Source organism: Cyanistes caeruleus, chromosome 1 (genome assembly GCF_971803275.1).
Source record: "Cyanistes caeruleus chromosome 1, bCyaCae1.hap1.1, whole genome shotgun sequence".
Classification (NCBI taxonomy): Eukaryota; Metazoa; Chordata; class Aves; order Passeriformes; family Paridae; genus Cyanistes; species Cyanistes caeruleus.
The window spans coordinates 105221542-105292813 of NC_141701.1; the positions used below are offsets into that span (position 1 = coordinate 105221542).

Sequence of the window (71272 nt, forward strand, 5' to 3'; positions counted from 1 at the left end):
CCTCACCTATGTTATGAGTTTCAGTGATTTCCACCTTTTGATGTTGTGTAGCATGACTCATACTCTGACCTGAAAATACCTTCTTATGATCAAACATCCTGATAAACATCCTGATAGATTTTGAAGCAAGAAGGAAGATAAGGTAGAAAGACTGTTGAAGAGATGGGATCCCATAAAGTGACCATTTTGGTGGGACCAAAAACAATGAGCATAGCAATAAGATTTCACAGGTACAACAAGATCAACCAACAGTTATTTTATTGCTGTCTGATGTGCAAGATATGTTGAAAGTGAAGCAGAAAGGAATGGAAAGGTTCACAAGGCTGAAAAGGTGGATTTCAACAGCATCATGAGGAGACACTCATGGAAATTGATCAGCTGATAACCTCTAATTAGTTAAATGATTAAATTATTATCCCACTAACTCTAGATGAAAAAATGTGGCCTTATGCAGATGGAAAAAGAAAGATACATTAGCCATTGATGTCTTGGAGTAGAGGATTTGGAGATTTATATTATTTTTTGTGGATAGATGTAAAGCAGATGAGTTATGAAAGCCTCAATATCTTTCAAATAAATATTTTACCAAATTTTTCATCTTTTTTAGTGGAATTTATTTCTGTCTTCAGAGACAGCAACTGACTATATCTCACTGAGTTATAATATACTTTTTAGCTACACTACGTCTATTAGCTTTTTCCATCCCTCCTTTCCAAGCAGTAACATTTTCATTCCTTCTACCAGGACAGGGTATAAAATTTATAGAATTACTTTTTAGCTAAAGATACTGTGAGTAACTGCTTATAAACTTCATAAATGCACAAAATCAACATAGGATTTTAAAAAAAAAGCATTGCTACCTTGGGTACCTAAAATATTTATTTTTGAAGAGAAGACAAATGCTGTCTGAATGATCTAAGAAAAAATTGTCCTGACTATAAAATAGTTTAATTGAACAATTTTGTGAATAATAATACAAAATTGAACAATTTTGTGAATGAATTGAATTTGCAATGTCCATTTCAGTAACAGCATATAATTTCTTTTAGATATATTTTCATAATGTGAAAAAGAAAAAAAATCTGCTGCAGTGATACCATCTCAAAAGGTGATTTTGAGAAAATATTTTAAGAAATAACTATCACTGGTTTAGTTTTAAATAGCTGGTTTAATTGTTCAATTCACTTAGAAAGTTATGCTTCTCTTAACATTAAAGAAATAGACTGACTCAGGAAGAACAATATCTTCCCTGATATTTTATGAAAGCTTGTGGGAAATAAATAAGAAATGTATGGGAAAATGATATAGAACTTTAAGTTTCAAAAATCTGCACCTTAGTCCATAAAAACCAGCTTCTTTATTTGTGTTTCTACACTGCAATTCTCAAGTCTCCTCCTAGTGCCTTTAACTTCACAAATCATGATGTAAAAACAGTAAGACAGAAGAGCCCATGACCTTTCTTCCCTCTTCTCCCGGTCCATCCACAGCCCACTGGGTAGCACCACGAGGAAATTGCTGAGGTCACCTTCCTGTTTACCAGCTGAGAGCCTGTAGGCAGTTTGTTCCTTACTTCAGGAAGCTGATGTGCACAGCCCTGTGCGAGTGTGTTGTGCCAATGGCACACCCACACTTGCTGGGGAGGGAGTTTGCCATGGCTGTCCACCACTGTCCTATCCCAGGTCCTGCACATGCTGCAGGAGGCTGATGCTAGCAGCAAGGCAGCCTCCTGTGGAGCATCCCCACATTTTGCTTGAAGAAGCGGCTTCCACTCAGCATGAATGACAGCAGGTCCAGACAGCTCAGGGCAGTCAGGCTCAAAAAAACCTCATTGTAGCTTTCTAACTGGTCAAAATCACTCACATGCTGTATGTAGTAGGCCCTGAAGAGGTGATAAGGAAGGAACCAAATTATGATGACCCAGATGAAAATCAAGTTTTTCACCTGGGCCCAGAATTCTTGGTGTGAACAGAGGGAGGTGGAAAATTTTCTCGCCACTTTTACCAGGATAAAAATCTGCAAGCCCAAGAGGACACAAGAAATGAGGGCAACAGCTACAATTATGGCGTAGTTCAGGGCTTTCACACTCTGGTGCTGTAGTTCTTTGTGGAACTTGAAGCACGTTGTACTATTGTATAAGCCTGAGCGTCCATACTCAAAGTAGAAGAGCGGCACCCCAAAGACCATGACGAAGACCCACACGGCAGCGCTTGCCGCAATGGCATGCAGCTTCCTGTAAAACTCCACCTTGTCCTTCCACTGGAAGAAGATGAGCCACCGGATCACCAGCGTGATGACATAAAACACGAAGGTCAGGTACATGTGGATGTGCACCATGGCACTCACCATTTTGCAAAATGGCATTTCAAATACCCACTTCTTTTTGACGTAGTAGTGGAGGCGGAAGGGCACCGTGAGGAGGAGGAGGCTGTGCACAACAACCAGGTTAATGATGGCTGTGGTGGTCACAGACAGAGTGTTCATCTTGAGCAGCATGAAGGACATCGTGATGGACCCAATTCCACCTCCAGCAAAGGCAACTGAGTAGACAGTGACCAGTATGGCACTCATGGTGCTGCTGTGAACGAAGGCAGAAGAGGAGTCACTGCTGTTCCTGATCCCTTCAGTCATGTTCATGAAATCCTCCTGGTACATATTCTGGAAATGAAGGAATACAGAAAGACTAAAATAAGGTAGGAATGAGATGGTCTACCTAAAAAGCCAGAATAGCTGCCCACCTGGCTCTTGCTCAAGGAATAATCCTGAAATCTCACAGATGGCATCAGTAGCTGTAACCTGCACTTTTATCCAAACATCCTCCAGCCTCGGGGGAAATGGATGAGAAGGTTGGGCAAACAACTGCTCTAGTCCTTAAGACATTTCCAGCCATACTCCTAAAAACAAGCATGAATCCATAATATATGGGGAGAAATGATCCTTAGAAAATTACATCATTGTGGTGGTTTTGTGCTGTGTTATTTTTTCTCCTCTCTTCTGAGCATCTGCATGTTTTTACAGTGAAGATCAGAGATACTGTTTTCATTCTGCTACTCATTCATCAATTTGTTTATTTGCAACACAAATCTGTCCTTCCTAGGGCCAGACAACAACCATATGTTGTTCTATCTAAGATACAAATTCTGTTTGCTACTCTGAGAGCTGAGTTTTGAACACATTACAATCAACTTCTTCTCCATGGACAGTTTCTCTGAACAAGGGATTAAACACCATGTAAACCCAGACTCCATGGAAATCCTTCTTAGATCCTGCCAGGCCAAGAAGCGTGGGCAGTACTGTCCTGGTTCTCAGGGCCATTTCATATCTTACATGTAGTAACTGAGTGTTATGAAATGGGCTGCTAGAAAACATTAGGAAAGGACATCCTAGGTGAGTGTAAATCATCCTGTCTGACCCAAGCAGAAACTAGATGCAAGTCAATAGCAAGCATAAAAGATATGCTATACATTTTTAATATATTACTCTCTAAAAGAGAGATTAAAAATAATTCTTATAAATCTAAATGCAGCTCCTGTTAGTATTTTAAGTACTACAAGATCACATAGGAGGGGAAGAGTTCAGGTAGGGTGTTATCCTAAAGCATATCTGCATCTGTAAAAATGTCCAGGGAATGTTCACATTTCAGTTACAGAAAAGAACTAGGGAAAACTGAACAGTGTTGGGCTCTGTACTATCACAGTTATACTGCTACCGCTACCTGAAAAGTAATTTAAAACTGACTCTAGTAAGAGTCCATTCTAGCAGTGAATCCACAACACAAGAAGGAGTTTTCTCCCAAGTTTTTGTGATTTTTCATTTAATACTCAACGCTTTTCACTTCAGGAAGTAGTTCCTCAATTTCTTTGTATGAATGGTGTTTCAACTTTAATTTTTTTTAGGTAACAGGAACTACCAAGAGTTGGGAGGGGGAAAACTTTTTTAGCAGTCCACTCATTTTATAGGAAAGAGAAAATGCTGCAAACAGAAAATGCTTATATACTGGTTTTGCTCATAGTGGGGAATGAATATCTGTTATTCATCTCAGGTGTTTTGTGCTGTTTCTTAGAAATATTTCTAAACACTTACCCTCAAAGTAATCAAGGTCTCTTCATACATTGAAAAGTTATTCTCTAGCTATTCCAATGCATCAGAGATGCCAGATATCTTATTATAATCAGCATAAATATAAGTGCCATATCTCAAAGTGATGTGTTGGTTGCTGGCATTACTGACCTTTTGTATTTGATCTTGTATTTCAGAGTTATGTGGACAACTGATTCCAGTACATTAAGAGAATTACAATGGGTTGCACTGAAGGAGCTTTTTATCAAAGACACTGAAAATTGGCACACTGCAGCTCTTGCATCAGAAATGGTGCAAGTTCCTTCCAGTTCTGTTTTCGTTTCTGAGACAATTTCATCCTTACAACCATGCAGGTCAGAAGGGATTAGCAAGGGCTCTTCATCAGTTTTTCCAAGTTGTTGAAGAACTTAAGTTTGAAAAGATGTCTCTAAAAACAGGCATTACCACATTGTTTTGATTTAAAAAACATATTTAAAGTTTAAAACTTTTAAAAGTGTCACATGGGGGGAAAGGCAACGCACTGGAAATGTGGCTTGGTGTGAGCAGACGCAGCAGCAAGGCTACACTTGGGATCTCCTCTTGATGTCACTCTTCGGAGGCCAGTGAAACTTGAACTGAAGGCAGTAAGAACAGATAGGCAGAAGTAAGATAACCTGACTTCTAGGCATCAAGAGACCTATTTCTGTCTGCAAATAGGTGACTGAGTCACTGAAATTTCGATTTCTGCAGAATTCTCCAGTCATCATTAAATCCCTGCATAGTAAGATTCTGCAGGATATATAATTTTCATTAATCTTCAAAAAAAAACCAACAAGCAGCTGTGATAGCAGATTATCAGCTCCCCAGCAGTACAGGCACCCCACTGGAATATCATTGTGTGATGAATACAGAGTGTAACGTAACACAGAGCACGTTTCACAGAGGAAATGTTGCTTTCTGGTGAAATGAGGTTTCCTATCGTACTGACATTCACCATGCTATAACCTACTGACCTGAAATGCTACCTACAAGTCCTTTTGCCAGAATTTAGCAGGAGACACGTGGGAAAAGAATTAATATGAACCTTACAAGACACAGCTGTTCTCGTTTCTGTGCCTTCCCACCCCCTCTAGCAGCTACCAGTCCAGTGATACTGCTCAAGTCTTAGAGCCAGGTTTGGTCTTCCTCTGTGTTGAGCCTCTCATGACTTGGCTGAACTTCTGCCGGACATGAGCCTGAAGCAGCCACAAGGCATGAGTGGGCACCGCTTCATCTGGATGCCACAGCAGCTGCTGGGGGCTGGGGGACAATTGCAAAAATAGCTATTTCAGTCTGACAAAGGAGGTAGGTTGCCAGCAGGCCAGAGGCTAGTTTCTTTCAGAAATGTGATCAGCAAAAAGATTCTTGTGCATTCAAGATTTGTCAGTTGTCAGTGTGGATAATGCCATCACACTCATTTCATGTGACTGACTGTGCAGCACCGTCTGTGGGACTTGCCTGGACTGCTCTCTTCAGGACAGAAAAAGTCATAATGCTCAGTCTCTGTCTGTGTTCAAGGCCAGGCTGGATGGGGATTTGAGCAACCTGGTCTAGTGGAATGTATCCCTTCCCACAGCATGGCTGCTGGAACTAGATGATCTTGAAGGCCTCTTTCATCCCACATCATTGCGTGATTCTATGATTTATGAAAACAGTTTATCTGTGTCAAAATTTTCCAGGTAGGAAATATTAATTCCAACATTCAGGAACTTGTTTTTCTTTTATCTTACTGCTATTTATCTTACTATTATAAAAAAAAAAAAAAAAGGTAAGAAAGAAAAAAAGATTAATCATACTTCTGGACAGAATTTGTACAACCTCAGCTTCCAGGCATTTGATGTGCTTCTGCCTCTGTCTTCAGATTTGAAAACCTTCTGTCAAATTTAGACTTCCCCCATAGATACCTGATATGAGACAGAAGATCCCAGCCATACCTGTGGCTCCTCAGTGAACTGCCATTACACTTGTACTTGGTTCTTAGATGAAGAACTTTGCATTTGGCAGGGGTAAAATGCTTATTCTACTTCGTGCCTGATTTAGCAATCCAGACCAGCCTGTCACTGGCTTGTTCCCTTCATTGCATGCTATTTTCCATGAGTCACCATTATGTTACATCAACATTATATCAACTTATTAAAAAAAAACACCTCATTTGTCAGGAATTATGACACTCTTACAATCTCTGTCAAACAGTGAGCTCTACTCTGTATAACAAGCATTTGCAAAATTTATCCCCCCATACATGTCTGCTGAGAGACTGGCAGGCTTCACGCAGATTTTCATGTGTTCTGACAGTTGGGTTCTGCAGAAGAAGCATTTGCTGTCTGCATGCACCCAACTGAGAAGTTTCATTTGAATTTGGAGGAGAAAAATGTTCAACTCAAATGAAAGATTTCTATTTTCGACAGGCTTAAAAATTGAAAAATGAGTGTTCGACAGAACTGACATTCCTTCACTGAACTAGACTAGGTTGGAGGAAGTGCAAGATACAAATAATTTTTAAGAAAATTGTGTTTAAAATCTGCATCTGTTTCACAGAATTCTCATTTAGTCTCAAAGATGTTTTCTGTTGAGGGCATTGTAATTGCATTTAATTTTGTTCTAATTCCATGCTGTGTTATGGTAATGCAGGCTATACCACTAGAATAATTGCAGAACTTCTTTCATTTCCAAATAAACACACACCGCTGAAGTCTGAAGTATAAAAACCTGCTTAATGAAAAACACTAAAAATAAAATAATACTAAATATCAAGCACATTTTTACATTTAGACATTGACTTTTTTGAAACAAGTTTTCATGATTCCCCTAATTCATTTGGTATCTTAACAGCCCATGTCTCGCAGGCTGTGTCAACATTATACTGATATTTTGTGGTTTCAATTTAGCCCATTGAAGAACAAATGGGACAGAAGAGCATGTTGAGTTAGTCCCTCTTTCATTTGAGATTGTCACTATTTTTACACAAAAAATTGGAAACCATGAAGTGTTCCTAAAAAGGATTATTTACCTCCTTAGCTGTATCTTAACAGAGAGAACAAGCCCTTCTTGTCCTTATAGAGACTGGGTGATATCAAACACACACAAAAAGATAGATGAAAACAAAAAGCACTGCCTCCCAGTTTTAGAAGAGAGGGTAAAACTACAGGATAGCAATATAGAAAAGAATGAAACAATGTTCTTCCTTACTAGGAAATTGCCAAACACCCTGAGAAAACATTTGTGCAGAAAATGGGTTCAAAATAAAACAAATTGATGACTGAATGCTTTCCCCCCCTGCCCTAAACTTTCAAACATTCTTTTAAAAACTTTGCAAACCAAGGCTTTTTTTTTTAATCTGTGTATACTTACAGATTAAGAGTTTATCTCCACTATTCAAGTGTTGCTTACTTGGTTCTTCATTCTATGAAAGCTCTAAGAATAAAAAGCAAAAGACCTGATACTTTAAAGAGTCATTGCCTTACTTCCTTCTTTGAGCTTATTTCAAAACAATAACCCTGTGCTGTGTGAGGGTAGGGCTGCCCATGGGCACACAACCTTGGAAAGACTTTCAGTTGCATCACAGCATCCCTTACCTTGCAGCTGCTTCTTAGCCATCAGAGGTCTTCTAAGCCTCCCATTTCTGAACAGTGCTTTATACTACTGCCTAAAATGATAAACTATACACACAGAAGTGAGCCTCACAGTTTACCAAGACACATGTTTGGAAGGGTTGTTCCCCAGAGTGGAGAGGATGATTTGAAAGTGTGTTTTGAGAAAACAAGGCAGAACAAGAGGAAAATATGATCTAGATTGACTAAGTGTGGGTTTGGATGTGGTCAGAGACACCGAAGTGTAAGGGATGAAATAAAGCTCCCTCTACAGCCCAGCACCACTTCTCAGCTCTGCTTTCTGCCAAGATATTAGCTCAGTGTCTGGATCTCAGGACGTGATGCCATCTCTACAGCTGCACAGTGCTAGTAGAGGGAAACTAGGAGATTTAATTAAAAAGTGATTAGCCATGCCAGTGTCAAAGGCTCATTGAGCAATGATGGTTGCTGTGAGGTGTATGTGTGGTAAAGGTTGTCTTATTGTGGGACTGAGTCTCATGCAAGGTCAGTTTTGCCCTCCTGCTGGCTTAACATGCTTCTGTCAGAACAAATGGTTATATTTGAGTATAGTAGCTTTGAAAGCAACAGTATAGACATACAACTTATAAGTGTAATCTCACATGAGAACGTTTTAACTGACTGCATCCTGTTGCTTCACATTTGGTTAAAAAGCACAAGGGAAGTCCTGCTCTGCACTACTTCACAACAGACTGGTATGTGATGGAAACTGTCTTTTTGCATTTTGCAATTTTAGCAGTGGCTGACAGCTAAAGAACTGTTTAGATAATATTAAAAGGTGATCATACTACTAATGCTTGGCTCTTCTCTAGTACTTTTCTGCAAGCTGGTCTCAAAGCTCTGTTGAAAGTCATACAGATAAAAAGCTGAAAACTCCATAGCAGAGCCAGAACTAAAGCTAAGATATCCTTGAATCAAGACTTGTGCACTCTCAAATTAGTAATTTTGTCTTGGCTTCTTCTAGGTCTTGTTTTAGAATGAATACATCCCAGCGGAAAGAAAGCTAAAGTCCTTTTAAAACCTTCAGGTATCATCTGTATGTGGGTTTTTAAATTATACAATATTTTTGATACATAAAATAAGCTAACACATAGTTAAACAAGTTAAAACATAAGTAATGTTTTAATGTTGTATATTGATGTGTATTTTTGATGCAATATAGTAATTACATAACGTACAAGTTATTTAATTTTGCCGATAAAAAAACAATGCTGTTTTCTCAAGCAGTCAAAACAAATAAGAGTTTTTCAGGCTGACTTTTTCCCACATGTTTGTAGTTGGAAAATCTTCAGGTCTTTAATCCAGGATTAAACCAAATAATGAAATACTGGAGTATTATCTGGGATAGACACCCTCATTGCCCTTGTTGGTCTTTAATTTGTTGTTAGCATAAAGATCTAGGTAGGTATAGAATGCTTAGTATACATGTCATGAGGTGACTTTACCTTTAAGGTAGTTGTGAGAGCTAAGGAAGTTGAAGTTGCTGGGGACTGAAAGGAGTCCCTTCTCCTGACCAATTATTGGTCATTACTGGGAATTGACAGCAATTTCAACCATTGAAAAGGGAGATCAACTTGTGAACCCTACCTTAAGATGTAAAGTCAGGGGGCTTTAGTTCTCTTTGTTTTCCTGGCTGTGAAAGGTAACAGAGCTCCGGCCTCCCGCTCTCTGCCCGGCCATGTGGGCGGGCGGGGGCTGGGCTGGGCCTGCCGTGGCTCCCGGCCGGGAGATGGGGCCTGCGGAAAGTTTTCCCCGGGCTCTGGCCGGGCCGGGCCGGTCTCTGGCTCAGCTGCAGTGACGGAGTTCACTGGGGACTGCCGAGTAAAGAAGGAGAAAAAGCTCTGGACCTGCGGCGAGCTGAGACAGCAACTACACTCTCCAGAGCAGCCATGAGGAATTTTCTATCGCAGACGGCTCCAGCTCCTGCACCAGCAGAGGTCACAGAGCCATCTACAAAAGCCTGGGCAAGTTTTTAAACTTTTCATTTCTCAGGTGAGACTTGCAGATTAATCCTTTTATCCAGAGAGAGAAAAAGAGAGTGATCAACATGTTAAGAGACTTTATAAAACTATCAAGGACAGTAAAGAAAAGAATTAAGTTTCAGAAAAAATAGAAAATAAGAAGATGCTTTTATGAGCTGAAATACCTTTCTGTTAAGACTATGGAAATGGACAATAAGGTCTTGAAAACACTCCTTTAATTCATGACAGTATATAGGGAGGAATAGAGTGTTCAAAGTGTAAATTTTGAGTAAAAAGTAGAGTAATTATAGTACAGTGAAGTGCTGGAAGATTTGAAGCCTTGGGGGGAAATGAGAAAACTGTTTTCTAGTGAAGCTCACAGAGACAGATGAAGAAGACTTTTGCCTTTGAATAACTCATCCTTAAAATGTCATCCCTAAACTCATGGCCCATACACACCTCAGAGTGATGTGAAATGGGAGGAGTGAACTCTGATAACAGCAGTTCTGGGAAACTAACATCAGGGCAATAGAAAACTATAACAAAAGTAGTTTTCTTGTGAGAAACTCCATAAATTAACAGAAAGAGACTTCAGTTTCTCTACAAAGACTGGCGAAAAGACTGTAGCAGGAATTGGGACTGTTTTAACCATCAAAGTTCCAAAGTTTTTGTCTCTGTTGTCATGTGAGCAAAGGAATAGTGAGTAGATGGGGGATAAAAAAGGTTTTTTCTGGAAGTTTATTCTGGTGTTCTTATTATTGTAGTTTTTTAATAAACTTTCTTTATTCCTTTTAAGTTTTATGCCTGTTTTGCTCTTGTTCTAATCCATATCTCACAGCAAGAAATAAGTAATTTTTTTAGTTACTGGTTTAAAACCACGACAATACATCATTGCAATTAATTTTCCCTGATACATTGATGCAATTTTGCCCAGGATTTACCTACAACATGTACAATGGATTCCAGACTGGTATGTTTAGATTTTCAGCTGTAATGTGGTTATTTTAGAGTATTACTGATTTTAAACACGGGTACTAGAAATGCATGAATTTTACAAGTTTTGAGTAATTGCTGGTAGTCTTAGCAATACCCTAAACATCTAGAAGTGTGATGGTGTGTTTTCATGGTATTGTTGTATCACATGGATTCCAACCATCATCTAGTTTGAGTTTGCATTACAGCAACAGTTTCAAGGGCCAAGGTTGTTTAATAGTAGATGAGAATCTGGGCCAGATTTCAAGGACTGCTTGTCCTGAGTCTGATTAGCATCAAGATACCTCTGCTCTGGATTGTGGAAGGTCCTTGAGGAAAGAGAACCGTGCCCTTTATGCTCAAGCACAATACACACTGTTAGTGATTTTTCAGCTGTTCCAAATGTAAAGTTGTGCACAGAATAACCATGGCAACACAGGTGTTTTGTTTGCCTACATTTATTTTGCCAGGACTCAAGGATTTGGAGTGCTAATTCAGCAGTGGACTGTACAAGGTGGCAGGAGCTATGCAAGTGTGGTGGTTGGGTCTTCTAGAAAAATACTCTTCTCCTTCACTTATTTAAGTGTGACAAAGCAAAAAATAAGACCGACCTGGACACCTTAAATTGTCTGCAGGTAACCTAGCTCTTAGTTGTGGGTAAAGCTTGAGTGATGGTCCTGACAACACTAAAGTGATGTGGATTGTGTAGAATCAGGGAGGACATAATTCATAATAATTTGTACTCCTTACAAAAGCTGGCTTTTTGATCTGCTCAGAGTTCCTCCTAGTGCCAGCTGTGGGCCTGGGGCTAGTGTGTAAGACTGCCTAATCAGTTATTTAGTTGTAATGGTGACAGGTTATTTGCAGTTTATTATTAAGTAAAAGATCAGCTGCTAATAAGAAGAACTGAAAGGCAATATAAAATTAGAAAAACTTTTAGCTGTTACTAACAAAATCATAGTTTTGACTCATATTTCTAGTGTGCTTTACTATTTCAAGCACCTGAATAGAAAGATATTAATTACCTACAAAAGGAAAAAAAATTCAGTATCAGCCAAAAAACATTTTGTAGATAATAAGTTTCTTAAAATATCTCTGTCTGGGTTCTGGATCAGTTGTGATTTGTCGCTGTCACCCAGGCAGTGCAAGGTGTCCCGTAAGTGAGAATTACTGCCTGTGACACATCTGAAAGAACATTTTGGAAAAGTACAGGGAGTAAAATGTGGCTTGAAATTCCTTGTTTCACATGCCTTTGCATAGCAGAGCCATAAATTTAAGCTCCTCTGAAAAGTGGAAATGCATCTGGTGTCCTACTCCTGGTTTTTTACTTGTTTTGGGGGAAAAAAATAACTTTGCAAGTTATTATCCTTGTGCATCATTTCTTAAATTTGCTTAAATGTACTTGAGGAAAAGTGGCGTGGAGAAAGTCTGTTTCTCCTTCAGCCTATCTCACTACCTTTTCCTTCTACAGAAATGCCAAATTGCACCATGCTGAAGCTTAGCACATCAGTAAAAACCTTCTCAAATTTCTGCTCAGGTCTTACCAGTATCCACATCTTTCAGAAAAGTACTGAAAACAAACCAAAACTTAAGTTCACAACAAAATCTGCAGTATTTCTCCTTTGATAGTGTGGGAGGGATCCCAGATCTAGAAACCAACTGTTCTAATACTAATAACACTGGAAATTTGTCCAACTTCTGCCATACCTTCACTTTTCTATTGGACTTTGCTTTGGCCTCAGTGCTGGTCGCCAAGGGCAGGAGGAGGAATCAGAAAATCGTACAAAAATCATACAAAAGGTGTCTGTTCAGTCTCCAGCCTAAATGGACTTTCTGAGAAGGTGTCTTACTTATATTTAACTGCACACTTCTAATAGTATATCACCAACTTAAATATTACCTCTTTTTTGAAGGATTTTACTAGCTTGTATCTGTTGCAAGCCAGTAAGTTTTTCAGGGGATGTGCCTTTCATCAGGAATCCAGCACAGCAATTCACTCATTATGAGAGCTTGTTCTTACCAGGGTGAAAAAAAAAAGGAAGGAGGAGCTGATTGACAAGGAGATGTATTACATGTACCATAAAGATGACACCAGACTGCAGAGAAAGAAATCATATATGCAGCATCAATTCTATAAGCATATATACCTCTTCAAGAAAAAAATTCTTTCTCTTCATCTTGAAAAGACAGTGCTCATCCTAAAATATTTTTGAACTTTGTACTTAACCTCACTAATTGCCTGCTGGGTTAGGCAGAATGCTATAAGGAAGAATATATTTTTAAGAAGGATTTCAACACAAGTCTATTGCTACTCACCCTCAAAATGTGTACTGCAACTACTAATACTGTTTTATTCCCAGATTGCTTATTTCATCTGATTTCTGACTGCAGACTCTATCAAACTCTATCATCAGGTGCATGGAAAAATAATTTTACCAAAGATCACTTTCATGATGAATATACATATACAGATATTTATGAAACTTAGAATGCTAGAATGCGTTGACTGAGGAGCAAACCTCCCTGCATTAGTCTAAGCTCCTACTGCCTAGGAGCAGTACAGAAAGTAAAGCTTCCTGCCAACACTGATTGATAATGAAAATTACTTCTTACCTTAGCATAAATGCAATTAAATTCATGATGTGTCTGCTACAGTTGGGTTAGAGAAGAATTCAGGTTCCTACTGTCATTTCAGAAAGGAGGAATTTACTGCAAGGGAATTTTTCCACACTGCATTCTCAAAGCACACTGGTTTGCAAGAGCCTTTCCTTGATCAGCACAGCTACACTGCATATGAGAGCGAGGTGCTGTGGGCACAAAGTGCTCTGTTACATCAAATTGTTTGGGCTGAAATGGTTCACTTTGCTGTTAAATCTGGAAGTTTCCATTCTGAAAAAATTATAAGCAATGATAACTTTTTGATATAAATGATAACTTTAGCTGCATAAGAGATCTTCAGTGCATATACCAAAGTGTGAAACCAATTGTGCTGTCAATAAGCTCATTATTGATGTATTTTTAAAAGCTTTTGCCTATTTGGAGTTCAGTTGAAATATTTAAGAGGGCAGCTAGACAGCCCTGCCATAGGTGCAGAAGCACAGTAAGTGCTGCTGTTCTGGGCTGTGGAAGAATGCCCTCACCTGTCCTTTGTCCCAGTGTCCTCCAAATATGTTTTCTCTTAGCTTCTCCCCATTTCATTGACACAGGTGTCCACAGAAAATCTTGGGCCATGCTGCTTGTGGCCTTAATGATGTTTTGCCAGTCCAAATATTCTTCAGTTTTGGAGTGCCCTGTGCTGTGGTGTTGCACTGGGTCCTGTACTTGGCTGATCTTTGGACCTCTCTGCAGAAAAATAGATCTGAAAACAATAAGTTATGAAATAGCTTCCCTTTCTAACGTCCTTCTTTTCATTTCATCCAGGCTATTTAATGTTCCATACATATTCTTTACTACTGGAAAGAGTAAGAAGCCAATATTTTATGTCATTATTCACTGTAGCTCTAATGAAGCAGTAGCTGAAGACAGACTGACAGGACTTTATGATACTATGAGCCCTACATGATAGATGAAAAGGTAAAATAAAACTAATCCGCATGTAGTCAGTGAAGCGTGGTGTAGAGAAGGTACAAATAGCATCAATGTGAGCTGGTACAGAATTAATTTTGTAGGATGTGTACAAACCCTGATGGGTTTCCATGGCCAGGTTTTGGTAGTGGGGGAGGCTACAGGGGTGGCTTCTCTGAGAAGCTGGCAGAAGCTGCCTCTGTCAGAGCCAATGCCAGCCAGCTCCAGGATGGATGTACCACTAGCCAAGACTGGACCAGTTGGAAATGATGATAGTGCCTCTGTGATAACATATTGAAGAAAAAGAAGGAGAAAAAAGGGAAGAAAAGTTATTATGGCAGTTGTACTTGCAGCCAGAAAAGAGTGGGGTGGGAACATGCGAGAAGAGCAGCTCCAAGGTCAGTGGAGAAGGAGGGGCAGGGGGTGATCCAGGCGCAGGAGCTGAGATTCCTCTGCAGCCCATGGTAAAGTCTATGGTGAAGCAGCTGTGCCCTTGCAGCCCATGGAGGATCACAGGGATGCAGAGACCCACCTGCAGACTGTAGAGGAGACCCATGCTGGAGCAGGTCAATGCCCAAAAGAGGCTGTGAACCTGTGGGAGGCCTGTGCTGGAACAGGCTCCTGGCAGGGAGCTGCAGACCCATGGAGAGAGGAGCCCACACCAGAGCAGGTTTCCTTCTAGGGCTTGTGACTGCTTGGGGAATCCATGCTGGAGCAGGAAGGACTGCATCCCAGCCAAGAATGACCTGTGTTGGTGAAGAGCTGCTGTCTATGGGATGGACTCACACTGGAGAAATTCACAGAGTGCCATCTCCCAGGGGAGAGATGCCACATCAGAGCAGGGAAAGAAACAATGTATGATGAACTGACCACACCACCTTGCCCCATCTTCCTCTGACACTAGACTGAAGGAGGAAGTAGAGCTGAGAAGGAGGGTGTTTTTAAGGTCTGCTTTTACTTCTCATTATCTTGCTGATTTTGTCAGTAATAAATTCAGTTAATATCCCCAAGATGAGTCTGTACTGCTCATGACTGTATTTGGTGAATCATCTCTCCTGGTCCTTATCTCAACCCATGAACCCTTTTTTATATTTTCTCTCCCCTGTTCAGTTGCAGAGGGAAGTGACAGAGAGGTTTTGGTGGGTACCTGGCATGGTGGGCATCTGTGAAGGTATGAGCTCTGGTCCCAAAACAAAACAGTGACAGGTGGGCAGTGACCTGACCTTTATCTTCTGAACAAGATAGGTTAGACTGGCCACAGTAACATGTCTCTTTAGCTCCATTGGTTCTGGTTCTCAAGTTAGCACATTAAGCACTAATTCAAGTACATCTTCACAGAAAGGATTTCCCCAAAATAGCTTTCCTGTTGATATCGGTAATAGTAAGAATTTGTGGAGTTTAAGAAAATAAAGCACACAGTTAATGTGTTTAATTGTGCAACTGAGATGAAAATGAGAAGCAACAGCTCACTGAGTAGCAATTTCCACTGCTGCCTTTTTCTCTCTGCACCATCAAATCAGGATCATCAATGAAAGTGATTCAATGATTTCTATAGCCCTCATGGTGAGAGAGCTCACCATTTACTACTAAGTACCTCTAACACAGTAAGTGCAGATAAAGCAATGCCTGTTTTGTATCCACTCCAGATTTTCCTTATGTCTCATATTTTGGTTAAAACTTTTCCCCTCTTATTTTAACTTAAAAGATTTTACTGTCTTCAGTGAGTTTACAATAAGATAATAAATTCTGCATCAAAAGCTATCTCCACTTAGTTTTCAGATTTTTTCCCCTATCCATGCTAGTGGGTGTCTGACCTCATTCCATTCCCACACCTAAGATTATCCTTGCATGAACTTAATTTCAGCTGTGCCACAGAGATCAGTTCCAGGCTAGGAAGAAGTTCATTAAATTGGTGAGAGGTTCTAGCATTGCATTACACTTTTTCTGAAGTTTTTTTCCCCTGGACTTTTTTGTTTCAGATTCAGAAGCAGCCTGCACATGGTTTCTTTAGGTTTCTTTAGACACCATTCTTTCTAATGGTGTCTTTCTGTACAGTATTGGATATAGAAGTAATGCATGTTGCCCTGAGAGCCTGAGGTATTGTGTGCAATTTAGAACACAATGCTGTGTAGAAATATCTAAGCTAGTGTTAAAAAGGTAGTTGGTGATAAATCTGTGTTGGAGTGACATTCCCTCATCAAATTTATCCCTGTTTTCCAGGCTTAGAGGCTTCTGCACTTCAATTAGCTCCTCCAGAGCCAGTTTTGGTACCTCTGCATGACTTTGCAGAAAGTAACAGGCGTATCTCAGTCTGGGTGGATTGTGACTGTTGAATCTTAAAAACATCCAGGCTGGCAGGCACCTTGAGAGATTTTACTGTCAAACCTCCTGTTGAAAGCAGGGCTATACACACAGGTATCCAGGGTCTCATCAAACTGAGCTTTGAATATTTCCAGCAGGGGAAATTAAGCTTCTCTGAATTTTTCTATGTCTGTCTTGGACAGGGAAGACAGAAATTGGACACCACATCCCAGGTGGGGCTGAACAGGTAGTAAATGGGGTGGAATAATCACACTCCTGACTTGCCTGCTGTAGTCCTTGACCTGCTGGTCTGGGCTCTTGTTGCTGCGGCCCATGATGAGGTTTCATTTCATTGCTGAGCTGTGTGAGTGCCTGAGAGCATCAGGGATGGTGTCTAAATGTGCCAAACTGAAGGCAGATCTGGCAACCTTTTATGGGGGTGACTTGAGATGATCAGCATCCGAGCTGATTCTGAAAAATTTACTCATCATGAAAAATATCAGAGCCAATGAAGAATGAGTAGAATCATTATGGAAATTTTCTCCTCATTCTTTGTTCAAAGATTAATTGCAAAAACCTATACAACACTTTCTTCTTTTAATGAATTTCAGAAAGGATTATGAAAGTGTGAATGCTATTGTTAAAGGAGACGAGAAGCCCTTTCTGCAATAATAATATACCAAAATATACTTTTAACTACCACTTTACTTCCACTGATTTAATAAAATATGACATTCACAACTGCTGCAGTGGACTAAGAACCTAAAGTACTTTTAACTTCTCTCCTGTAATGTTTCCCCCCAGCTCTGCTGAAATCTTATCTCCCACGAGGAGCCATTAAGCTCCTTACAGATCTGCAGCCTTCTCTTTTGAGTTTAATACTATTTCCCTCCTCCTGGTCTGCCCCCAGTACCTCAGTAGCTCTGCTGAGGACCTTTGCAGCACTTACCCAGCCCCTCTCCAACAGCATAGCAGGACACTTGCCTCGCTCCGTGGGACTCCTGGACTTTACAGAGAAGTGCTGCTGAGGAACTGCTACTGCAGCCCAGCTCTGTCTGCTTCCTGAAGTGCTAGCCATTGCTCATCAACCACAAACAGCTGACAGACAGGCTTGGACCAATTGTAATCTTCTCACTTATCAGGGTCATTGGTGAAGATGTGTTATGTTCTCTTCATTATATGTTAAATACTTCCAGTTATTGTGAAATGTATTTTCTTGTAAGTGGCTACACGTGAAAGAGAGAGCTACAGGTGAAAGAAAGAGGACTAATTGTAATGAAAGTGAATATAATACATGGGAGTATGTGTTTGAGGTTATATATAGACATAGGTATTTCTCTCCTGTGGTATGAAGGCCACTCAGCCTCTTGGCAGGACTTTCTCAGTTCAGATAATACTAAGAGATCTGACAATTTTCCTCAAGATACAGTGATAAAATATCTGTAGCATCCCTGAAGCCGGGCATCCTGAAAGGCTGAAAGTGTTCTGATACTTCTGAAATGCTTCTAGCTCTTTATCAAACAGTAGTCTTCCAGAGAGATGTAAGCATCCACTCTGCATATGCTTTTTGTATACTGCAGTTGTTTTATAATTGAAAAGTACTGACTCAAACTTTTTATAAATGAAGAGAATAAAGCATGTGAAAAGAAGATGTGGGGTGAATTTTCTATGAAATATCATGATCATCTTTATAAAACACTGCTGGCTTTATTCTTCATTGTATCTATTTCATACATCTGCTACCAGAAATCTGTCATCGCAACACAGGTATCCTCAAAGCTGCAATTATTCCTTGACCCCATTTAATTTCAAAATGTCATTCTCTATCAGTGGCATAGCAGAATAGCTGCAAAGCCTGGCCATGCAACAAGTAGCAAGGTAGGACAAACTCATATTTCAAAATCTTGGTGTTGCATTCCCAGGAGCTCAGTATGAATAATAAAAGTGTTCAGAATAAGGATGCTCTCTTTCTTCCAAATTAAGGGCATATGCTTAGGGACTTTTAAATCCAAAAGCTCATTAAATGTTCTGTCCTATCCCCATGTTAAGATTCCACAAGATAAAAAGCAATAGTTGATGTAGAAAATAGAATACTTTCCCTAGCAATGTCTAACTGCTCTTTTCAAGGTTCAATAAATAAACTGTTTTTCCAATAACCAGTTAAGCTTAGAAATACTCTTTTAGTGATTTAAAAATTACAGCAAAATCAATGTTAATAAGATATAATAATATCTTTCCTCAAATAAGAAGTACAGCAATATTTTCCATTGCACCCAAATACAAAAATTATAAACAGCGCTGAATTTGTTTCATCTGTGTAATAGCCTGCTAGTCCAATATTACATGGTATGAAAGGCATGAAAGACTTAAGACATTTTCTTCAAAGTTTCTTAACAAGTCTGCTACTGAGTCAGAATTAGACTACTTTTCAGCCAATGTGTCTCATGCTTTAACCTATAAGCTATATTTTGCCTTCAATAACTGGAAGGAAGGTTTAAAAAAAAAGAAATTCTCACATTGGCTTGTGAAACTCAGTAACTCTTGTCTCAAGCAAAAAAAAGCTATGGGTTTTTAAGAAGCTACTCATCCTCAGCAGTTAAATGGAGCATTAAATATTCCTGAGAATTTGATTTTTGAGAAACAAAGCTTGCACTTTCAATGAGAATGTAGCTCTATCATTTTTTTTATTTTTAATTTTTTTTTTTTCAAGACATCTATTTGCATAGTCCTAGGATATAGATATGGATTTCTGGAGGGCATCTGTGTTAGCCAGGCACTCAAAGCAGGGCTGGCTTATGTGAGGTTTCTCAGTGCCAGGACTAGTGGAGTTTGAATAACTCAAAAAATGGAGGTCACATCATCTGCAGGCTCTAGTCCCAAAGTTTGACTGCTCTCATACTGTAGTTTTCTTCCCTAACATCTAACTGGAATTTCCCATGCTGCAGTTTTATATCCACTGCATCTTGTCCCATATCAAGTCACCTCTGAGAACTATACTCATCTTTATTTTTCTGTTGCTTCTTATGAATTAGGTGCAGAGAGATAAGATCTACCTGTGCTTTGGGAACTGCAGCCCAGGATGTGGTTGGCCTATTTTTTATTTTTTTTTAATTTTATTTTTTTAAATGTCCAATTTTGACACAGACAGAGGGATCCAGTGTGTGCTTAAAAAATTCCCAGGTCACACCAAATTAAGTGGTGTGAATGACACTCCTGAATGATGGGAAGCCATCCTGACCTACCTGGACAGTCTGGAGAAGTGGGCCCATGAGAATCTCATGAGGTTTAACAAGACCAAGCACAGGGTGCTGCACCTGGGTCAGGACAACCCCTGGTATCAGCACAGGCTGGGGGATGAACAGATGGAGAACAGCCCTGGGGAGAAGGACCTGGAAGTGCTGGTGAATGAGAGGCTGGACATGACCCAGCTGTGTGCACTCACAGTCCAGAAAGCCAAACGTGTCCTGGGCTGCATCCAGAGCAGCGTGGCCAGCGGGGTGAGGGAAGGAACTCTGCCCCTCTGCTCTGCTCTGGCTGCTGAGACCCCGCTTGGAGTCCTGCATCAGCTCTGGGGTTTCCAGCAGAGAAGAAAGGACACAGACCTGTTGGAGTGAATCCAAAGAGATATAGCACCTCCTTTATGGGGAAAAGCCAAGAGATTTGGAATTGTTCAGCCTGGAAAAGAGAAGGCTTTATTGAGAGACCTAATTGCCTACTTTCAGTACCTGAAGGGAGCTTACCAGAAAGAAAAAGAGGGACTTTTAAAAGAACAAGTAGTGCCAGGAGAAGGGCCAGTGGCTTTTAATGGAAAGAGGGAAGGTGTAGATTAGATATTAGGAAAAAATCGATTACTGTGAGAGTGGTGAAGCAGTGGAACAGGCTTCCCAGAGAAGTTATGAGTGTCCCATCCCTGAAAGTGTTTAAGACCATTTTAGACAGAGTTCTGAGCAAACTGGTCTGGTGAAACGTGTCTGTGGCAGGGAGGTTGGAACTAGATGATCCGCGGGGTCACTCTCCAATCTAGGCCATTCCATGATCATGATTCTGTGATTCCTGGTTGCCAGATGGGCCCTGGTGAGTGTGTAGAGAAGGCTGTTGTTGGGCATGGAACCTCACTGCCAAGTCCACTCTTTGTGTCACAAAAGCTGGCAGCCCTGCTGCAACCAAGGCTACGTACCTGTAGACACAGACATGTCCACACTTCCTCCAGAGTAAAATATCCCTCAGGTAAGCAGTAAAAGATACAGCACTTAAATCGACAGCTGCTGTTCATCTGTGTGATTTTGGGAGTAATTTTTTACCATGCCACGGTTCCATGCCAATAACTCACACTAAAAACCAGCCTTCAACTGCCTCCTCAGTCTTTACAAGGAAAACTGCCTGATTCTACCGTCACTTCCAGAGAAAAGCAGCAGAACTGTACAAAGTTTCCCATTAACTACAGATCCATGAAGAGAGAGGAAAAAGTTAGAACAAGTGTGCAACCACTATAACATTTAACTTTTGTGGCATTTCTTTGGTGTCAAGACACACATTGACACATTTTTGTCACAAAGACACAAATGTGTCAACAAGACACATTTAGTGTCCAGTTCTTTTGTGTTCAAATAGTCTTACAACACAGCAGGGGGAGGATTAAGTATAAAGTATATCAATGGAGCAAAATGGGACAGAAAAGGGGTATGGGGTCAGGTGTGAAGACAAAGTCATTGTCATTAGAAGAACAGACCTGCAACTCCTGATCTATCAGTCTTTTCTTCTCTTTCTTGCTCCTTCCTAATCTTATTCTTTCAGATGAGGAACATTTGATTCTTTTTCAGCTCAACAGCAACAATACTTGAAGGGTCAAAAGCATATGAGCATGATAAGGCATTCTTCTAACTCCTAGTTGGTTGTAGAAAGTTTTCATAATCAAAGCTTGGAATTTGCCAATTGAGTTATCATGGCCTTTGTCTAGAACCCAGAAACTGCACATTAACAAACCACAAGTTCAACCCAATATCTGTTTGATGTGCTATGCCACAGGCTGCAAACCCCTTTCAATCTCCTGTGATTAATGTCTGTCTCACTGTGAAGAAGAAAGCACAAGCAGCACCAAAGTGCTTGAGCCAGTCTTCAGCTAGGTGTTGTTTCCTACTCTGTGCTGCAGCACTTCTCTGTGAGGATTACTTCTGCATCTGATGAAAATGGGAGTTGTAAGCATATATCCATGGTGTTTTTCTGAGAGCAGATCAGAAGACCTGAGAATTCTATTTGAGCAATGAAGAGGAGAGTCAATAAGACTTTAAAGGACAGAAGCAGCCATGGCCCTTTGTGGCTTTAATCAATCCAGGAATGTTTTGTGAATGAGAAATACAGAACAGTCTAGACTGAGGAAGGCCTCAAGGAGACTGAAAAGCTGCAGTATCAAGATGTTAACCCAATTTATAAGAGAGATGTCTTAAGGAATTAGTACAAATTTTCTCCCTGTTCATAGACATTACCAGTTGTGTTCAGCACAGTCACACTTGTTTGCATCGTCTTTTTACTATTTTCTTGAATGTTTTTCCCTTGGAATCAAAGTTTAGTGGATTATGTGCAGATTATTTGAACATTGAAAAGACTATTGTACTTCTAGAGAAAAGCCAATAAATTCCCTTCTTAGAGGAAAAAAGGTTATTGATTCCTGTTAAAACAGAGCACAGTTGATTTTAGCTGACCTTTACTAGACAGAGGAAGGGTGGATTTGTTTTAAAAATATTTCTTGTATCTTCCACAAGACAGAAGAGCAACATGCAGTGGTCAAAAGCAACTGCTCGAGTTATCCACCATGGCAATGAATTCTCTGGAGGGCTTATCATAGAATCTATGATTTCTATGATAGAAATCATAGAAAGACTTGGGTTGGAGGGGACCTTAAATATCAGGAAGGGATCTTTCCCATAGCATAGGATGGCACATTTTTTGTTCCAATGTCTGAAGGACTAAGTTTGTTTGCTGTGCTAGGAGTGAAATAGAAAGCAACCTTCTGCTATTGCAGTAGCCAGGTTTGGGAGCAAGTTTGTCTATGGGCAGAGAGCTGGTTTTGAGGCAACAACAATCTAATTCTGCCATTTGCGTTTTCCAGTGCTGCTAATCAGGGAAACCTGGTCAAAGTCTTTCGTCAGAAAGAAAAGGGAAGCAGCTTAGACATAAGAAGGGTAGATCAGATATTAGAAGCAGTGAAACCTCTGAAAGCAAAAGATATATTCTGAAAATTTACAACATGTCAGCTTCTTTCTTGAAGAAGTGTGTGACTTAATTTTGCAAAGAAAACTGTAAATTTAAGAAACTCCAAAGCTTTGTCTGTTAATCTTTTGTCTGTCTCTTCAACTGGAAAAAGCACAGAAGGCTTGTTCTGCTGGGAGGGTTACCAGTCTTAAGCATTGGAACATGGGCCTGGGAACTCTTTGTGTTGAAAAGATAATCCAGGAAAGACATAAAAATATCCTTCTTTATTCCAATTCAGATGTTAACGTGTGGTTTTCATGGTTGCCAAATCTAGCCTAAAAAAAAAAAACCAAAAAATAAACAAACAAAAAAACCCCAAGGGAAATTCAAGTCTTTCCACCAACATGGAAGAGAAGTGAAAGTACTTTAAGCACTGTGTCTACTAAAAACAAAATGTAGGAGTCCACTGTCTGAGCATTCATGGCAGACATCCTTTTCTGAGTAGACATGGATATAGCACTGTAGGATTTTTTTAAAATACCATTGAATAAACAATGGAATTGAATTTTGAAAGGTCATGATGCAGTGTCAAAGAAGTGATGAAGTCAGATTTAGAGTTTTTTTACCCATACACAAATGAGAAACCTCTTCATAAACGAAATTTAAATGACCACTCAGCTGCAGAAATGGGACAGACATCTGTACCACACAACAGTTGAAACCCTTGCTTTTTTTTCAAGTGGGGCCCTCTGCATGTGGTAACCACAAGACTTCACCTTCCTCCAGAGGATGGGAGGGCTGTCCTGTGTGGGATTGCAAGTGGCAGCTCAGTACTTTCACAGAGTGAAGTATGTGGTCTGTGAGTCTATGAGCCAGAGTTGTCTCAAAGAAAGAAGACAGCCATAACATGTAAAGGAGCACAAGCAGAAAAAGGAATTAGAAGTCAGGAATGTGAAACCACTGAGACTGCAAAATCAGACATACAAATTCAGGGAATAGGGAAATTTGAGTAGTGCAAAGCCAGCTATCTCTTGTCTAGTTCTTTCTTAGAGCCGTGTTCTTCCATTTGGGAGACACCATTTCCAATTTTCTAAGTGCTGGGAGAATGCAGAGAGATGGGGAGTGCTGGCACTACAGCTGCCAGCAAGCTGCTAGGGTTAGCCATATCTGTCTGGGATGCTCAGCCTGAAGACTCTGCCTCCCTTTTTTGCATCAGTCTGTTTTGGTAAAATCTTTAGGAGAGCCAGTGAACGGTGTGACCAGGCTGGTACTTTCCATCAAGTCAGCTGAGCACTAAATCTAAACATATTTCACCTGAGCTACAGCTCCTAAAACTGCAGTCCTTGTGGATGTGCTTGTGGACTGGGGCTCAGCAGGAGAGCTCCTAGTGCTGATGGTATTTCATGCATTGCTGAGTTGACCACTGCCTGACAGAGCTGGCAGTCTAACGTGGCTATTAAGACAATGCCTCTTCAAGGAAATATTTGTTACTGTTTTGAATTGAGCCAAGACAATATCCTCCTAATTACATAGGCCTCTTCTCTCACCTCCACCGCTACTGCTTCAGTCACTGCCCCTCTGTACCACCCTGCTAATGGGAAAGATGTCTTTAGGCTTCACTCCCACTTCCTCTCTAATTAAAACATGGCTTCTTCCTGAAATGCTGGATGCCATTCCCATCTCTAGGGCTTCTTGGAAACAGATAAAAAGCCAAAAGTGTCTTATCTTAGGTAGCTATATTTTGTTGCCTCCCTACTCTTGTACATGCATGTATTCATGTACATACACAAACACAGCAATAGCCTCGTTTTTACAGACTTGTTTCATAGTCCATAGCTGAACATTGTTGAATAGGGGTTTTAGATGTCTGAACTAAAAATAACTGCTCCCTGCTAAAACATCACACACCTACACAGCACAAACTGAGTGCAAATTGCCATGGGAGCCAGCTCTCTGGTTCCCATTTTGCAGTCACGGCAGTGGACTTCAAAAGAAGTCTTCAGTGCTCTACACTAACCCATCCCTAGGAGCTGATGCAGAGACCCAGAATGTCTCTAAAATGCAAACAGGCACCAAAACAAACTCAGAATGAATCTAAAACAGCTTCAGTAGCAACAGCGAGATCATTCTTCCATTTAAAATTAAAGTGAGAAATTAATTTGGGGACTAGTGGAAATAATGCCAGCTCCAGCTGGTCAGACATGGATTGCAGCAATCATTTGATCCAGGTTATTGAATCTCATACATTAGCATGTAGCACCGCATCTAACTTTAGCATCTGTAGCTCCTCAGAGACTGTCTCTAAAAAGTGACAGCCTAGCTGGGCTGCTCAAAACAGACCTCAGCATCAGCATGGCAAATGAAGCTGTCATGAGCCAGCAGCTTGCTGTATCAACCACTTCAAACACAGATGGATCGCAGGTTTTGTTGAAAAAATTGAAAGTTTTGATACTGTATTCATCTCCTATAGAAACACATGTTTTAATCAATAAATTCTTCCATTTATTTAATTTAGTTTCTTTTGGGATGTTTCTGTGCTTAATTTAATAGAACTGTATAGCATAAGATATCATCTGCTGGTCAGCAAGAGCTCTGAGGAGGTTAGTTGCATGATCCTGCTTGTAGACTATGCCTGTGTAAAAATATATCTGGCTTCACAAGGATGCATCACTTCTAATCACTCCCTTCATCTTTATGTGCATTATGTTGCAGATACCATCCTGTCTTTCCTGCTGTTCCTCACACAGTTAATCCTTCTGTGACTCAGATTACTTTTTGGTGAACCTACTGTGATGCATACTAGAAATCTGAGGACTTGTGAGGTCAAAAAATAGTTTTCAGTTTCCACTGAGACTGTCTCAAGGGAGGAGAAAAATGCCCTCTTAAGCTTTTAGCATATAGTCCATTTGCTCATTAAAGCACTTGACTGACTGACCCTGAAGTACTGGCACACTGAATTTTCTGCTTGGTAAAAGTTAGCAAGGAGTAAGCCAACATTATTTTAAGTCTCTGCTGTGTTGCTATTGAATGTTGATAGTTTTTTCAAGGCCCTAGGTGCATGAGTAAAGAAAGTCCAGGGCATGTATTTGGTAGCAGGAGCTTGTAATTGAGTAGATTAATTATTTGATTGGCATGATATAAGGCCCAATTTCAAAAGCACACAATTAACTTTGAGCACTATTATTCCCATTCAAACTGGTCATTATTCCTTTGCCTAAGTGCTTTCTTGAACTGGGTCCTGAATGTGAAGCAGCCCTGTGTTACAAAATTGATTGCTCTAGCTCCAGCAATCTGTGCTCCAGCAGCCTGGCTGCTTGGCTACAAAACCAAAGAGGGAAATTATATACACCCTTTGCAACCAGAATTAATAATGCCAGCAATGGGACAGGTAACTGGGAGAATGACCATCAGGAAAAAGATATTTCAAAGCAAAGCTGAAAAATAACAATCCCAAGTCAACAATTTTTACACCTGTCTGGGGTGCATGGAGAGTCCAGGATCTGTGAGCTGCTAAAGGGGGAGACCCCTAAGAGCAAATCCCTGCAGGTGGGGCTGGGAGCTGTGGTGGAGTGTGAAGAGCAGCTCTGCCTGCCCTGCTCAACCTGCACTGCACACAATTCACCCCCTTCTGCCCCCTCCATGGGGGAAGATACTCCTCCATCAAGGACACTGGAAATTTAACCTACTTGCACCAAACCCACAAGTGCAAAGGCCACACCTGCGGTCTGTCATTGCAGGGGTGGTAGCAGGGATTTTTCAATTGAGAGCAAAACTGATTCTTCTTGGAGAAGTACAAAGGCAAGATGCTGAGCAGTGTTTGTTAATTAAGGAACTATTATTTTGCACCACCTCACTGTACCCAAGGGCTTGGGGGGTTTGATATCACCCCTAACACAACTGGGACCATGCTTGGAAAATAATTCATCATCAGTAAGGCTGACTGGCCTCTAGTTCTAGATGTTACTTTTTACTCCATGTTTTTCTTAGTTTTTAATTTGCTATGGGTGTTTTTTTCTGTTTTAGGTGCAGGGTCCAGCTTTTTGGGTGAAGTGTAAGTCTAGTTGACAGAATGGTGTGAAAGTGTAGAAGAGTTTCTGGAATATTTTTTGTGCCCTTTTGCTACATTTGTCCCTCTCCTTGCTTGTCTGATAGGGATGAATTTTGGTGAAAGGTGGTGTAGGGTACAAACATGTCTCAAGGTCCAGAGGGACCTTCACTTCCTCCCCTCCACAGTGCAAATATTTAGTGGGTAGTACAGAAAACAAACTTGTAAAAATCAAAGTTTGTTTCTCGGCCTGGATGGCCATACTGGAAAGATTTAAGGTTCATAAAGCAGCTTAAATCAAGCAATTTTTAGAGAGAGGAGAAGTGGGATGTCATTATCTTTAGGATTAAAGTGTGAGTGTCTAGATTAGCTGGGATTATCCTGCATTTTAGAGGTGCCATGTGAAACCTTCTTTATCTTTGTTCTCATCTTGTTATGTTCTTTAAAAAATTCAGTAAAAATAAAAATTATTTTTTATGTAAGAGGTTTCAATGCTGCCAGACTGAGGCACTCACCTTTCCTCTGCCACCCTGTGTACACCCCCTACCTTTTGCCCCTCACCCTGTAAATACATTTGCTCATTTGGAGCAAGTGGGGGGAGGATTTTGGTTTTATGCCCAGCTGCAGAGCCCCCAGTCCTGCCCATAGACCCTAACAGGGCATCCTGCATCCATAGCAGTGGCCACGCAGTTGCAGCACTGAGAAGGGCAGCTGTCCCAAATCTCTGCCACAGTTTAGATCTGTCATCCTTGCTTTGAATGCCAGAGGAAGAGTTCAATCAGTTTGCTGTATAAATAGGGTGGGTGAGCTATCCATAGGAAATACCTCCAAAAATTCTCTCCCTTCAGACTGCTTTGTCCTTGCAAGTCTGTGCAGAATTCTAGCAGAGCTTTCTGTGCTTGGGATCAAGGTGGGGAAAAAATATAATTGTTTCTCAACCCTCAAAGTTGAGCAGGAGTTGAGTGAGTGAGCTGCTGCAGCCTCCTCCCTTGCAGCATCCCTTGTGGCCTGGGGTGTAGTCCTGTGCCTGTGGCAACCTCCTAGCCAAAGCCTGAATGGGGACTGTTCTTTCTGGCAGAGTCTCCTATATTCTGTAGGATGGCCTCAAGCCTATTTATGCCAGAATGTCATCTCAAAAAATGGGAATAGGGGTAAATTCAACAGTTGCAGTACCAAAGTGAAAACTAGACTTACTGTGGCTTAAGAACAAGAAAAAGAGCCAAAAGGTTTTGTGTTTGTATTTTCCAGTTTTATGGCAGTAAGTGTTATGAAATAAATTGCATTGCTTTATTAGAGTTTGGAATGGGATTGGTTTTGTACCAGCCCGTCTCAACATCTGAAAAAATCTGGTATTACAAATATATGAGACAACCCACTGTGAAGTCTGTCAGACATGAAAAATTTGGGAGAGCAAATTATGTAGTCCACCTGAGCATCTCATTCCAGCTCTGCAGGAGATGAGACATGACATAGTGTTTTCTGTAAAACAACAGATTTTTCTGTGCAATGTTTTTGTAGGAAGATACAGCTTTCAGATGTGACCTCATCCACAGAGTGCAAGGAAAGATCTCAGCAAGATGGGTTCCAAACTTCTTGAAGAAAACAAGCAGATTCTCAGTAAAAACCAGCATTTCGAAAGGTGAGTGCAACCTGAGCAAATTCTCTCTTTATTCTGTCTTCTAGAGCAAGCAGAAAGCAGATAACACTAAACTGGAAGATCTGTCAACGCCTTTGAGGGCAGACAAGTTCTGCAGAGAGACCTCAATAAATCAGAGATGGGCAATCACCAGCCGTATGAAGTTTAACAAGGGTGAGTGCTGGATTCTGCACCTGGGATGGGGCAGCCCTGGCTGTGTGCACTGGGGAATGAGAGGCTGAAGAGCTGTGCTGTGGAAAGGATCCTGGGGGTTCTGGTCCATGGCAAGCAGAACATGAGTCATCAGTGTCCTGGCAGCCAGGAGGGCCAAGTGTGTCCTGCCTTCATCAGGGACAGCATCACCAGCTGGGCAAGGGAGGGGATTGTCCTGCTCTGCTCTGAGCTGGGGCTGCCTCACCTCGAGTGCTGGGGGCAGGTTTGGGTGACACAATACAGAGAAAAACATTAGGCTGTCCTAAGGAGGTCCACAAGGGTGATGAAGGGTCTGGAGGGGAACCATATGAAGTGGCTGAGGTTGCTTGGTGAGAGAGAAAGAAGGGAGAAGAGAAGGGAGAAGAGAAGGGAGAAGAGAAGGGAGAAGAGAGAAGGGAGAAGAGAGAAGAGAAGAGAGAAGAGAAGAGAGAAGGGAGAGGAGAAGTGAGAAGGGAAGTGGGAAGGGAAGTGGGAAGGGAAGGGGGAAGGAAAGGGGGAAGGGGAAGGGGAAGGGGAAGAGGGAGAGGGAAGGGGAAGGGGAAGGGGAAGAGGGAGAGGGAAGGGGAAGGGGAAGAGGGAGAGGGAGAGGGAGAGGAGAAAAGACCTCATTGCAGTCTACAGTATCCTCATGAGGGGAAGAAGAGGGGCAGATAGAGTGACCAGTGACAGGACCCGAGGGAATGGCCTGAAGCTGTTTTTTCACAAAGTGGTTGGGCACTGGAACAGGCTCCCCAGGGAATGATCACAGCACCAGCCTGACAGAGTTTAAGAAGCATTTGGACAGTGCGCTCAGGCACAGGGTGTCACTCTTGGGGTGTCCTGCATGGGGTCAGGGCTGGATTCAATGGTCCTGATGATATCTTCCAACCCAGCATTTTCTAGAATTCTGTGATTCTAAGATCCTATGAAGCAACTTCAGAGTGTTTAGCATAATAAGGTTCTGAGGCAGACATTTTTGTGTATAAGGCAGGTCCAAGCAGAAGTACAGGCACTTCCCACACCACTCAAATCTCACCAGGAAAACACAATTTCTTTCTGAGCTTTTGTCAGCTTCCTTCTTGTTCAGCTAAAATAAATGGGAGATAAGGTACTTCCTTATATATTTGGTGAAGCTATTTCTTGGCCAATTCAAGCAATGAAAAAGTACAGAAAAATGTGAATGCAATAAAATGTTTTAGAAAGTTCACCAAACCACTCATTGGTCAAAAATAGGACTAAGGTGGTGTTATATTAGAGGGCTTGATCCAGTTATTTTATCATCATCTCATGTAACAAAAAGCATGGAGGAGCAGGAATGAAATGGAAAAGATATGGTGAAATTTGGATTACTGTTTTAATGCTCTTGCTCCTGCCTTGCCTGTTTTCATCCAACCAGAGCAGTGGCCCAAGATGTAAGCCTTCACCTGACACTCTGATTCTGTAGGTTTCAGAATTACCTGTGTCCCCAGGGACCAAGATGGAACAGAACGATGCTGCAAGCTTCACTTCTCCAACAGGCGAGAAAGAATTGGATAAGCAGGCAGAGGAGGTAGGATGGAGACATCTAATAGGTCATTGGCCAAGGACCCCAGACCCTCTTGTAATACCTGCAGCTGATTCAAGGTGAAAATGGGAGCAAATCATTTATACTGTCTTGGTCTCACTGCAGTTGGCAGAATCAAAATTCCTTTTACCCTCTGTTTCATGTGCTTTTGGGCAGAGAAGGGGGCAGAGCATGCATACAATCACACACAAACATATTTATTGACAGCAGCATGTCTAAAGAAAACTGGTGAGACCAGGCAATATTCTGCTTTAGCTAATTGCAAAAAAGGAATGTACTTACATTCCTTACTTTCCAAATTCTGTGAATTTCCTGACAATTAAAAACAACTGGAAAATAATGCCAAATACATTTTAAAATATTTAAGGATTTACCTTGAGAACAGCCATCATCTTTCCAGTGTTCTTAAGTGACACCTATTGTTACCTTAATTTTTCAGGCATGCTTTGTGGAAAGCATAACTAAAATGGCTGTTCCTGCAAAGACAATTAGAAATTTTTACAATTTTGTGCAAGTTGATTTCATGACTAGGCTTCAGAAGGGAACTTTCTGTCATTTCTTCTAAAAAAATGCACAGATCTAACAAATCAAAAATCCTTGTATAAAGACAATGGAGGGAAATCCCTACTCTTCACTGCATTTTTTGTTTTTAAAAACATGTATTTTTAAAAATTTTTCATGAGATATATTTTATTTCAATTTTTAGATTTCTGTATTCCTTGAAAATCTTCTCAAGCAGCAACGTGTTCTGTGTTCAGAGGACATAAAAAATTTGCAGGCAAGTGGACAAATTATAACTTACCCTGCCATTAATGATTTGGAAAATTCTGTAGCACACACATTTTGCACATTTTTACTTGTCCTGACACCCCTTTTTCTCAAGGGTTGGTTAACATGAGCAAGAGCGTTTTTCTGGGGAAGAATGCAGGTAGAAGACACACTGGCTGGTAATAAAAACAGAACTAACCTGTGGTATGCAGGGTCCTCAACCAGGGATAGCATTTGGTGTTTGTAAACTCCCACTAGGTGTTTTACATGCATATGGAAAAATACAGTTCCTAATTTATAAGCTTTTCAGTTTATACAGAAGCACAGGAACGCCAGAGACTAGAGTTGCTGCTATTGGTAAAAACAAGCAGGAGGATGTTTCCTCTTGTTCAGCTGACTCTTCCTCTGGTTTCTATGTATAAGTATGTATAAGTATGCAGTAAGGAATGGGTTGCAGGCTGAATTTATGAGCACACACATACACACATTTCCTCCATTTTCTTGTTTGTAAAACAAACCCAAATAAGTGGCATGGGAAGGATTTGATTTGGGTTTTGTTTTGGTTTGGTTTGGTTTTTTTTTTTTTCTGAAAGGAATAAAACCAAGTAGCATAATTAACATTAGGAGTTTCTATAGTTAGGAATTGAGACATGCAAAACTTGAATCAAGACTTGTGTTTGGTCTCCCATCTCACTAACCCTGTGTCTCTCTTGTGTCCACCCTCACCCACTGCTAACACTTTTTATTCACAGGTGTGCTTGCAGGAGCCATTCAGAAGATTGAAAGAAAAGAATGAGAAACTTATAAAGGTATGAAAGTGGTCTTGTGAAGAAAGAAATAGGTATGATACGTGATGAAAGAGTTTGAGGGTCAACCATAAATTATTAAAAATAGATTGTAAGTTTGGATTTGCCCTGGATCAATGAAGATCATGTCAGGGCAGCTCTGTGATGTGCAACTCTGTCCAGACAGTGGCACAGGAAAGATTTTGCTGGCTATCACTGGCATGACAAAATTTTCCAGTGCTGTCTCTGAGCGCAAGGATGTCTTGAGAACTGCAGATTCAGGTTTGTGGCTTACTGAGTCTTTGGGGATTCTTCTAATGCTGATCAAGGTGGGTCCCAAATTATTTGGTCCCAAGGCACGCAGTTATCCACAAAGAGATTTACAGAGTCCACCTTTCTTTCACAAATATCAGCTGGCAACTGAAGAGTTTTCAAATGTATGTTTTCCTAATTTCCTATTTTGTGGACACAACTGTGACTTCCTTACAAGAGGCTTTCTTCTTGTGTTTTACCATAGGGAAAAATACAAGCATGAGGGTAGCTAGAACCTTGGCTTCTCCCTCCAGTGGAAGGTGTCTTGAGTTTCTGAACACACATCTGGGATTTAAATTAGCCTTCTAGAACTAAAATCTTCAATATTCCTTCAACCATCATAAGATTTTCAAAAAGTGCAGTGCTGAAAAAACAGAGTGTTTTGACTTTCAAATTAATTTTCCTGCCTCACCTCCCTCCCCTTGACTGGCAGATTGCTTCTTTTTCTGCAGTAGGAACAGTTGATCTTTTTCCCAACAAAACAGTTAAATGCAAACACTTGTCATAACAAAATCTACAGCAAAGTTTTGAAATGGTGCATATGTCTGTGATTTCATGCAAATCTACAGAAAAGCAACACTTTTATATAGGAAAGGCCTCCATAAACCAAGCCATCTGGATTTATGAGTCAGCAGAGTCATTAGATCACAGAATATTTCAGGTGGGAAGGTATTGGGGGTTGGGTTTGTGTTTGGTCTGACCTCCCACTCAAAGCTCAGAGATACAGCATTCAAGGCTGCATCCAGCTGGGCTGTAAAAACCCCAGGGACAGAGTTTTTCCATCCTCCTGGCCACTCCGTGACCTTGCCAGAGTTCATTGACATGCATCAGGTACCATGGGGAATGTCTAAAATGGTCTAAAATGTGCCAAGGGGAGGAAGAGAACCCCTTCCCTTGGCTGTGCTTCTGCCCAAAGGGGTGGGAGGTGCTGCCCTTCTTTGCTGCCAGGGCACCCTGGGGGCTCACACTCAGCTCCTGTCCCACCAACCTCCAGGCCTTTCCTGCACTTCCCAACCCCTGAGGATGTTTTTCTGCTCAGGGTGTTCTGCCTCCACAAGCTGCTGAGCCCCGTGCAGTGTTTGCAGTGGCAGAAGAGCCAGGAGTTTGGTTGATGAGTGGCATCTTGTCCAAGTCCATGCCTGCACAGGCAGCTGTCCCCCCACCACCATGCCCTCGGTGTTGGCTCACACAAGCAGGGCTAAGCAGGGCTGCAGGTGACTCTGCAGCACCACTGGTCCCCAGTGAGCTGCCTGACACACCAGTCTGACACGTAGCACAGGCGCTGCAGAGCATTAGCTCCTGCTGCTGATGAAAAAACGCCTTCCCAGTGGTCACAAGCAGCTTGCCTCTCTGCATCCTCTGGGTCTGATAAAAGTTATAGCCACCCTCAAAGCATTTATCTCAGCATGGACACCAGCTTCAGCTTCTGCCTCCTGTCCTGCTGCTTTTTTTTACCAAACAGATAGGAATTGTATTTCTGTAAGATTTTTCCATCACTGCTGAGACCAACTACAATTTCTGGAGCTAGACAGACTGTCAAACACATGGTGTGATCACATAATCCTTTTTTTGATAAATGTTTGATGGAAATAAAGCACTAGTTTGAAGCTTTTTAGTAGTGTCTTTACATTGAAAATGTAACCAAAAGTAGCTTTAAAATTAAAACTTTTCCCTTAACAAGTTATGCTTTTTGTTGTTTTTTAGGAAAAAAACAGACTATCGGAAGCAAGAGAATTAGTCCTACAACAGGAAAAAATCTTAAAGGTATGACATCTTATTGCATATAACAGTATGTTCTCTTTCTTCATTTAGACCATCACCATTCTAGAATGTTTTTGCAAAGGTAATTACCAGAGCATCAAATAGAGATGCAAGAGGGTCAAATCTAGCACAGGAAAGAGTGTGGAGAGTAGGCCTGTCATTAGTCTCCAGGATACAAAAATAATGCAACACAGAATAGTTTTGGGTTAGAAGTTCTTCAGACCATTGTCTGCAAACCAGCAGGAGTGTTTTTAAAAGAACTAACCTTGTATTATTGGGAACATAAGTCATCCAGAAAGTTACTGCAATATAAAACTAATACCAGGAGGGCAGATTCCTGTAGATTTCTATCAGACCAAATTTGGGAGAGCAGGATATAATATCTGCAAGGGCAGCACCAGTGCTGATCTCATGCTAATAAGCTCTGACTTGACTTTTATTGCACACCAGACCAATGGACTAATACTAAAATTGTTTGCTTTTCCTTTGAACTTTTAAGGACATTAAGATAAAACTAGACAACTTGCACAAGCACTTCAAGCGCTCTGAACTACTTGGGTCGTAAGTATTAGCAATGCCCTCTATCCTGTATTTCTTTTTTATAGTGTACAGAATGTTTCCACATCTGCCATACATGAAGCACATGCTATTGATTGTAAGTTAATATGGTTTATGCAGCATCAAACAAGCACCTCATATTTATGTAGAACAGCTTCTTTTTCTGTCACATAATCACCCAAACACAGAAATGTAAATGACATTTAGATTTGGAAATCTCCGTCTCATTTTTTAGCATATTCCAGGAGTAGGTTTTCTTTTACTCAGTAGACCAAAGTTGTAGGGCATACTCTGGGTATTAATTTCAATTCTCTTTCCTAATAACCTGTAAGATGTTCACGGCATAACTTTGCAGAGAACAAAAGAAGCAAAAGCAGCAGCCAGAACAGCGGCGGCAAAGCCTGCAGCTACATGCTTATTTTCAGAGCAAGTGCTCTCTCTTCATGGAGAGAGTTCAAGTGACACTTAAACCATGCTCCCCCTTCACCTCACTACTAGACTGTAGTGTCCTTTAAGTAACAAGGTTACCCAGGGTTTTTGAATTCCAAAACACCATGTTTAAGAACAGAGCCCAGCACTGGGCTTCTCCCTCTGACTCTCCCCTTTCCCAGCTGCACTGCAATGCAGAAATCCTCCAACTCCAGAAAACAAGAGCGGTTAAGTATTCCTTCTAGCAATCACTCCCAAATTAAGCTCCAAGTACAATGTGCCAGCAGGAACTATGAGCCCAGTTTAAAAGATCCTCTTTCAGATCTCTAAAGTGGTTTGAGATTCAATTTTGTGCTCTGTGTTCTGCAGAGAGGAGCTGTACAATGATATTATGTATGCACCGCATTAACTGTAAGAACAGAGGCTGAATTATAATACAAAGTTTAAAACAACAAGCATTTTGAAGTAAATCTACTGCTTGCAATAGTACAGCTACCCCCACACCTGAGGGGCACTACTATTTTAATTACTGTGGTGCTTCCACCAGGCAAAGTCATCAGAGAAGACAATACCAGATCTTACCTTGCTACCATGGTAGCACATTTGATGGTAGAAACCCAGTAATAATAATACTTTCCTGCAATAAAACAATATAAATAGTGTTAGCTCTATGCTGTTGATATGTTCTCTTACCACTGTGTGGCAACTTCAGGATTGCTTAGTTTTGTCTGTTATCCAAGTTTGGAAGAACCCATGAATTCAGTTGTTCCATACAGTAATTCCTATGAAAGTGGACCAAGTGAAAAGGGTTCCCAAATTAGGTGCTTACAAACACATGAGAAGGTACAATATCCCACCACAAGAGGTTTGAGGCTCTCTGTAGGAGGTTGGGATGTATAGCATAGCAACCCTGAAATGATCATGACAGAAATAATTCTCTTTCTTTTTGCTAACAGGAAAAAGTCAAAGGAGTTGCAGATTCCAATAGAAACCTTGGGAGCAGAAAGCAGGCAAAGGGAGGAGAAGATGAAAAAGAATACACAAGATAAAAGGCATGTGCTTTGGTGGAAGAGGGAGTTTGAGCAGCCTGGCAGTAAAAGCTGTCAAGAAACAAAACCCTGATCTTGTTAAGACAGTCAAGTGATATCAGTGCTTGGCCACAAAATTCAGTGTGTGTCTCTCTTTGTCCTTGCTGTTACTCCTGAAGGCTAAATGCATTTTGGGAATCCTTATTTGTTCTCCAGTACTGAGGGTGCTGCTGGAGACAAATGCTTTTTGAAAGCTGTTCCCAGCTCTTGAGGACCTTGCTTCTGTCCAGTCAAAGCAAAGTAAAGAGAGGTTCAAAATGAAACATAACAACATGTACTTTTAGAGAAGAAACAAAAACAAGTTCAGTCTAGTAAGATCAGATTTAAGATTAAAGGAATTTGGAAGGAGGGAGAAATTAAATATTTCTTACAAAGCTCTCAAAGTAACTGCTTGGCTTTGCCATCGATTTAGTCTTTACCTTGTATGCTGCTGCTGTGAGATACTTTTTAATGCAATTGCCTTTGTAATGGGAAGCACTTATAAACTCTTCTCCACAACCAAGGCATCTGTTAGGTTGCAGCTCCTCCTCATGCTGCAGCTTTATCGTTTTCGTTAATGAGCACTTGCAACGAGCCGAGTTAGATGAAATCTCTGTTGGCGTTTCTTTTCCTCCACAGACAAGAAAGAGAGGTCTACAACTCCCCCAGCTCTCCCACCCAGAAGATAGCTGTGGTGAAACAGGTGAAAGACGACTGCACTGCCCTCCTTACACACCCACTTGTAGGGCATACTCCATCTTGCTTTGTTTCAAGCTGGAAACCTCCTTGTTTCATTAGATTAATTTTTGAGTTTTTCAGCCCCAGTGGTTCCTTGTATCACTCAGTTCCTGTGTCTCAGGGTCTCCACTCCTTGCTCAGTTTTGTTAGTGTGCAAACCCTTATAAATTGTTCAGTGTTTGTTGTCCTAGAAGTTAGAAAAGTGACTTTCAAAGTGATTCATGTCTTTTTTTCACTTTCTAGACCCAGAAATCCAGCTACCTAAAAAACTTCTGCTTCTTTCTTGGGTAAGTAGAATTTTCTCTTTGCATGCACACTTAGTTACATCCCTGGAGCACCATGGAGGTAAGATTGTTCTGACTAGTGCTGGAACACCATGGGAGAAACAGTGAAAGTGAAAAGGAGAAATGTGCTGCAAGTGTAGAGTGTAGTGTATGCAAACTTAGTGGATCAGCAGATTGAAGTAATCGGGGTGCAAACACTGCTCTGGCCTCAGGTACATTTCCTTATGAATCTGCCCACCTGTCACCTCTGAGAAAGCAGCAATTATGTGCATGCTGGCAAATGTCTCCTTCTTGCCTCCTCCTGAAGAAGAAAGGGAGGAAGGCAGCAAGTTTAACCACCTGCTTTTCTCCTCCTGGGTGGTCCATTATCAACCTTTCATTAATCCATTTCTCTGCCATACTCCCCTCACCAGATGGATGCTGGGGGGTTGCTGGTGGACTTTCACCTGCCTGGACCAAAGTAATGTGGACTCCCAGAGCCTTGGGGCCAGTGATGGCATTTCTCTATTTCCCTAGTTTTGGCTGTAGGTTTGAGGAAGATGAGCTATTTATGAGTGAATTCTTCAGTTTGTCACTTTGTGGTGAGGGAACAGCTGTTTCTGAAGTTATTTATAGATTATCTGGTGAAGGCTGGTGGTGTGACAGTCACCAACCATTGCTCATTTTCTTTGTCCCTTTCCACTAGCACTGCAGGAATGTCTCCCAAGACACATTGTCCTTTCTACTATAGCCTTGTAGTGCCTTTGTAAAAGGAAAGTAACCTTCAGTTTGCTTCTGTATGGAAGGAAGCTGTAAGATGGATCTTGAAGTTCCTTCCAGAGAAGAGAGAAGCATTTTTTCACTGTTGCACAGCCAAGCACAATTAGCAAGTGCTTATGGCTTTTTTTTTAATTTGTGAAGCTTCATTTCCATTTAAATTCGAGCATTTTCACATTAGGAAGATGTTCCTGCCAACATGGAGCATTCACCTGTGGGAATGGTATTCCAAAAGGAGCACATAAAAGCATGGCAGGGTTTGTCAGAACAAAACAATGGAGAAGTGGTGTGGACCAAGAGCACTGACAGGAATAACAATGTCCTCAGGCAAATTTGTTCCCTTCAGGCTTCAGTTGCCCACCTGTAAAGTGATGATAGCATTCAGTTTCTCTGCTCTGTGTCCTTATGTGTTTACACCACAAAGTCTTTGGTGGCAAGAGCCATTGTTAAGCGTTAGACTATTGCCAAGGAAGGACTCAATGTTGCCAGCAAGAGGAAGGAAAGATTCTGCTTTGACCAGGGCAAAAAATAGCAAAAGATTATATGTTCTGATACTTTTTAATATTAATAGAGTTTTTTTACAGTGTCTGTGGTTTTTTTTGGGGTTTTTTTGGGTGCATTTATCCTTCTCTCTTGTTGCAGGAACTCCGTGTGGCTGCTTGTCAGGTACCTACTGTCCTGTGTCTGCTTGTGCTTAACACTTCTCTTGGTTTATAATCACCTTCCTGATCCTACCTGGGCATACCAGCTGGACATACTAGACAGTATCTGCCATCAGCCATGGACACACTAAGCATAGAATATTTTACACTCCAAGCTGGATTTCTGTAGGTTTGCCATATTGCTCTGGGAAGACCAGCACTTCAAAATAAAGCATCCAAAAATGAAAAAAAACCACATGATAATATCTGTCTTTTCTGTGAGAAATTAATTAGCTCCCCAGAGGAGTGAGCATGCTCGAGTAGGTCTGAGATACAACAATTGCTTCAACATCCACATTCCAATCTACTCCCCAAATCCCTGAATGTCCTGTCCCCATCGCCATAGGCATGAGTATAGCAAATCTGTAATTAAATCTAAATAGGATCTTCTGTTAATGCAAATGGAAATGACCCCATTATCAGTAGGGCAGCGACAGCTGATAGGAGCTGAAACTTTGTCTTAAAAATGCCTGGTGGCCAACTCGGGCCCAGTCAGCTCTGTGGATCTGTGTGTCAGTCAGCCACCTCTCTGCCAAATGACAGAAGTCCTGCAAGTGGTCTCTCTTGTGCACACAGAGCAATACTGTTGCACACCCATAGTGAGACCCTCCTGAGGAATATGGGGTTTCCCCTTTTGGTCACAGCACAGGGATTGCCTGCAGGCTGTGTCAGGCCCAGCTTTACCTTGGAGGAACCTGTCATGCACAGAGCACTAGTCTGACAGTGTGTAGATTTCAAACATCCTGAACAGGCAGAGATGATCAGTATGACTTCTGTGTGCTTTACTGAGCAGTCAAGTCTCCGTCACTCACCTCAGCATATGAGAAACCTGGACTGAGCTCTCACTGGCCCCACAGAACAGCTCTTTGTGGATGCCTGAGAAGGATTCTGTGCAACCTGAATTCTGGGCTTGGCAGTCCTAAGAGCCCCCCATGTCCTCGTTTTCTACCTTCCAGAAGGGCACTCTGCTCCCTCTGTCCTGAATAGTTTTTGGAAGTAGGCTGTCTGTGATCATGATGGAAACCACGCTACCTCACACTGTCACACCTGATTGCTGTAGGACACCCAGATTGCTTGCCCCAGTTGCAAATTTCTGTGCTTCATCTCTGAAAGGAGACCAGGATTGTTTCCACACAGAGTCCATGCCTACATCTGAGATTAAAAAATGTGTGTCTGTGCTTTGTGTGTCTGTTATCTGCATTTCTAAGTCATGCAGACATCGTGTTTTTTCCTGGGTCTTCCAAATTCACTGCCCATTGGCCCCGCCTGTTTTTTGCTGATCATGTAGCAATGAACTAGAGCTGCAGAAAAGCAAAATATCTCAGAATTTTTTTTTAACTTCCTTCTCATGTTATCTTCTGCTCTGGATATTTTTTCTCTTTTTCAAAGACTGGGAAGAGCATGAAAACCACTCTCTTACGACACAGTATCTCACAAGTCTGTCTTGTCATATGCCCAATTGCTTTTCATGGTAAAGGCAAAGCAATGCATGAATGCATCACCTGATGGAGAAAGGAGCTTAAACAGTCAAAGCTGGGAAAGCAAACCTATGTGAAACATCTATGACTGAGCAAAAGTGTGCTGATCAAAGCACTGTAGCAAAATGTCCTGTTTCTATGTAGAAAATGGGTTTTTCAAGTTAGAAAAAGAAAATTCACAAAAACTATGAAGAGGAGATGATACAGTTGAGGGATGCCCTCCTTATGAGACAGAAGATTTGTAGATATTCATAGAAAAAAGCCTTGGCATACTACAAACAAGTGTGAAAACCTTGTGTAGTATGAAAACCATCCTGATGTGGGATGTTACATGGTACAGCTCCAGCTGCTGCCTGTTTTCCTGCATCCAGCTCAGGGCATCCTTCTAACACTGGCACTCCACATCCAGCTCCTCACACTGCTTGTGAGGCTGGGCCCATGTAGCCTGGGGAAAAATTTGGAAGTCTGCTCCAAGCTGAACATCTCTGCTTATTGTTCTTTGTCCATTTAAAAAAAAAAAAAGAAGAAAAATCCTAAGCCATCTCCATTATTCCTTGTAATTGCCATAACATACAGGTTGTGCTCCTTGTGACAGAAGCCTTTTTAGCAGAAAAAAGTGTGGTGGGGAGTGATTTTTTATTACTGTTGTTCAGCTCTGTGAGTGCAAATTTTTGTGGACATCTTGACCACAGAGCTTAAAACGCGGGATAAAGCAGTGTGCCACTTGATGGTGGCACAAAAGAAAAAAAGCCTGATTGGGCAGCCCAGTTTACAGCCATGCCTGGTGGAGGGAGTGGGGAGCTGCTGCAGGGAGGGCATGTGAGGGCAAGAGGTGTTACAGACAGACCAGTACCTGTTTGCTGCATAAAGCCAAAGCAATTTCCCTGCCTTGTCAGCTGTCAGCTCCTCCTCTTCTCCCCTCACTCTAGGCAGGAGGAAGGGCACTTTCAGCCCCCTGGAGATGTGCAAGAGGGAGCCTTGCAGGGAGCTGTAGTGGAAGTGATGGCAAAGGTGCTGCTGAGAGCAGCCTGCAGCCTGTCAAACCCCAGCATCCAGCCATGGATGCATTACCGAATACATCCTGTGAAAGACTTAAAAAGGCAGACAATATCATTCCTTATCTGTTTGCTTCCTTTGCACATGCTAAATTTTGCTTTTTTAGTTGCTACTCAGTTTATATGCCTGAGGCGTATTGTGTTCAGTGAGGTTTGATTGTGGAATTGTGATGTCGAGTTTGCCACAGATTTCTGTCTGTGGTTTTCCCCAGTTGGGTTTATCTGACCAGTATCTCCTCTGGTAGGACTGTATTAAATCATGACATTTGAAAAGAAAGTTAATGAATTTCCACGTTGGCACTTCACTCCTCTCCCCACTAATTTCAGGAGGGAAAGTGTCCGAGTTTTGATTTTATGCAATTGTTTTTCATGCAGTTTTTTGTACCTTGAGCTGAGGAAAGGCACTGTTTTGTGTGCAGCTCAGCCACATGTCCCTCCTCATCCTCCACAGAGCAGAGGGAAGCCTCGGGACAGGACAGTAGGTCCCTCCATCAGACCCATCAAGTTGGTGGCTTAGAGTGATCTTTCTGCAACTAATCAAAGTTTTCTTGCATCTGTCTTGATTTACTAGATCTTCCAGGAATGCTTAATTGACTGCAACATGGAGAGCTGTCACTTTATATATTATCACTTTAATGCTGGATGGGGTTTTCAGGTGAGCTCCTTCTGGCATAAGCCTGCTTCCATTCAGAAGCTTTATTTTGAGGGCTCTGCAGCATCACCTGTGTGTTCAGCATGCTCTGGGGTTTTGGCATCACTGACGTTTTTATTTCCATTCTAAGCTTTTTTTCTCCTTTCCACTTCTTCCCCACTCAGGTGGGGAAAAGATGTTTGCTGAAATCTGACCACGGTCTCTTGAGGAGCTATGTGGTCATTTTGGTTCAGACTGACTTGCTTGAGATATCCTTCAAAATTTTTGTAGCTGTTTCTCTCTGAATCAGGAAAAGCTGTTTAGGGGGTGTGGGGGTTTATAACTTTGAAACACAATAGTGTTGAATACTCACAGTCTGTCCTGCAAGTGCCTGGAGGAAATGAAGAAAAGGTGCAGGTATAACTGGGCACACTGCAAAACAGGGCAACCTTTCCTGCATGCAGAGGTACATCTGGCCATTTATGCTCTCTGGGACACCCTTTCTTCACTGTTGCACTCTGATTCTGAGGCAGCTTGCTGTTGCTCTAGACTGATTTAAAAAACTTCCAATGCATTGAAATTCATCACCCTAGGCAAGTAAATGCGTAGCTCATATGCTTGCATAACCTGTTCCCCAGCACAACACTGCCTCACCAAATAACAGCCTTGATATTCTGCATCCCACAAAGGACTGAGTGATGTGGATGCAAAAAGTTTAGGTGGATGCACATCTGAGAGCCTGAATAAGTACTTGCAAGAGAAATTTCTTGAAGGTGACCGAATAGGCGAACTGCATTAGGCTCAGGAAATCCTCTGAGTGGAAAATAGGTGAAGGTGGGGATAGCACTCAGGGGATGTGCCATATATATCTTTGTCCTTTTCTTAATTTTCCCTAGATGTTTGACTGTGGACACCATTCTTAGAGATTTTTCATATTAGTTGTATTTATCAACGTGGTCCTAATGAATTTCCCTTTGACCCCAAAATATTCAGGTCCCAGAGAAAACATAAATAGAAGTATATGTGTGGGATGGGGGTCAATAGGACAAATCAAGAAAAGTGAAAATCTCTTAAAATTAAAGTGATTTGAGCCTGCCTAGCCCCACTGGTCTGAAAGGGAAGAATAGGGTCTGACAGTGGCTTTATGTAATGAGAACAATCACAAGGGATGGAGCACCAAACAGGAGTGTACAAGCCACTCTCTGGAAGAGAAAATAAATCCTCAGAATCAACAAAGGTCCAGAGCAGGGCCTGCAACAACTGCAAGGATGCAACAGTAGGACACTGTGCTCGACCTTACTGGGAGGTGCTGCTTGTCAGCCCCAAGAGGGCTTTGGGAAGCCCTTTCCTGACCTCTGAGAGTGACTCACACACACTGCCAGGGGTACCTGTGTAACCAGTGGTAGTCTTACCACTGGTAGTTTTGCTTGACCTTGGAGCACTAGTGGAAACCAAGGTGTCCCTCAGGACAGCAGGATGGTCAGCAAATGAGTCTGCTGTCAGGTCATCTGCCTGGCATTTCCATTTATTGTGGTGTGTCTGAGCAGATGTGCTGACATTGACATCTGTTCTCTGTAGCGGTGCCTGCACACCAGTCCTTCCCGGGAGAACGGGCAGCAGCGACCCCTCGGCTCTTGTACAGACACACTCCTTGGGCAGATAGCTGGGCAGGCTCAGCTATCGCCAGAGAGAGGAGGGAGAGAGAGGATGGCTCCCAAGCTAGTCCTTGATCACAGTGGGCCACAGGTCTAGGTGTTTGCGGGCATCATCTGAGTTACCAGAGGCTACAAGGGTTAACGCCAGTGATTTCCATATCAAAGGGCTTTCTGAATAAGTACCAGAACAGACAATTCCCTCTTGAGTGTTCTGGGTGGTTTTTTTTGGGTTTTTTTGTGTTTTTTTTTTTTGGTGGTTTTTTTCTCCTTTCCAGAGGGAGTAATAGCATAATCCTTTAAAAGAAACCTTGATAAGGCAAAAATTTGGCTCTGGATTGAGGCTCATAACATAACCATAGATGGACAACCTTAAGCAAGCAAGAAACATGTAGGCTCAGAAAAAGAAGAAGATTAAATAATTTCTTTCTTTCTCATGGTGAAAAGTGCCCAATGTCTTCTAAAATAACTTATATATCCATTGTGCATTAATGTATTGGTTAAAAGTCGAAGAACTATGCTTTAAAGTCTGAGCCACACCATCTGGTTGTCTCCCTGCTCAGTGCCCTAAGCATATGGCCAGAGAGAGCATATTTCCTTTTCCCTTCTCTCCTGTCTCCTTTTTTATTCTGCCTAGCCTCATTACCTTAGATTTCCTTACACTGAATTTATATGCATAAACCATTCATTTGCCTTCTCTCTTAATATAGCTGCACGATTCTGAACATCATTTAGGTTGGACTGGCAACTCCACATTTTGCCTTGTCAGAAAAATTATTCACATTAATGCCTATTCATTCCGGTAAATCATGATATACAGGGAAGAAAATTGGTCCTAAGGATGTTCTTTGTGTCACATTACTGCCTTTTTTTTTCACCAAAGACTGTTTTCTTGTCAATTCACTCTTCTGTTTTCAAACTCCCATGTTCAGAGAAATTGTGGTGATAAGGTAAAGCTGTTATCTGCTGATATAAATGGCTTTGGGTATTCATGTGCTATAGATTTTTTTTTACTAGATACCTCTTCACTTGAGTGAAACTCCTTGAATAAGACTGCTTTCATGCTAAATAACTTGAAAAGCACACTGAAGAGCATATTTTTTGCTAAAACTCCATTAGTTATGTTGGCCTTAAGGTGTGGATCCCTAGTGGGAGTATTTCTCTGTCTTATGTATATATATTAACTTTAGCAAGAAGATATGGCTTCACCTATCTTTGCCTCTAGGCAGTCTGACTGCAGTGTTTTTCTGTCTGTAGAAAACACCTCAAGCTGCAAAGAAATGAAGGTCCAGCTTTCTGATTTTTGTAATGGTTGTAGTGAAGAAAATATTGCGAGCACTGTGCAACATGCACTTCTATTGGACCTCTTCCCTGAACTTCTTATATTCAAATACCTCACCTAGCATCAGATTTGGTTAATATTTCTCCCTCCCTTGAGCCATTCAATCTAGGTTTGTGTCCAAACCTTGAGGCATCACAGCCTCAAGGTATTTTTCCAATGTAGGTCTGCTGGGCATTGCTCATGACTGTTTGCACACACACTGCAGAATTAATGCCCACAGAGACATATCAGTGCAATGTTACTACCAGAATACTGGGTTTCTGTGGAAAGCAGTTGATTTTCAAGGGGACAGCTAGGTCCTGCATAACCATCTCTCCAGCAGAAATTGAATTCTCAGTTGTCTTTCTATATGTGATTCTTGAGGGAAACAAAAAGGCCTTTTTTTGTGTAGCTCATTGTAGCCTTTAGTACCATGATTTGTCCAAAGTCAGGGGTGGAACTGAGATAATTGTTTTTGCTTCCAGGGAGTTGCTGTGGTGTTATCTCAGTTTTAGTGCTAACCAACACAGCCCACAAAAATCAAGTGTGCAGAGAAAGAGACGTGCCAATGTCCTTAACAGAACTTCTTAATAAAAGGATGTTTAGCCTTGGTTGACTCATCCAGATGCAGCAAGGTTTCACAAAATAGCAAATACACCAGCATATGGTAGGGACTTGATGTTTTCATTTGAGTTCTACTGGTGACACAATCCGACAGCAGAGATTTGGAAGAGAAATAAACCACCCCAGCATGGAAAGAAACTACAGTACAACTGCTCAGTAGGAACACTATGGAGACAGCCTACTACTTTCAGGAATGAGAGCAATTTTGCTGCCTTTCACCAGCAGAGTAGGGAAAGCTGAATGCTGCTGGGAAAATATGGACAGTAGTACATAATACATGTGAAGTGTTTTGCACAGAGTATAGAACAAAATGACCAGCATATCAGCAAGGAATATTTTACCTCCCTGATATGGGAAATGCTGTGTTAAGTACAACTATTACAATTGATTATTTGAAGGAAAGATGGTGTTTAGCTCTGGGCTTTGGCTTGACACTTGAGGTATGTCTAGAGTTTTTCCTAGCTCTGCCATGGGGGTCTAGGGCCATGGGGGAAGCATTTAGTAGCTGCCAGATTCAGTTTCAAATCTATAAAATTCAGACCCAAATTATTTGTTCTGCTCTATCTTTTGAAGTGGGCAGGTTTTTCAAAGCCCAGTATGCACTGGTCCACAAAAGAATCAATGTGTATTTGAGCTGTGCCCAACATGACTGCACCCCAGCAGAGGAATGTCTGTCTGTAGAGAAGGAGAATGACCTCTTTAGGTCACTTCACTCCACCAGCCACCCAGGGATAGAAAAATGCTTGCTGGGGACTATCCTCACTCCTTGAGCATCCCAGTGAGCAAGTGAGGTTCCAACAAAAGACCAAAGCCATGAAAAACACAGCAGACGTGAAATGCCTTCACTTCAGTCAATTTTGTAAATTGCTGCTCCTTCGGTGGCCCTGATAAATATCTTTCTTTTTATGTTGAAAAATTATTAACTGGTGTGAGTTGCCATGGATGCGGCACTTGGTTTATTGCAGACTGTGCCTCTTACTGTGCTGGACCTCATTCTCAGCACTCTCCTGGGCTTATAAATATTGAGTAAATTGGCCCACTTTTTTCTTGGAAGTCACAGGCAAAATTGCCACTAATTTAAAGGTGTAGGCTCAGGCCCATTATATTCTGTTACTTTTTTTATAACATCGATCACCTCTGTTCTGGCAGACCCTTGATTCTGCCTAGCAAGTCAGGCTTCCACTCAGGTACAAATAAATCTAAAAAAACAATAAAAGAAAAACCAAACATTTCCCTCTATAAGCCAACACAGGAGGCTGTTTGGTTTGGGAATGGTTTTGCTTGGGACTCCATGGTGAGTGTTCTCTTGAGTACACAATAAACTGTAGAAACTGTAGAGAAACTGCCTCTGCATTGCAGCAAGGTATTTGAAGAAATCAAAGTGATCTGCATATAGTATGTTGTTTAGCTGCAGTAGTTTTCCAGCTGGCCACAGTGTCAGGGACTAAGTGGATGGTGCTGACAGATAAACATTTGAGAATTGCTTGGACTGACTATAGCTGCAATTACTGTAATGAGATGAAATTTGTCTTTGGCCTTCTCAGAAGTTATTTCCAAAAAAATGGATAGTGATAGGGTCTAAATCTTCAAAGCCAGTTGGCAATATTGCTAAAAATGTACTATGGAAATTTCCTTGTACTCAGTTGTTTGTTCTTCCTCTGCTCTAAACCATTATCTTTCTTTTCAGGGGAAGGAATACTGCAGAGGCACAGACGTCAATACAAATAATTTTTTTCTCTACAGTTTAATCTTTAGCATTTCTTCAGTGATTATAAAAAAAACCCTGAAACCCAACAACAAACAAACAAGATTCTCAACATTTAAGGGCCACTCTTGAATTTGAATTTTCTGACCATCAGATTTTAATCTTCCTCTTTATCCACCTGTTTAATTCAAGCCATGCAAGGACATCTTGGATTGCCATGGAGCAGAGTCTCAGCAGGGCAGGACCTACTCTGCAAGATGATCTACATTCATAGAGCCTGGGGCAGTTTTCATGCAGGCTTGGTCCTTTGTATTTTGTAAGGTGATTTTTGGTACCTGCAGTGGTAAAAGCTTCCCAATGAATTTCCTTGTTTTTTCAAAATCTTTGAAGCTGTCTACAGTTGGTGCTCCCATCCTGTTTAAGTGACTTGCATGTCAAGACAAGAGATGTCTAAAGCAGAGAAAAAGGATAATGTAGTGACTTGTCCAAAGTTGCTTTAAATAGTATTATTTTAATAACTATCCATTATTATTATTAGCTATTCTATGCTGACAACTTTCATTTGTTTTAAACAAAGAGAAGACAACATGGAATTTCAATTCTCCATCCTTAGGACTTGTTACATCCCTCTCACTCACCCCAGTGTTGGTAACCCTGATTCAGGACAGCATAAGTCAAGAGAGAACTAGATCCACAGCTACCTTCCCTGAATGGACAGACAGCCCAGTTCCCTACTGGGATGGTCAGAAGAAGAAACTGTTTGGTTTTCCAGGCTGATTAAACTGCTCTCCCTTCCCTCCCTGCTTCCTGCACCCATTTTACACTCTCAGCCCGGAGGGTACCTATGTGTCCCAAGATTCAACCCGTCTCAGCTGGCACAAAGAAATAACCAGGAATGAGACAAAAGTTGGCTGAGAGGACCTGAGATAAGAATACATTGTATGCAGGGCCAGCATGCAATTCTCAAAGGTTAGGTATAGGTTTGTCTTTTGTCTGCAGTCACACAGGTTGTGGCCTTGCTTCGTAATATTGCCCTGCTAAAATCATGGCTGTCCTAATACTGGGATATTTATGTTTCATCTGAGTGAGCACCAGCAAGTGCCTATGCCCTGTCCCATCCTATGCCCTGCAGAGTGTCTCAGGTCCAGCAGGATGCCCTTCACAAGAGCCAGGATATGAGTTCTGGACTCATGGCTTCATGCAATTAGAGACTTAACCCTCAAGATCCTCCTAATTCTTTTTTTTCCCCCAGACACAGTGCCCATGCAAAGGCATGTTTCCAACTGGCAGTCAGTTCTCTGGGACAGAGAGAAACAGAGAGACTAGGTCTCTCTCAGGTCTGCTCCTTGCTTCTTGGCCTGCTCAAGCAAAAAATAAATCATCTTGCAAACTGAGAGGTTTTTATCCTGTACTGACTGAAGTTTTTCAATAGTGGTAGAAAATCAGGGCAAAGGGGAAGCAAATTCGGGAAGAGAACAGCAACAACACACAAAGGATGTTCTCAATATTTGTAGACTACTGGACACAGGGTGATTGGAAATAATGTAGGGCAAGTGCCACTTGATGAAATATTGTATGGGTTTGACTTTAAATAAGATTTCATAAATCTTGGCTTTGAGAAGGGAAAGAAGAGTAGGAGAATGAATCATCCCGAGCAATTTCAGGGTAGTTTACACAGTCTGACACTTTATGTCAAGCCACCCAGTTCTCCTATTTTTAGTACAACTAGAGATGGGTCCGAAATGTGAGGATTAGAGGTAATACTTCCCAGCATTTGCAGATCTTTGGATAGAGATTTTTGGCTCAACTGCCAGCAAAGATTTGTAGAGATTGGAAGAAAAATTTTTTTCAAAGTTTCAGGTTGCATTGGGTTTCAAGGCTTTGGTTCAGGAATGTTTTGGCAAATCAAAGCCAGAAGTATCTGAATGGTGAGAACAAAGGAAACAAAGGTTTCAACCTGGTGATAGGTTTGCTGTTATTCAGTACAATGCTTTATCATGATTGAAGCTAGCATATGAAGTCCAAGGTAAAAGAAACTACTAGCAGTACACTGTTACTCTTATTTCAAAATTAAGCTATACAACAGCTACAGCTAGTAACACTGAAATTTTGGAAGAACAGAACAATTGTAATATCAGTTTGTTAGACACAACTTGATTTTAGTTCTTTAAAGGTTCAGGTGCTAAAATTCTTATCACTTTTTCTTATATTTACTTATATTTGGAGGGGAATTTTAAATATATCAGGCAATATTGATTCTTCCATCAGTAAGCAAATATCATGGATGATAACTATGGCTGTTGTATCTATGAGGGGAAAATATTTTACCTGTAAAAATGAAAAATCCGTATGCAAAGACTAATTCTTGAAGAAAGAAGTTTTGCTTCTTTCCCACTTCAGAATTTATATGGGCTTGTTTTTCCCTGGTTTATTTCGTGTTTTGTATTGCTCTGATGGATGATTTTTGACAGCGTAAAACAAAGGCTGGTGTTCCCGACATTAAGGCAATTTGTGTCAGCCAAAGGTTCTGCCTAGTGGTGTTTTCTGTTCCACTTGCTGTGCCAAGGTGGCACAGCACAAGCACCATCCCCTGCAAGGTGCTCACCCTTTCAAGCTTTTCCCAGGTACCCAATATTTCATGTTAGCCGTGGAAAGCCAAGCTGCAGGGAGCAGTACAAGCACAGGGCAACAGCTGCTTCTGGAGCCCATGAGCCCAAATGACTGGCTTTCCTCTCCATGTTACACTAGAAAAGGTGACATTATGGGGCAGGAAAATCTTGTGGTATTTCTTGAGAAAACAATTAAAAAAGTGATTGTTTTCTGCAAGGCTTTCATTCAAATAATTTTGCGGCCATTTCGAATAAAACCAAAGCTGCTCTAATATTGACTTGATTAGATGATTTCACTTCAATGAAACTATACCCTTACCAAGCACATGTGTCAGAGCTGCTTATGTTCATGCCCACAAAGTGAAGAAAAACTTCAAATTAATTTCAGCTAATGCATTACAAGTTAAAAAAATTGCATGTGTGAAATAAGAGAGAAAAAACCAAAAGCTGGGGAAAGCTACTTTAAATTCCAGTTTCTGCTTTTGAGAGTCACAGGATCTTGTACATTCATGTGTCTGAAAGAGCAGAGACCTATTTTCTACAGTATTTTGGCTTTGGATGGTTAAGAGAGGGGAGGGATTATTTTGTTTTGGGGGAAGGAATCTATTTTCTGGCAGACTGTGAGGCACAGGAGATTTCAACAAGAATTTGCCAGTTAACAACCAATAGACATAAGAGCCTTTCTAGCACACAGAGGAAAGGTAGATGAAAGGAACATCTTCTTCACTGCATTATTCATCCATTGTTAGACAGTTGAGTTTCCCATTGAACAGGCAGTACTGGATTTATATGGGGTGCTGTAGTGCATGTAAAAAAAATGAAATATTTTAAGAATATATATATATATATATATATATATATATATATACTTTTTTTTTTTTTTTTTTTTTAAAAATTAACATCTTCTAGGGCAATTTTTCAGCAGTACACTGGAACTCTCAAATGCTCTTTCTGCCAAGCTGCTTTCCATCTGGGTGGCCCTTGGGATTCATGAGGAGAAGGTGATTCATGAGAGTAGAAGGAGCTGCTTCCTTCTCTGACACCAAGCACAGGCCCTTTTCTAGCCTAGGCTACAGGCACCAGTAACACTGTCATCCACCCCTAGCACCTCCTCCCTTGACATGCCACACTGTCCAACTACTTGCTCACCTCAATGTCTCCCTATGATTAATCCAGTTGAAAATTGAACGAGCTGTGCTGAGGATACATTTCCCGGGGGACACCTCCTACAAGGCAGCACAGAAAAATTTGTGCTAGAATTGACTCCCTGCTTTTTTACACTGCCCCAAGGCTACACCCCAGCAAACTTCTCACAAAAGCAATAGCTAACCTTTGTTTCATACTGTAAAATTCTCCCCTTTGGTAAGTGACAGCACAGCCCTCATATTCTGACAGACACTTCAACTGGTAGAGAACTCTAGAACAAAAACAATAATTGTGCCTTAGAGATACAAGGGTTTCATATGGGGCTCAGAGGAGTTTCATGGTCTCTGTCAAGTGGTAAATGATACCCATGTGGACAGTGCTGCCTGCTCTGAAGGACACATCTGCTCCACCTGACCTGGAGGCCAGAACCTGTTTGCTGGAGCAATTGCAGTCAGCTTAAACAGTAGGAGACCACATAGTCTGATAATAATACTGTAATAATTACTGTAATTATTACTAGTTTTTCTCCAGCCAAACAATGAGAATTTAACTGATTTCTGTCCTTCAGCATCTACTATGAGAGGTTTGGTACCTTTGACAGCAATAGTCTGTCTATTCTTTAGCCGTATTTACCAGTCAAAACATATTGAGAATGATGATATTTAAAACCAATCTTGTAAAACGAACATGATATGTCCAAATCTAAAGTACAAGTATTTTATGGAGTGTTTGCAATCTAAATTCCTGAAATGGAATCTGCTGGCTTCTTTTGCTGCCCCACAAGATGACTCTACTATAACCATAAGGCTTGGCCAGTAAAAAGCAGCAGGGCATATTACTTGTCACTATATATAGGAAAGCCCATGCACAAGCAATTCTGTGGCTGGGGCTTGGCATGCTGAAATAAGTCAGGATAATACAAGGTTGTGGTTCCCTCAGTAACTATATTTCAGTCACAGTACATGTACACAATAAGACATAAAAGTTACCATGGCATACTGTGATACAAAATGTTATGCATGCCCAAGGGCCTTTGAGTTATGGTTTTTGCAGGAGTTAATTTGGTGCTGTTAGTGGAGTGATTCTTTTAAAGATGCAGTCAAGGTAACATTTTACATTTAATTTCCCCATTGCCGTTCTCTTTGGCCTTGTCAGCTGTAAGAAGAAATCAATGGTGCATAAATCTCTGCTCATGTAACTAGGTAGAAGCACTGGAAGATGCACAGTAGGAAGGGCACAGACATGACTGCATCTACTTCAAACTTCGTGAGGCTTGACAGTGTGCTGCATTAAGGATTTCTGTTTCCTTTCCAGATCCTTAACCACAACCAGTAGGAAGGAACCAGTAGAGACTCATGTCTCAATATAGAGACATATTGTTACAAGTTACTTATTCACTACATCTAGTAATGGTCTTTTGTTGTTTGACCACATCACTGGTTCACCTTCAAACAGTTTCTCTCCAGAGCTCTTCACTCTCTAGCTAGATATTTTCCATACACAAATACAGAAATTCTCTTCAGGTACTGTTATTCATGATATGGCTTAACAAAGTGTTCCCTCTAGGGGTTTCTGTTGGAAAAAAAAATAGCTAACAATAAAGCATGAGGGAAGTAATATAACAAGCATTGTAGTCCCACATTTGGGATGCCACAGATTGGTTTCTCACTAAGTGGCAGAACTCTTCTTATTATTCCCTCCCTCCTTCCCACTTGACTGTAACTCCAACAGTAAGCAGAATTAGGAAAATCGAGCATTGTTTGTGAGAATGTGTATCAATAGCTTTGGAAGTCTTTCTTAATTTAGTCCTTCTGATTATCAGTTATTTTATACACGACAGATGCACCCGCAGTAGTGACCCAGACATGAGCACATTTCTCAAAAAAAGCAAGTTTCATTAGCAGAGACACAACAGATGTTCTGTGAAATTTAGACGTTGAAAAGCAACCGGAATTTGTTGGTAAAGCTCGCGTTTCCAAGTGATAGAAGAGGATAGCAAAGCTCCTATCTCTACTGTACAATCCTTCATCTGTCGCTAACCCCGACGGCTGGCGTTTTACATATTGCATTTCATGTGCTGAGCCAAACAGCAGTGGGTATGAGTTACTCACAGCACTCCCAATTCCAGGCAAGCAATAGCTGAAACCCAGAGATTTCATTAAACTAAAGAGGGAAGCCTGGCTTTTCGTAGTCTTCACGTGGGAGAAAATATCGTGGCCTAGTTAAACAGCTGCAATTATATTTCCATTTGTGATTGTGAAGAAGCATGAGGTTTTGTTTCCAAAAAGGAACAAGTTCACACAGATCTACTGGGAGCTGGAAGCACTTGATGTCTTTGGAAAATAGGTCATTACTATGTTTGTGCCTAATTTGAGGTAGTTAAATCTCTAGCACTGCCCTGATTGCCACAGAAAATAGTGTGTGGCAGAGAGGTGAGATTTTTGAGAATACAGACTAGGTATCCAGCCTTATTGTGCTTTCCACTGAATACTGATAGAGAGAAAGACTGTTCTGCCTTTTATTCTGCTGTGTATCTATTTATGCATTCCTCTTACAGAAGCACCTAAGAATTTCTGCATCCATATTTGAGGAGATAATCTTTGCTGTGTTTCTGCTCTGGACACTATCACAGCCACAGAGAAGGGGGACATTTGTTTTTGTAATGACTATTTTATTACTTCCTTGCTCTCCTCTGTGCCTCTCCTAGGAAATCATACCCTTGTTATATGAGGTGGCAGGCCACAGGTGATGTAGCACTTTTTCCATGGGTTCACCCTCACCTCTCCTTCTCAGAAGAACCATTCCTCTGCAACCACATCCCTCCTCTGTCAGCTCCTGCCTGCTCAGCTTCAGGGATTCCTATTACACAGCAAAACCAAGCCAGTGATTTACATGAGGGACAGAAAGTCCAGAAATCCATGCAGTGGTACAGCATTTCTGAACCAGAGCCTCTGGCTGAACAGGGGAGAAGGGCAATGAAGATTGCAAATCTTTAGCCATCTGTCCATATCCACCTGAGTGTGAGATGAGGACAAGCCCCCTCCTTAACTACCCACTTGCTGAATGTCTGCACTGGAGCCAGAGAACAAGGCAGCCTTCTGGCAGCTCTGATGGCCTTTCATCCATCCCAGGTCAGCAGGAATTCCAGCAATGTGCTGGCTCGGTCACTTCAAACAGCTCCATCCCACCTTACAGAAGTACATCGAACACTATGACAGAGTAAGGGATACTTTCAAGATAGCAGAGGTACTTTCCCTGTCATGGGGAAAGCATGATCACAGTGTGAAGAAGCTGCTCCCCTGCCCACTGTGCTCAGTGGAAGCCCGGGTGAGGCATTCAGTAGTCTGTGGGGTTAAGAGGCTATGAATTATCTGCATCCAGACAGATGAGCTCTGCAATCCAGCCTCACTAATACCTTCAACAGCAGGTGTGTGAACCCAATCAGAGTTTGTGCACCTCGTTTGCTCATGAGCAATGATGGAAGGGAGGCTGGGAGGCAGCAGACCGAAGAGTTCACCTTTGCCATCAGTGTCTAATGCTGCACTGGCTGCCTGTGTTTGCTTTAAGCTCATGTAGCTGCTATACTGACTGGTAGAACTCTGTATATTTGCATTATTTTGGATTGGGAAATTGTTTTGGAACAAATAAGTCCAATGCCCTGTGGGTTTTCATACAGTGGTGTTTTTCCATAGTAAATTATATTTTGCTCAGTAGAATCTGAGCCAAGAAAAAAATGGTTAGCACCAACTTCATTTATCACTGAATATGTGGCCAGAAGCTAAAAGTAGCCAACCAACACAAGTTAAAAAATACTATAAAATGCAAAATTGCCTATTTCATGCAGGTTGCTTGGTGGGAAATGTTCTCTCTGGGTCCCTGGAGACATGTAAAACTAGCATGATGAGCGTGAGGCAGTGCCAAGTGAAGGATGAGGACCCACAGGAGAGACCCAAAACCTGAGCAAAAAGACAATTTGCATGTAGTTTCTCCAAGACATCAGGGCACAACCACATAAAATAGTAAGATGCTTGCTAGGAAATCGTGGCACAATGTCAAATGCTCCCTGCGTGCGACACTTTTTCTACTAGTCCATCCATCCATCCATCCATCCATCCATCCATCCATCCATCCATCCATCATGCTGTCTCCAGACATGTAGTAAAATTTCTATTTTGCCTGCAATTCACCCCTTCAACCCTGTGACCAGCCACCAGTGGCACTGACCTAAATGGGACAGACAGGTGCATTATAGAAGAAGATGATTTCAGAGCACCAAAGCAAATATTCATCCTGGAATTCAGAAGCATTTTGGAAAGGTATGTCAAAATGGGACTGGAAACGCTGTGGGTATCTCCATACAGTGGCCAGTTGCTTCTCCAGAGGCTGCAGCAGGCAGGGTGCTGGCAGTCCTGAAGTGAGTTAGGTGAAAGACAGTTGAGTGATCTCTGCTTCACAGTGTGGTTGATAGAGCTGTGAGTATAAACCTTCAAGTCAGAGACACAGTTTCTGTCAGCCTTTCAACACATAAGAGGAAAAGGGTTCAAGGATATAGGAGATAAAAACAGTGAAAGTAACATAATATTCAAGAGCTCACCACAGCTAGAAGAAAACAGAGAGAGCTGTTTGCTGTCATCCCTCATTAAAATGCAAAGCAATGTCTTTGTGGACTCTGTAAACATGACTATTCCTTCTTTTCTCCTTGTGATCTTCAAACAGATATAAAACTCAGGTATATCAGCTTCCAGAGGGGATACAACCAATACAAAGAATTTTTTCAAGAAACATAAAAAAATATATCTTCAGCATATGTCTTTATGTAATGGAAGTTGGGATGCAAAAAGGGGGGGAATTTAGCTCAAGCATATCCTGCCCATTTTGGAGAATACCATGGTTTAAAAATTGCCTGAGTACTGTGCAAAAGAGCACTAAAAGGATTCCACATCATATTTCTTCACCAGCAAACATGCAGCAGCCGAGTCTTTAGGGACTTTTCCTGCTGTTTTAATCTTTCCTGAAAAGCTTGTTATTCTTCAGTTGAGAAATATTCCAGGAGATGTTCCTCCAGGTACACTGCTCACTCTTACCACTCTGCCTTCTGCAGAGTTTGCAATGGGTGATGAGCACCCCTGTCACTGCAGCTTTAATACAACACCCCTTTTGATCTGCTTATCTAATGATGCCCCATGCAGGGGCAAAAGGGTCTTCATTTCCTTTAGTCTCACACCTTTTCTCACCTTCTGCTCTGGGTGCTGCTCTGCTGTGCTTTGATTGGTATTTTCCTCCCGGTTTGCAGCAGTTTTAATGAGAATGCCCTTTGTAAACTCTGAGAACCACGGACACTCCCATTGCTCCTAGAAAGACAGCTGAAAGATTGAGCCAGCTTTGGAAAATGTAGTGTCACCTTCTACTTTCAGCATCAGTGACACCATTTAGGAACAGAGCATGACATGTATCCAACCAAGTGGAAGTGGGATGGAGCAAAAATGAGAAATTAATGTAACACATATGGTTTTATTTTCCCTCTAAATCATGTTCAATTTAGGCCATAATGATTTATTCTAAAAGCACATTTAACTCCAGTTTAGTTCTATATAACAGAACAGATGGGGGAAATCCACAAAGCTGTACTATTCTACATAAATAAGAATGATTGCATTCATATCCTGATGTTTTTTTTCCTTTTTCTCATCTCCATCCATCTTTAGGTATTTCATTTTTATGCTCAAAATAAAATAAATTCACAAATAATTTATGGTCTGAATTTATGTGGTGTTATTTGAGGAAGAGGGGTGAGTTTTCAAATTAGCAGGTAGCCATTGCTGTGCAAGGGCAACTTTTCTGCTGTCCCCTCTTCCTCCTCTTGTCCTGTATTTGTACAGGAATACCATTGTTGGTATAGGGCCTACATTGTTTCGAGTTCTGCTTGCAAAGAACGCACCGATCGCTGGAGAGAGAGGGATTACGTGTATTCCCACAGCTGTGCTGGCACAAGTGGAGATGCTGGTGCATCAACATTGGAGCTACCAAAACAAAGGCAAACAAGGCTGTATTGTTTCAATTCCATTATGGAAAACAAGAGAGAATGTTTTTCTTTTCCACTCATGAAGCAGGAGAAAAGCAATATGACCACAGTTTTTTAATAGCCAGTAGGGGAAATCAGCATCTTAAAGAATTACTAGGAAAAGAAAAATCTCCCCTTGAAAAATTAAGACTACTGCAAATACCCTAAGGCTTCCTGTTGCTTTTATTCCCGTTTGCCAGGCTTGCTTCCCAGGCCCACAGCCTCCAGCCAAAGCAGGGGCTGACAGCAATTGCCTTTGCCACACTGGTCAGAGCTGAGGATGGATTGCCAGCCCAGCACAAGAACTGCTCTGAGCCAGCAGCCCACTCTGGCCATTTCCACCAAAGAATTTTACAGCCCTGGAAATTATTCTGGACTGGCAAATGACATTATTTTTATGGGCCATTGGCTCATTGCAGCACTTTGCTCCATCCACTTTAGCATAATATGTCCTTTTATGCACTATTTTAGCACCCTGTTATCTCAGCTCCATACAGAAGCATCCTGCCATAGCTCTGTCTCCTACAATGTGGGCAATATGACTTGAGAGCACTGTGCATTAGCCTCAGCACTGCTCACCAGGGATTGGGAGGCCAAAGACCATCATTGCCCAGGGCAGGGACTGTTCATGGACCTCTGCAAGGGCTTTGCCTCCTCCTTGTATGTATATATATATTTATATATAATATATGATATATAACTAGCCCAGTCATTGAATTTAAAAATTCAATTCAGATATCTTTAGACCTATTTGAAGTTTGTCACTGAGAACATCAGGAACTCAGAGAAGACAATAGCTTTCTAGAGGTCTATCTTTCAGAAAGTGCAAAAATTAAAATTTAATTAAAATTAAAATTTTAAAATTAATTAGAACTAAAACTAAAATTAAGTATCCCTCTGACACTCTCACTCCTGCTCTGGCAATAGGTCAAACACTATAAGACATGAACCCCCATTGGTGGCTGTTCATTAGCCACGCTTCCAGGGCTATGCCAGCCCTTATTCTCCTGAAAAATGCATAGATATAGTTGGTAACTCTTTCCAAAAGTCCATAAGCAAATTAGAAGCCCAAAAGTCCTATTTTAGAAGACCAGGAGTTCTTTTTCCAGAAGTTCATTTATTAATCCCAAATAATCAGCATTTCAGAAGTGTAAAGGTGAAAGACAATGTTGGATGCTTTTTTTAATTAGAAAGATTAATACCATTGAAACCAATAAAAATTCAGCTGGATTTATTGATATTCTAGCCATGGACCTGAGCTCAGGAGGTGAGAGCTCACTTCTAATTAATTAATTAATTGATCACTTGTTATAATGAGTCTTCTAATTATTCAGAGGTCTTTCTGCATTTTTTTACTTGGTATTTTCAGACCTGGCCCTGCTGGCTTTTACCTCCATCTGCTTCCTCAGCATGACTTGATCTCAATTCCAATCTACTTTGTTATCTCTGTTACCTCTTTGTCTTTGCCTTTCACTGTTCTGCTCATAATTATCCATCTTCCCTTCTCTCCCCACACTAATTTCCCAAACAGCAAGACCTGACCTGTTTTTGGGCTGCCTCTGTTGCTGCCGGGCCATCTTGAGGCACATCTTGCTGCCAGCTTCACAGGTTTCTATGCAGACAAAAATGTCACCTTAGTTCATAAGTTTCTGGTTTCAGACAATTACAGGAGTTGGTAAACATATTCTGTGTACAAACAGGTCTTAAAATAGGAAAAAAAACAAAAGCCCAAGGTGGGCATTTTAGCTAGTGGCTCTTTTGAGAAAAGCAGTTAGATTCTAGTGTGGCAGATTCTGCTGTGCACCATGGTGGCACTGACATCCCTAGGACAAGTCACTGAGAAACAAATGCCACAGAGCACTTCATTCTGCCATAAAACTGCTCAAAGTTTAGTTTTTCATATACATTAAAAAATATTTCTAAAAAATTCATATTAATTCATTTAATTAATATTAATTTAATTTCATATACATTAAGAAAATTATATTTTTTTTGTACAACTGCACAAGGCACATATCTTCTATAAAAGAAAGGCTAGCAAAGTAGAAGTAATAATGAGTTTTGTTTTTGACTTCCACTAGTGTTTTTCCTCTTGGATTTCTGGCCTGTAAGATGGGCTCCTGGAAAAAATAATGTGTGCAAACAATAAGGAAAGTGCAGAGATTAATTCAGTATTCAAAGACTTCTATTTGTGAAGTTTTTTATATGGAATTCAAAATATCACATTCATTTTTTAGTGGAAAAACTTAAAATAAAAAAGAACTGTGTACGTATCAATCTTGAGTACCAAGGGAATTGTCCTGTGTTTTTCTGTCCCTTGTGTATTCCATTTCCACCATTCAGATTTGTTCACAAACTTCCTTAGCCATCAGAAATGAAAACTGTTAGGAATTCAAAACTCTCTTTCCTGTCAAACATCTGCATAGAGCTTTGTTCAGCTTCAAAGCTAAAGCCAACTGTGTTTAATATCTGAATTTGCCTCTGAACCAGCAGCAGCAGCAACTGACAGTAATAAAACCCTACAGGAAATAAACTTGGAGTAGAGCATATGTGAGCCAGGTCTTGGGTAGATCTATGTTAAAAGCCAGGATAAAAGGCAAAGCCAAGAGGACTTTGCATCAGCAGGTTAAAGCGTGGTTGCCAATTGCTTGCTGGAATTAAAGGATCTTAGAGAGCTGCTCTATTCATCCTCCTCACACAGTCACACAGAGACTGCTAGGCTTTAAGTCAGCCAAGGGTCTTATATTCCTAGCTATTTTGGTGCATTCTGAAATTGTCTCTATTCTTAATACTCTGTAGTCATTAAATTACAACCAGCTGTGTCCTGTCACTGACTTTTTTTTGCAAACTGTTTTTAAAATGTAGTGCTTGCAGTTCATAGATGTTTGGCTATCTGAGAGCTGAATAATAAAACAGCATATAACAGAGCAGAGGGCAACACATGATCTTGTCCTGTAGTATTTTGCAGTTGATATGAAATGCAATCAAAACATTGAAGGGTCTGGACACTGAGGAAAACTGATCATGAAAGAAGTTGGAGGCATGAAGGAAGTTAAAGCACAAACTGGCTTTGCTTAAGTGAACAGGAGTGATATTTTGACATGTCATTTAACATTTCCCATATGGCTTCAACTAGAGTTTATTTGAAACCTTTCAAAACTTTTTCCTTGTGTGCAAAATGACCCTTTACAACAAAGGAGAAATAAAAAATAAAAACCCACCATAAACCATTTGGCCATTAAAGCCATTTTAATTAAACAATTGAACTGGCCTGTGTGTCTCCCAGGTGGGAAAGTCTGGGATGCTGCTTTTAAACAGCAGCTGCTGGCAGAGATGTGTTTGCTGCAAGCAAGAGGTGAGATTAACCCCCCTGCTCAGACCTATCCCTGGGCTTCAGGGGAGATCACTCAGTTCTGACCACATGAATCTCCTTTCTGGTATGTGGTACACGACCACATGAAGATAAAGATTTTTAAAAATAACATCTGATGCTGAGGCTGTCAAAGTGTTTGTGCACAGAGCTCGGGCTGCTATGCAGGAGCATGATTTTGTAGCAGTCGGGAGCTCTGTGCTTTTTGAAGGTATGGGTCAGAAAGGGTATGGCATGCTCAACAATCAAAACCAAACAACTGCCTTTGAAAGCCAGGAGCCCGAATATGTGAAAATCCTAAAGTCTGACTATTTCCTTTCTTCTTCTAGACCAAGTTTCCACCCAAAGTTCAGGCTGCAGAACAGTGTTATTTGCTGTGTGTCACCATATGGCTCCCTGAGCACTGGAAACTGGTGGGAGCTGTGTACAGCACAGATATTGACTGGCACCTATCAGAAATCACTGAGAGCAGGACAAAAAAATAAAAATAAAAAAGGAGGGGGGGAAAATAAAACAAATTAAAACATGAGAAATTGGGATACTTCTGCAAATAAGTGACCAAAGAAACTAGAATTTCGTACAAAGAGATATTTGCAATGAGTAAACAAATAAGTTGTTCTTCATCCCAAGTGACCTTCATCTGCCTTGCAGCTAATTGCAGCCTTAATTAGCCCTTGAAAAGCACCCAGATTTGCTGAAGAGAGGTGTTCCCAAAGGGCAGGGCAATGTGAAGAAAGGTCTTTTGCTGTAGGCTTGCCATGATCCAACAGTGCTGTTCAAGGGCACTGTGGGCTGGCATTTCAAAGGTCTTTCCTTTCCATTGCTGTGTGCTTGAAGTCAGGGGTTTCTATTCAAGGAACAAAGGCAGAGCTAAATCCACCACAGACAAAAACCCAAGGGGAGGAGGAGTGGTTTCTACCATCTTGCAAAGAAAATTGATTTTTTTTTTTTGAAGACCAAGGTGCAAAAGGCATGGAGGACTGCTGCTATTTTGCCATAGAAATACTGCACCTATGTGGCTTTTGGTAGGCATTCATGTTTGCCTTGATGCATGTGTCAGAGGCAGGTTGACATGCTCAGGGTTCTTTCACAGTCATTTCTGCAGCACTTTTTGGGGTCCAACTTGATTCAATTGCCCAGCACTGCTGAATAGCACCTGACAAACAATGCTTTATTTTCCTCCTTTTGATTTTGTTTTTTGTTTGGGTTTTTTTTCTTGTTTTGTTGTTTTGTTTTTTTTTAAGTTATTCCATGCCAAAATAAAAATATATAGCCCACTGAAGAGCAGGGAATGTTCTAAATCCCAGTGGGGTAGCAAGCAGAACAGATATTTTCTTCTTTTACAAATTGTCTAATTTTCAAGCAACTGTTGCTGCCAAGCAGTTCAGCAAATAGACTGAGGCAGTTTGGGTTGGAAAAAAAAGAAAGACAATGACTAAGATCCCCTACATTCCTTGTTTTCAGCAAAAAAAAAAACCCAAAGAGTATGCTTCTTCAGAAAACAGAAGCTGAGGGAGGAGCATCAGTGGTTTTGTGGTTTTTTGTTTGGTTTTATTTAAAGATTTTAAAATGTGAATGGGACACGATATAGCCCATGTTATAAACACTTTTAGCAGTAAAAAAATCACAAGATCCTCAAACAAGATGAATTGTAAGGGAAAAAGAAAATACATGCATACACATGTAACCATGAAGTATCAGTTCACCCAGGTTCTAATGAGTGGGTGAAACAGGAGCTGTAAAACAACTGTATTGTGTGATAAATCGACTTGGCCATGGCCGAGTCCTTTCCAGTGTCAGAGGCTTCCCTAATGTTGATATTCACTCAGTTTTTTCCTTTGGTGAGTCACGACTTGGCGTGTTTCCTTCTCACTCCTCCACAGGCGCAGCAGCAGCAGAAGCATGTCCCTGGCTGGCTAAGCTCAGGGTGGGCTCAGTGCCAGTGGCAAGCGTGGCTCCCTGGCCAGGCTGTGGGCAGAGGACCTCTTCCAGGGGGAATTCTTTCAGCAGCTGGGGCTCAACTGGCGGGGCCCAAAGGGCTGATGTCTCTCTCCCTTCTTTGCAGGCATAGCCCAAACTCCCTTGCTTAGAGTGGGGTACTGATGCCACTGAACCAGTGTCAGACTGGTTACAGGGTACCCCAGAATGGGATTTCAGTGAACTTTGTTCTGAATTACTTCAGTGCCGGAGCTGCTGCCACTTCCATTGAAATATTATTAGCCCGTTGCAGGACATGATCCTGAACAGCATCCTCTCTAACAGGGATGGAAGTGCTTCCCTCTGCACTAGTATATGCAGAGTTTTGGAGGTTCTGGACTGCTTTTGTAATTTTTTTGCTTTTATGAATGGCTTTCAGGACTAATTTTATACATTACATTGACTCATGTCTGGGTGTTAAGGAATGTGTTTCTGCTTGGGAACAGGGGAATAAGAAAACAAGTGTCTGAAACCCCATCAACCTCTGAACCTCTGAGAGCACGTTATTGGCAGCCCCAGTCCAATCGTCATGTGGATGTCAGGCTAATTTGCTAGGCATGGATCCATGGCATTCTGGCAATGTTCCAGGGTTATGGTACTCTGTGGGGGTTATAGTTTTGCACTTTATGCTTGACTCCTGATATTTACACTTTCCTTATTCCTCTTAGCTCAGTAAAGTTGCAGTGGCATGGAGTAATACTTGAAAGAGTAGCCGGAGACAAGGTGCTAGTGCCAGAGCTTTACAGTCAAGAATTTTGACACAGAGGGGTGGCAAGTTGCAGAACCCTCACCCCCAATTCATATAAGGCTGCTCTTGCTTGAATATAGTAATATAAGGACAAGTGATATGCAAAAATACTTGGCATCCTTCCCTCACACCCACTGATACCCCAAGTCTGCTCCTGCCCTTCCTGATCCCACAGCAGGAGGAGATGGGCTTTGGTGGTGGGGGATGGTGCGGCTGGGAATTTGGTGCACTGTGCAGAGCTGTGTGTGGAATGGAGGAAAGGAGCACAAGGTTAGTATCTAAGAAACCTTTGCATTACTTGGTGATTTTGTGCTTTGTATTCAGATCCAGCTGACCAAAACTTGCTGATTTTGAGAAGGCTGTGTCTATCAGCCATGGCTGCTTCTGACGATACTGCTTACCTGTTGGCACAGTTCTTGTGAGCAGCTGGGCTCCTTTGGACCCCAGGACAGACAACAAGAAGCAGAAGGTACTGAAAGCAAAGATGGGCCTCCATCATTTGAAGGCTTTTCGGCTGCAATGACTTTCTCAGGATTTTTAAAGGAATGACACTTAAAGATGAGATTTTATGCAATGTCTAAGTCAGTAAGAGTAACATCAAAAGAAGTAAAAATATTTCTTCTGGGGATGCTTCTTATAAATACAGAATAATCAGATGATGGAGGCAAGATACAGCCCATGGGTGAATGGGTCTGAGCCATTGATAGCAGTTCCTGTATCCCTACAAGACAGAATAATGTAACTGAGAGCCAGAAGAAGCTGAGCAGTGGGGACAGACAGCAAAGGCCTCTGGAATTTATTACTGCCTAGTTTACTGCAAAAAAATTGCAATCTTGCACAAATGCAAATAAGAGGCAGGCAGCTCAGCATAAGCTGTGGAAAGAATGGAAGGCAGGCAGGGTATTAAACATAAGATGAGAAATGTTGATAATTTATTATTATGGCTTTAAGAGAAATATACAACTTTTATGATGTGATTTTAATTAGAAAGTCAGGAGAGAAAAGTAATTCTAAAAATATTGCCCATAGATTTGTACTAGAAATCACTGAAATGCAGCCACAAAACCAGCGTGGGGCTGCTAAGGATGTTTGTGTTGGTATTGATAATATATTTGGAGAGAACAAGCAAACCTGAAAGTGCTGGCCCACCCTCATTACCCTTTAGGATCAGACACTTGATCACCTGAGGATGATCCCCATTGCCCTGTGCAGTGGTTACGTACACCAGGTGAAATGAGATGTGATATCCACTATGGTGTGGAAAGCACAGGTCATCTCACCGAACACTTGGCAGGATTTACTCACAGCCTGCCTGCATTTCCTGGTGCAGGGAAAAAGCTGAAGCCCTGTATGCTCTGCCTATATCCCAAAAACTGAGAATCTAAAGCAGCCATAGGAATTTCTGAGACATCACTTTCTAGCTAGGTTCTTCCTTTGGTGTGGTCCCTGCATTGCTCAGCTTCCTCCACCGGGTCCTCCATGTCAGGAGCAGTCCAAAGGAGCATTAAATCTCCTTTGCAGTTCAGGTGTTAAGGCTCTAGGTCCCCCAAGGAAAAATTCTGTGTTCTGCTGATATCCCCCACATATCCCCCAGCACAGCTTTGATGCACTCACTGAGTCCCTGAAATCTCATTATGTGACAAGGATATCCACCACCAGAGAGTTTCTCAGAGGACGTAGAAGTAAATGACTTTTCTGACAGTTTCATAGGCTGACAGCCTCCACAGCCTGTGAAAAGTCAGAGACATCTGCAGAATAGTATTTTTGTTACACCTTTCTTTTCAGTGTTCCCATCTGTGGTGCCTTTACTGGGCAGAAGATCTGAGCATCTTGGACAAGAGCCTACTTGATCATTCCTTTGTGCATCCTCCTCATACACCAGGCAGGAAGGACTGCTCACTTTTCTCCAAGGAACACTTCAGGACATCATACGGACTCAGTTTGTTTCTCCTCAGGGTATTCTGACCTTTTAAAGAAAAGGAATTCAGAATGCAGCTGGATTGTAAGAATTACTCTGATTCTCTTCACCACTTCTGTTTGCTAACAATGGGTTGCCTGTTTTTAGATAAACAATAATTTAGGATAATAGTGAACATAGACATGTGTGATTGGTTCCAAAGCATGAATGCCCAAGTGGTGTGCTGTTAACACTGGGACCACAGGCACAGAGTAGATGAATAGTAGTAAGAGCTACTAACAGCTGAAATGTGATCCTAGACGCATTCTCCTACTAACAGGAAAATTATAAGGTCTGTCATGATTCAGGATCAAAAGAGAAGGATTTGCTGTTGTATTTTAGCCATGAGCAAGGGCAACTTTTTCTCATGGTGATTCCAACATGCAGAGCTTTCCTGTAGGAATATATCCTGTTCTTCAAGGGCTGTTTTGCTCTGGAGAAGATAAGCTTGGCAGAAGGTAGTCTTCTGTTTGTTTCCAGTGTTTCATTGAAGATAATAGTAACTTTTCAGGAGAAGACGAAATCCTGCTGATGATTTTCCCCTCACTAAAAAGCCATGCCAACTCATAGGTTGCTTTTGGACAGGCTTTTCCAGCTGCATTTGGGTCTTGTTTGAGATCTGGAGTTCCAGTCTCCCTTTCAGCTGCAGTACAATGTTGAGCAAGGAAAGGAGTTGTCTTGCGGGAGTGCTGCCTGCCAGACTGAGCCCACGGGGAGTGAAGGATATCCTTTCAGTGCAGCTTCTGAGGAGCAGAGTCCAACAGAGCAGCCTGTCTCAAACACTTGTGGTAGGATAAAACCACGGGCTGAGCTCCCCTTTCCTGAGGGCTGTGTGCTCTATGGGTATCAGTAGGGTGAGCGCTCGTGCCGACAGCCTGCCACTCAAACTGCAAACACACGCACTCCAGGGTCACCAAGTCACTTATAGGAAGTGAACCAGAATAAACAGCCTCTTTAACGGGCTTTATCTTCTAGCAGAACGCTGCAGCTTTGCTCTCCAAGGGAAGTTGTCTGTGGTGGGGAGCCTGGGGATTTATCTGGCTGTGGTTCAGCTGACTTACACGCTTGGTCTCCTCTCCCACATCTGCTTCCTCTTCCACCTCACGCTTGGCACCTTCTCCTTCTGGCAGGCGAGCACAGGGGTTCTGAGAGAGCCAGTTCCCTGCTCTCTGGGTTCAGGTAAAGACTGTACTGGTGATGTTATCCTAGACTTTTTTTTCCCAGCATTTTCCTCCTGGGCAATTAACTTTTTAAGGTGGCTTGCACTTCCATGAGGTACTGGAAACTCCCTGCCAGGATTGTTGTATGCAGCATATCCCAGATTTTAACTGGGATTTTTTTCTTTGCAAAAACTAGGCGTGCTGTGGTCCTGGGGTTTGCAGAGGGGGGTGGGCTGTTACATTTGCCCCTGCCCCATGGGTGACAACAGTGTAGTGCTGCTCAGGCCAACACCGAGAGCACAATGACTTGTCTCGTGCAGGGCCATCTGACAGGAAAGGAAACAGGCCGTTTTCTTACTTCCCACTCACTAAAACAAAGGATTGTTCACAAGGTCTCACGCTGTTTCCCAAACTCTGTTTCTCCATGGACAACTGCCACAGTGCAGCATGTACCGATAGCATCAAAGTTTTCCTTGGAAACCCTCCAAAGGATTCAGCTCAGTGGACCACACAATTATTCACACACTGTTTGGGAATGATCTGCCTGAATCAACTAGACTGTTTTTGCTTTTTTCCATTCTGTGACACTAACCTAACACATCTCTCCACTACCAGAATGCAGTTAGCATTTTTCATCTCTTTAGCAGCCAAATTTTATTCTTTGGGCTTTGTCTGTGCATTGAATGGCCAAGACAGTTGGTGTTCAGCCTGGAGAAGAGAAGGCTCTGGGGGGAGCTTAGAGCAGCCTTCCAATACCTGAATGGGGCCTACAATAGAGCTGGAGAGGGACTTTCTCTAAAGGCATGTAGTGAGAGAACAAGGGCGGGGTGGGGGGATGACTTTAAACTGATAGTAGGTTTAGATTGGATGTTAGAAATTCATTACTGTGACAGTGCTGACACACTGGAACAGGTTGCCCAGACAAAGTTGTGGTTGACTCATCCCTGACAATGTTCCAGACCAAGCTGGATGAGGCTTTGAGCAACCTGGTCTAGTGGAAAATCACTTTTCCATGCTGGGGCTGTTGGAAATAGATGCTCTCTGAGGTCCCTTCCAATCCAAACCAGTCTATGATCTATGATTACTAGGCATACCTGCACCCACCCACACACCTGCACCCCCTGTAATAACACCAGCCTCGTCCTTCAGTATTAACCTCTCTTATTCTCATTTTCAAAATATACTTAACAGTTACATGTGCCTGAGCAAGAAGAGAACATTTAGAGAGATGAAAGTCCAAGCACTTCAAGACTTGATGCAGGTCCGATCATACAAACACAGAGATGGGACAGAAACACCCAGTGGCTAAAAACAGTACCCTGAAAATAGACTTTGAGACATCCTTGTTTCAAGTTGCAACAAACCTCTCTATGGTGCTTCCTAACCCTGAACTTTAGACTCATGAAAAGCTGGGAGAAAAATTGCATGAATGTGGGATGGCTTGCTGGGTAAGCACCTTATTGTGCTTTTCTGCAGAGATTATTATTTGAAACCTCCCTGAAGAACTTATCTTGATGTTGTGGGGCCCATAATGGGGATTCAACCTTTACAGTATCCTGTTGAGGAGTGTTTTTTTGGCTCTATCCCTAACATATTGGTCTGTGATTTCACCCCTTTCTGCATGTAATTCACAGGGCAGCATCTGCTGAATAACAAGCAGGAATTCTGCTTTCCTGGCTGGCCTCAGGCTGTAATGTAGGAGGCTTCATTGTCCAGTATACTGACAACCTGCTCTTTCACATGCTCCTGCTGTAACACAAATGTCTGCACATTTTCTATTGCTGCATGATTTTATCTTGATGGGTGTGCTATTGGGATAATGCATTTGTCTTGCAATATCTTTATTTGACACTTTGGATATTTACTTTTGCCGGCAAGCACGAGGTCAGAAAAATGGTTTGGATGTCTCCTGTTTGGCTAAGAGGTTGCAAAGCTTCAGACTGGGTCATTTGCTCTCTCACAGTCTGCCCACCAAGTGCTAAGCAGCAGTGGCTGCTGGAGGGGACAGTCACTGGGGACAGTATAGCACTGTGTAGTCATGCTGGGACGTGCCACTCCGATAAGTCTGGAGGGCAGTTCCACAGGGCTTTTCCTTAGGAAACGGCTGAAATACTATTTATGTACATGGGAAGGAAAAAGAGCCTGAAAGTGGTGCTCCTTCCAAAGTTCTGAGCTTTTTCTTACCAAGCTTTACTCCATCTTGGTTTGCACTCCATTAAAAATAACTCTATTTCCATTATGATAAAGACCTCATGGCTAAATATGCTAAAACAATTCTGATTGCAGTTCAAATCACAGCATGAGTGGCTCAGAAAAGCTGTTTGTTGGGAAAGGGTTATTCTGTTATGGACAACTTATGTAATAAAGATGTCTCTTCAAGGAGTACCTGTAGCAGAAGGAAATCAAAAGCAGCACCTTGTGAGCCTTGGGTACAGTCCTGGATTGGAGCTTATAGAAGAATATCTTTACATTCATACAGCCTGAATACACTGCAATTTAAGTGTGCCCTGGGATGCAACTATCATTGTTTGTGTTTCTAAAAGTATTTGTTAGCAAAATGAAGCAGAAGCGTCAGACTCGAGCTCTGGGAGCTGCCATGCTGCCACTGCCTTATTTTGTGGCCTTGGGCAAGTTCTGTAATTACACTGGGACCTTGTTTCCCAGCCCTGAAACTCATACAATAAACATCCCCCCGCTCACACTAGTTTTCTGTTACACTTAAGGCCAGCCACTAACTCTGCCTGTCTCCTTTGTGGCTTCAGCATTAATTTTGGTGAAGTTGTTCATTGTGATAAGGGTTCCTGTGGATAAGGGCAGCAGTCAGGTCTGAAGTGACCGGCCAGCACTTGGAGATGTGTGAGGGAAAGACACTGTGTCATTGCAAACAACTAATTACATTATTATTAAGTTATTGCTGCTTCCCACTGAAAGGATCAGTATTCAGAGCCTGATGCATTCTCACAAGAAATCAATGGGATACAGCATTTGCATTCATTTTTCGGAGCTCAGTAGATCCTCAGCCAAGACAGTGAATGACTTAAAATCCTATTTAAAACATGGTTTACTGATTATACAGGAATATATGTGAAGCACAGCTTGAAATTTTTGGAAAATTTATATATTTTTTAAAAACAAATCTGTTATTTTTCTCAAATTAAGCAATAAAAGCTTATAGCTGTGGGGTAATTTTTGAATAGCTTAAATACTGTGCACTTTACTTCTCTGCAAACTGATCAGTGGCCTCTTTAGGATGCAATGAGCATTTTTCTCAATTATATTCTCAATCTTACTCTCTTTTTCTTCTTTCCTTTGACTCCTGTGGAAATAAGCTGCTCTAGACAACACCACAGTCTGCACATATTTTGTCATTTCTGTATTAACACACAGGACACAGATTAACAGTTTGGTTATTCTTCAAAGATTATCTCAGTATTGAATAGTTGTTACTATTTCAGCTGCCCTGCAAAAGGAACACCAAGTTCTCAAATAAACAGGAGAGCTGCTGAATTTTAGTCTAGCACTGGTACATGCCACTATGTATTTCTTTCCCTTTCTATTTCAGCTGCATAATTCCCTCTAAGTATGTTCCATAACCCAGTGACTGCCACAGTATGCTGCTGAGCTAAGTGAGCAGTGCTCCAGAAATGACAAACTCCAGGACTGTAGAAACTTATTGCTAAACTAAGGTGACCAAGAGCTAGAATTTTGGAGGTATAGGACCAGTAAAGCACTGCTCCTTCCCCCAAAGCGTTCTGTAGGTTTGCCATTTTATTCTAAAGAGGGTGCTAAGGGGAAGATGCTGGGTAAAGGAGTGGTATCATCTGTTGTAGCATTTTATTTTAAAAAATATCAAAACCAAAAGTATCTCTCTGGTGCTCCAGCTATGCTAATTATTGTAATGTGACCACAAATTGGCAAACAGCACACATTTGGTAAAGTAGCACGGCTGGAGGAAACTGTGCTGATGTGTTGCTGCTTTGCAGTTGATTCTCCCTGGGAAGAAAGTAAACAGAGACAAAATAGAGTGCTGTATTTTATTCATATTCCAAGCAGCTGCATTCTTCCAGGGCTAGAGTTTCTCAGATCCTCATGAACCATTCTGGAGATCATAACTGGCATAATATGAGATTTGGACAAGCTGATGTAGAAATTTATAACACTTCTTTAGTTGGGATACGGGCAATTATTTTTTTGTGGACTGTTAGTGCTTGCAAACAAGGGAAACCCTGAAAACACTGGAGACCAAAAGGTAGAGATGATCTTTAAGACAGAACAGTGGATTAGTCTCCCCTAGCTTTTCAGCTCTGTGTGACATGAAACCTGCTATTTCTCCATGCATTTTTGCTTAGAGAAGATATCCCACTAATCCTTCAGGATCAAATAAGCAATAGAGAATTTCAGACAATTTCCTAAAGACAAACCTGAAAATAGATGTTAAGAAGGTGCATTTCTTTCTGTTCCACTCCCTAAGATGATGGATGAGTAATGCCAGTTTGTGTTTTGGTAGTGCATATGTTTGTGTTTGTTCATTTAAAGAAAACAAGACTTAAATTTTAATGCAAAATAAGTTAAAAGGCAAAGAGTGGAAAAGCAGATAGCCCTCTGTTTTGGTGCCCAGAGCAAACCTTGAACTCATGTTGAGGGAAACCTCCTGGTCAGCAGCCAGGAACTTATTATTCTAACAGGTTTATTATCATGTTTGTTCTACAGTGAAAGATGGTATGAAAACATGAGTCACCCAGGGACATTGTGCTTTGCTGGAACAAAGCAAGAACATTCTCAAGAGGGCTTCTAGTTGTGCAATCCAGCACTCTGCACTTATCCAAGCATTAACAAAGGAAAAAATTCCAGTACTCATAAATTTGTCACAGCTTATATGAGATGTGCAGTGACACCAGACCAAAATCTGCTCCTGTGTGAAGATGAGACACCTGGAAAAATACCCCTCTCTCCCAATGGAGCAACTCTGGATTTACATGAGAGCAAATCAGCACCAAATTCAGCCTTTTGTGTTTGTGTTGAGTTCTATCTTGTTCTTGTTTTTAAGGAACAAAAGAGAACTATATTAGGTTCTGTCTGAACTTCAGTCCCCAAACTAGTCTATTGCAAAAAAGGCTGCTCCACTCTCAGGACATATGACTGGCACTTTGCTAGAAAATTGCAAGCAACTTTTGAAAATGCAGGCCTCTAAAGTAATTTATTGAATTCTTGTTGAGGTTATTAAATGAAAATGCATTTTCTTTGAGATGGAAATCCTGGCCCTGCTAAAGTCAATGACAAGATTTCTACTGGGTTAGTGGGAGCCTGGGTTCCTTCATCCATATTTTAACTGCATCACAGTCTCCAGGGGAAACAATGAACCTTCAGGGAAAGATTATATTTTCCTTAAATTTTGCCTTTTGGAGTGATTCTTGCCCTCTTCAGCTAGCAGAAAATCTGAGCATAGATCTCACTTGTGGCTTATGCTCTTACCTAAGGAAATTGTAGAAAGA

General features: G+C 41.4%; 2 protein-coding genes across 16 annotated transcripts; one reads left to right on the forward strand and one right to left on the reverse strand.

The window, feature by feature from the left end:
• Positions 1–241: 241 nt before the first annotated feature.
• GPR141 (G protein-coupled receptor 141) lies at positions 242–17572 on the reverse strand. 14 transcript variants are annotated; one of them, XM_086847239.1, is made up of 6 exons: positions 9291–9400; positions 7447–7509; positions 5554–5731; positions 4599–4691; positions 2736–2891; positions 242–2655 (listed from the first exon to the last, which is right to left on the reverse strand). In XM_086847239.1, exons 5-6 carry the CDS (start codon positions 2778–2780, stop codon positions 1708–1710), a joined length of 993 nt encoding a protein of 330 aa, XP_086703365.1. In that variant the 5' UTR covers positions 2781–2891; positions 4599–4691; positions 5554–5731; positions 7447–7509; positions 9291–9400; the 3' UTR covers positions 242–1707. The 14 variants fall into 14 exon arrangements, with proteins under 14 accessions (XP_086703365.1, XP_086703416.1, XP_086703412.1 ...); XM_086847290.1 differs by lacking the exons at positions 2736–2891; positions 5554–5731; positions 9291–9400 and adding exons at positions 4228–4504; positions 17451–17565; XM_086847286.1 differs by lacking the exons at positions 2736–2891; positions 5554–5731 and adding an exon at positions 4228–4504 and having other exon boundaries at positions 9291–9599.
• Positions 9317–38479, forward strand: LOC111923616 (uncharacterized). 2 transcript variants are annotated; one of them, XM_086847340.1, is made up of 11 exons: positions 9317–9695; positions 28419–28545; positions 30008–30112; positions 30834–30905; positions 31648–31704; positions 33697–33756; positions 34253–34314; positions 35697–35792; positions 36447–36510; positions 36789–36832; positions 38228–38479. In XM_086847340.1, exons 3-11 carry the CDS (start codon positions 30041–30043, stop codon positions 38376–38378), a joined length of 678 nt encoding a protein of 225 aa, XP_086703466.1. In that variant the 5' UTR covers positions 9317–9695; positions 28419–28545; positions 30008–30040; the 3' UTR covers positions 38379–38479. The 2 variants fall into 2 exon arrangements, with proteins under 2 accessions (XP_086703466.1, XP_023775203.1); XM_023919435.2 differs by lacking the exon at positions 9317–9695 and adding an exon at positions 20608–20728.
• The last annotated feature ends 32793 nt before the right edge of the window (positions 38480–71272 follow it).

Bases quoted from the DNA above. Each gene is read 5' to 3' on its own strand.
- LOC111923616 (XM_086847340.1), top strand. From the start codon at position 30,041: ATGGAACAGAACGATGCTGCAAGCTTCACTTCTCCAACAGGCGAGAAA. The intron at 31,705-33,696 runs GTATGAAAGTGG...GTTGTTTTTTAG, and splicing joins AGAATGAGAAACTTATAAAG to GAAAAAAACAGACTATCGGA. The intron at 33,757-34,252 runs GTATGACATCTT...TGAACTTTTAAG, and splicing joins AACAGGAAAAAATCTTAAAG to GACATTAAGATAAAACTAGA.
- GPR141 (XM_086847239.1), bottom strand. From the start codon at position 2,780: ATGCCATCTGTGAGATTTCAGGATTATTCCTTGAGCAAGAGCCAG. The intron at 2,656-2,735 runs GTGGGCAGCTAT...CTTCATTTCCAG, and splicing joins ATTCCTTGAGCAAGAGCCAG to AATATGTACCAGGAGGATTT.